Here is a 70,449-nt window from a genome sequence, read left to right on the forward strand (position 1 = left end):
AAGCATGTATCGCCAGTCTGAAAGAAGACTATGGCTAGGCTAATATATTATTGCCTAGGGGTATGCATCTAGAAATCAGTGATGCCTTATATTCACTCAGCTCTAAGAGCAAGAGCAGCCTATTAAGTTTTAAAGATATAATAATGAATGGTTTCCATATTGAAACAATGGGCGAAGGAAACAAAGAGTTCCTTCAAATATATGTATAAAATCGCCCAAGGCCATAATAAGTCCTAAAGACTATACATGCATTCTCTACTGGCCTAGACTATGCACAGATCAGTATGATAGAGGCTAAAAGCCTGCGAAAATATACACTTTATGGCACGACCGGATTGGCCATCCTGGTCCAAACATGATGCGAAAATTGATATTCAAAAGGCACACATTAAAAGATAAGAAGAGTTATCCCAAAGAATCTCACGTGTGTACATTGTACACAAGGGAAACTCATTAGGTCATCACCAGTAAAACGGCTACGAGCCCCTTTTTCACTATATGTCTAGATAATATTGGTGAATACATGTCCCAAGCGTTTAAATAATTATGGTATGTCCATGGGGGTACGTGTAGACAATTCTGTGATACATGTCCATACCAAGAACGGCTTGGCCGAAATCTTTTAAAACGCAAATAGCTGATTGATAGACCATAACTTATGAGGTCAAAACTCTCATTCACAGCTTGGGCCACACGAAATTTACATGCACCTAAGTTAATACGCATCAGACCATTTAGTGAGCATAGATATCCCCTATCACAATTATTAACGGGTCAAGAGCCAGACATACCCCATCATAAGACATTTGGATGTGCTGTCTATGTACTAATTGCTCCACCACAGAGAACTAAGATAGGACCTCAAAAGGAGGATGGAGATATATGTTGGATATGATTCTCCCACAATAATAAAGTACTTTGAGCCAACTATGGGTGATTATATTTGAGGTCATGTACACGGATTATTTTAAGACCAGGAGGAGAGAAAAAAAAGTTGGTAAAAGAATGGTAAAAGAAATAGAATGGAATCAACCATCAATGTCTTGGCAAGATCCACGGACTAAAGAATGTGAAATAGACGTCCAAAGATTATACATTTACAAAGCTAGCTAATCAAATGCCAGACACATTTGCTGACCCGAAAAAGAATGACTAAGTCATATATAAACCAGCTTGTAAAGCACCAACGAATTTGATGTCCAAGAAGAGACACAGTCAAGTTGCTACAGAGTCTAGACAACATATGAAACGTAGTAGACCAAATAGGTTCCAGAAGATAAGAATCCTCGGAAACAAAAGAAAGGTGCAGAGAATGATAATCAAAATCCAAATCCGAGGTTACTAAGGAAACCATCCCAGACATGGAGATAAGACCGGCCGGCTCTAAGGTACATGTACCAAACAATGTAGCTTGAGACGCCAAGCTGCAAAGTATTAAAGGTCCTGATAATAATGAATCTCAATCGATTATATCATGTTTGGAACATAATGAAACCAATAAGGAATGTCGACATAAGATGATTTATTTAAATACAAGGTAGCACTTGAATTTATGAATATAAGCGAGGATCATGTACCCACGTCAATATAAGAGTGCACACTCGTAGAACAGATTGGATTGAATGGAAACGTGGGGTTAAATAGTTTAAAGAAGAAAGACGTATTTGACCATATGATTAAGACGACATATGATGTTAAAACCAGTGGATATAAATGGGTCTTGTGAGGAATAGAAATCGTGAGATATAAAGCTAATGTTGCACAAGGATTCTCACAAAGACCAGTAATAAATTATGAGGAGACATACTCCCATGTGGTGGATGCAACTACTTTTAGACTTCTCATAAGTCTGGCTATATAAGAGAGAAAATTAGACTTGCAGCAAATTGATGTAGTGACTACATATTTATATGGTCCAGTGGATAATGAAAGTACTAGAGGGTATTGAGCTGAAAGTACATCACGTTCTCTAGAACAATATTGATAATCATCAAAGTATATGATCTGAATATCCTAGTAACCTCTGGATACAATTTTCCAAACAGTTGAATATCTCAAGAAAGAGTTTGAGATGAAAGATCTTGGAAAACAAAGTTTTGTTTGGGATTACAGCTTGAGTACATTAACAATGAAATCCTTGTGCATCAAATAGTATATACAGAAAATGGTACTTAAGAGATTTAATATGGACCAGTCTCACCCATTATCTAGTACATGGGCGTGAGATCACTTGTTTTGGACACTGATTCATTCAGTCCAAAGGTGGACGATAAAGAAGTCCATTTAGTCCTGAGATGGACGATGCATAAGTCTTGTTTTAGACACTGATCTGTTTGGTCCATAAGAAGGACGATGAAGAAGCCTTTGATTTTGGTTTATTTTATACTAACCAGCCCAAAGAGGGGTTATTTGGTTTTGTTGATTTGTTTTCAGACAGGTTATGTTTTACACATGGTGGTACACGCATATCCAAGATTTCGTGTGTGTGTATTTGAGGTCGATGACTCAATATGTTCGATCAGATTGTGGCATGGCCGATGGTAAAGAAGAACCAACTATCATATTCGAGGGCGAAGCATATTCTGCCCAAGATCTTTACCACCCACGGATTGCAGAAAATTGGAGAGGTCCAAAGGACCTTCAGTAATGTCCAAATCAGGGGGAGTAATGTGTGTTCAAATTAGGGGGAGTAATGTGTGTTGTACTCTTTTTTCTTCACCATGGTTTTGTCCCAATTAGATTTTCCTGGTAAGGTTTTAATGAGGCAACATTAAAGCACATTACAAGCTCTAAATGGTTATGACATCTAAGGGGGAGTGTTATGAACCAGATTGTGGATGACTCATAACCAAGAGATTATGATTTGTAATTTTTTCATTTATCTATAACGGTGTAATCTTCTATATAAGGAACCTCTATGTTATGAATAAAGATATAATTTTTCATTATTTTTTATAACAGTTTGGGCATAATTAGGTATCAACCTGGTTCAGCAAAGAAATCACATGCATTGGGGCGACATTTCCTTAAAGCTTTGCGTTAAGAAAACCAAACAATTCAATAACTTTTCTCAAAATCTATCTAATATGCAGAGATAAATAAATATTCAGTTATATATTCTTAACAAACTTGTAACAAAAACCAGAATAACCATTTTTGATAAAGTAATCAGATTTAATAAATCATGTCAATTTGGATCATTTAATGAAGATACAATAAAATCCTCTATAATTATTTTTAAAAACTTGATTAATAAATGAAGTTTAATTCATGGTTGGCATGCCTCAGCAATCAGCTATGATGAAGACCAAAAAAAAATCTGAGATTAAAAGTTTGTAATAATTAAAGTTGGTAGTAATAAATAACTATACAGAGTACTACTCTCTGTATTTAAGAGATTAATATTGTATATTTATTCATATTTGAAATATTAATGTTTTACATTATAATGAATGTGTTTTTGGTAATATAAAAATATGAGTAAAAAATTATAGTATAATAAATAAAAGTGGGTTTATCAGTTATGCAAAGGCTAAAGTTGTATTTAACGGCGACGTTTAGGTCTACAATTAGGGCACTGTCTATTTTTTTTAATTAATTAGAATTTAAAAAATGCAGCAAAAATGAGAAACCAATGAAAATATAGGAAACTAAAGAGAAAAAAAGGATAAATGAGAAAAATAAATAAAAAGCTTGTTGTTCCGTCAGCGTGCGAGAAGAAAGGGTTAGAATCAAGAAACCGACGTCCCTCTCTCTCTCTCTCTTTCTCTTTCTCTTTCTCTTTCTCTTTCTCCTTCTCCTCACCTCTTCTTCCTCTCTGCTTCTGATCTCTCTCTCTCTCTCTCCCTGATTAAACCTTCATAATCAGGTAATCATCACGTTTAATCGGCTCCCGAAGCCCTTTTTCTCTTGTAATTCTCCGAGGCTTCGAATCATTATTTTGTTTTTGTGGGTTTTTTTGTTTTATGTTGATGATGATGAACTTTATGAGAAGAAATTGCATTGTTGTGGGTTTGTTGATTTTGCGATTTTAACCATCGAAGATTGTTCATAACCTTATCTGCATGTTTGCAGGGAGTCTTCGGATTCTTTCGATATAATTTACAAGTCTTTTTGTCTTGTCTAGCTCGTTGCTGCCCTTCGACATCTCCAAAGCTTTCTCCTTTTATGCTCTCAAAGGTCTGATTTTTCCTTCCTTCTAGTTCTGATTTGATGGGCTTTTTGTTTATTTGTATGAAAGTTTTTATCTTTATTTTCTTTTTGGTAGTTCTAGAATTGTTCTTACTTTCTCATTTTTTATTTTAGTTCTACAGCTAAGTTTGTTGTTTCCTTTCATGAAAATGATGATCTTGGCTCCCCTTACCCTGTCACAATGCAATCTGTTGTGAACATGTTGCTTTTATATGTTTTGATTTCGTTACTTCACTCCCAAAATCACAAGTTGACATATGCAGCTTAGCTTACAAACTTGTAATATAGCTTAGTTTTAAGTAAAGGTGTAATGATTGTTGCATTAGTTGATATAAAAATATCGATTTCGATTTCATACTCAGTTTATACTTTATTGTGTCATCATTATGGTTGCTGAGACTTTGTTTTATATAACTCAAAACTCTTGCTTTCTTTTATATATAACTCAAAACCTATCAAGGAGAAAGTTTTGGTTTTTCTTGGCTAGTTGTAGAATTTCTTCATGAAAATGATATTGGCTTTTTACCCTGTCATCATGAGTTTAAGAATGCACAATGCAATCTTCCGAGAACATGTGCTTTGTGTGATTTGATTTCCTTACTTCACTCCCAAAATCACAAGTTGACATATGCAGCTTAGCTTACAAACATGTAATAGTATAACTTAGTTTTAAGTATCAGCCGTTGAGAAGGTGTCATGATGCTGCATTAATTGATATTAAAAAAAGCTCATTCTCTTACTCAGTTTATACTTTCATGTGTCATCATTATGGTTGCTGAGACTTTGTTTTTTTTTCTTCCTTCTTGCATTAGATGATAGTTTTGATTTTGGTTAGGCATGGTGGGTTTGTTTCATCCCTTTTTTTTCATGTATGAAAGTTTTGATTTTTTTTCTTTGTTGTAGAATTGTTCATAAGCTAAATTTATATTTCCTGAGAATGATCTTGGCTTTACCTTGTTATCATGAGTTTGAGAATGCACAGTGCAATCTTCCAAAAACATGTGCTTTGTGTGTTTTAATTTCGTTAGTTCATTCCCAGTATCAGAAGTTGACATATATGCAGCTTACAAATAGTGACATTGATTATGTGTAATAATGTTGCATTGATTGGTTCCATTAAATTTAACAAAGTTCAGTTTCTTACTCAGTTTAAACTTTGTTGTGATTGTAATAGATTGCTGATGGTTTTTCTTTATAACTCAAAACCTTTCAGAAGTTGACATAAGCAGATTACGTAGAGTGACATTGATTATGTGTAATAATGTTGCATTGATTGGTTCCATTGAATTTTCTTTTAAAAAAATGTTCAGTTTATACTTTGTTGCTGATGTTTCTTTATTATGTGACTCAAAACCTGTCAGAGGGCTTATGCAGCAAGCGAAATGGGACAAAGAAATAGAACAGTCGATTTAGAAATGGCGCAGCAGCAGCAGCAGCACCACCATTCTCAATCCTCTATCCAACCAGGTCCTTGCATCCTTCTGAGCAGCTTTCCCCCACAACAACAACAACAACCTGATAACAATAATAATAACCTACCTGCAATGGCTGCAAGCTTTCCTAATTTAGAAGCTCGTTCTCTTCAAGACCCAACCTCCTATGACATGTTCTATGGTCTTCCTCAGTACCATCATCACCACCAACTCCATCAGCCTGCTCCTCCTCCGAATTACTATGTTCCCTATATGGCATTTCAGGGTCCATCCTCAAGCAGTCAAGGTGTAGTTGGAGTAAGTTCTGATCAGTTTATGGATCATACAAGAGGGGCGTATAAGAGAAAGAACGCCGAAGGAATACCAGTGATGAATCATCAGTCTCTGAGTACTTTAGCAGCTCCATTCAACAATACACCTGAGACAATAGCTCCTTTTGGAGGCCCAAGGAGCAGACCGATGAACCCTGTTCTCCCACCTCCTCCTCCTCCTCCTCCTCCTCATGCTCCTAATAGCTTCATTCAAGGGAGCTATCCTGGTCATCATCCTTTCCCACCTCCTGGCTCAATCTGGTACGAACAACACCATGGCAGACCTGATGGTTCACCATCGTTTTGGCCCCACCCACCTTACATGCATGGTACCTACCGACCCATTATTTCTTTTTTAAAAGCTTTGAAATTTTGTAATATTTATCATCTATCTTTTGTAGCTGGCTCCATAGAGTCTAGTGGTAGAAACCCTACAGCGTTCATGTATCCTCCGAGGGACCATTATTATCATCACCCTCCACCTCCTCCTCCTCCTCCTCCTCATGTACAAGGAGTGAGAGGCCAGAGCGCCACATTGTACCCTCCCATGGCTTCTTCTTCACCATCGTATGGATTTCCTCCTGGGAACTTTGCTCCTCCTCAGAACACAATCAATAGAGGTGGTCCCTCGGGTTCAGAGATGGGTCCAGTTCAACCAACAGGGTTTCGGATATACCAGAGAGATGATTCTGTACCTTTAGCAGCTCTTAGACAACACCGTGGAGGAGTTCCTCGCTTTAGAATGATGCCTGATGATGTATGTTACTTTCGTTCCTCATTTTGTCCTTTCCCTATGCTTTCATCGTTGCTCAAGATTCTGTTTGGTTCCTCTCAATGTGTGTTCAGGAAGTTGCGATATTGGAGTTTGGAGACTTTCTTGGTGGTGGCTCTGGAAATAACCACATTGATCATCATCGAGATATGCGTTTGGACATCGAGGAAATGTCTTATGAGGTGACTCAATCATTACTCTTTACCTATGTTCTTATCAGAGTTAGGCATGTAGCTTGTCTTTTTATTTATCATAGTTAGGATTTTGTTGAAACTGATTTGAACAACCGTGGGGGTTTGAACAGGAGCTACTTGCGTTGAGCGAGCGAATTGGAACCGTGAACACTGGTTTGCCTGAGGAAGACGTTAAGAACCATCTGAAAACAAGAACATGTTCTGTAATCAACCTTGCAGCAGAGTCCTCGTCGTCCTCTTCGAAAACTAAAGATAGAGAAACAGAACCTTGCACCATATGTCAGGTAACAAAAATATATCCAAAGATCAAAGATTATGAAAAGGTTGGACATGCTTGTATTTCAAAGCTCTAAAGAATGATCTGATCTCAATTTGTATTACAGGAGAGTTTCAAGAACGAAGAGAAGATAGCGACTTTGGATTGTGGGCACGAGTATCATGCAGGATGCTTGGAGAAATGGCTGGTTGTGAAGAACGTTTGCCCAATCTGTAAAGCAGAGGCATTGGTCACGGAGAAGACAACTGTTTAATAGGAAGAAAGAATGGCTTTTTAAATCTATATATATATATATTTATATAAAAAAGAAACTTAACAAGAAGAGAAGGGAAGAAAACAATAGTTTGGGCTGGTTTTCAGCTCCAAAAAGGATTCTGTAAATTTGTACTCTTTTTTGTTTGTGCAGATATTAATGTGTGTTAATGGTGTCACTCTTTTTTATTTGGTTTCTTGGCTTATGTGAAACTGAACAAATGTACAGGCTAATTTGCTTTATCTAGGGCTTTTCATTCTTGTATGCTTTCTTGTTCGGATTGCTTACGGTTTTTATTATCCATTTTTTTAAAGGAAAATTCTCTTTTAAGACGTGTCAAATTAAAAAAATTTGATTGGATAACATGTATTGGTTGAATTCTTGCACTCTTGACAAGTTTATGTGTTATTGAATTTGTCATGCGTGGTACCTTGGTAATCTTGAATACACTATAGAAACTTTTGTATCTTATCAAATCTTCTATTTGGACCTGAAGGTACATCAGTACTCTAGGCTCTAGTGTAGATACTATGTTTACCAATTCCGAACTGTTTGTCTTGAAAAATATTTATAATTGTTCAAATTTAATCATGCATTTCATCACCCAAACTTGAGTTTCAAACTTGGGAAAATTAGAAGATTGGGCAACTTTTAAGCTTGAATTAGAAATTTGGGCAAGCCCATGTTTTAATTAGGTTGTTGGGCAATCTAGTAGGAGAGAAAAGAAAAAGTGGACAGTTTTAACCTTTTTGCCCCACAATCTTGAGCTGAAATTCGTGGGACCAGGCTGTCTTTTGCCCAGAAAAACTTGCCTCAGGAATACCGACACACGCGCGCCGGATGTGCGTGTAAGAGACGAATTGAATATTATATTATTTTAATTTCAGAAGGAAACATGGTATTGGACTTCGTTTTTGGGCTATTTGACCCCAAAACTTGAAGACCTTATATGTGATGATTTCTCGCGGGAAACAACGGCTCCAAGGTGGACGAATGGCCATTAATGACTGGTGACTTTGGAAAACATGTGTTTTACTTTAATTTATTAATTAAAAACAGGGCAACTATTAATTATTTAATACAAAAACGTACGAACCCTATCTCTTTGCATGTCTCCTTGTTGAGGAGTAAAAAAGGCTACCGAACAAGGAAACTTGAGGCAGCGAATTTTACACACAGAGGCATGAGCTGCATCCGATATGGTGAGGGAGGAAAGGGTATGGCGGATGGTGGGTGTTCTGTTTCTAGCATCGAAGGTAAATCATATATAAGCCGTACACCATTGCATTTATGACATTATAGTTATTGATGAAATCATTTATTACAGATTTGAGGGTGTTCGGAATTCAGGTGTTTTTTTGTGCGAAACTATATTTATTGCTTCTGATTAGCACATTGAATTTTTAAATAAATTTATGTTTTATTTTTCGTAGGTGTTCACGATTCATACATCGTTGTAATCTCTGGACGGTGGATTATGTACGACACTGGTGACTGGGATTTTAAACTTGATAGCGACCGTATGGGGAGGGCTGTCTATGCGAAGTTGATAACTTCTGTTGAAGACTTGAAGCGGACCATTATTGAGTCATACGGTCTAGTTGGAATGTCTGTTGCCGTTGAGATGTCATATTGGCTTGGTGAACACAGATCTTGTGCTGTTGGTGAAAGATAAGCTCCTGTTCAAATTTCCAAAGATAAGGATTTCGACTTGTTTACTTCGGCACGTAAGGTGGACAAGTACATCAACGTATTTGTCACATTCAAAGAGGAAATATATGGGAAAATCCATTTTCTGAGGCCAATGGGGAATCCTTTGAAGTCCAAAGAAGTTGCCAGCAACAACGAAATGCAAGTTGGGAGTACGTCTGCTGATGTGCACACCCGGAATGAAGTTAATGACGGTGAGACTGATTTGACCGAAGATGAAATAATTCTGATGGGAGTTGCGGAAATTGAAGCAGTTTATGCCTCAAATGGTTTTGGGATGCGTGAAGTGGATGGAACTGCATGTGAAGTTCAGAATAAAGTGGAGACGACTGAAGATGCTGCGTTAGGGGAAGGCTAAGATGCCGACGATGAGGATTATGATTACAATTTATGGCATGATTTTGTTGGACGAAATTGCGAATGGGACGATGATAAGGATGAGGATGGAGGGGTAGGTGGTGGTGGTCGAACGAACGTAACATATGGAGGTGTACGTGGTGAGGTGGTGACTAAAACGAGGAGTGGACGAACTAATCCTTCTTCAAACAAAGGCAGTGGTTCATCTACAAACAAACAGCGTACCGCAAACCCACCATCAACTTTTGAAGATTATGTAGATGAGGGTAGAGATTACATAGGTTCATCTAGGATTTCGATGGAGAATATTGAAGAAGCAAGTAACAATTTAGGTGTCAAGTCAAGTGATCAAGTGGCCGACACTGAGAATCATTCAGATCTAAATCAAGAAGAGGACCCAAGTTTGGACAACAACTCCCAAATGTTGGTTCTCCAGACTCCTCCAAAGCCGTTCAACATGCATACTCGGGAAGTTGACGACAGTGATGATTTCGTTGGGCATGTCCCTCAATGTGTTTCGTCTAGATCGACACATGATACATCTTATGGAGAAGACGAGGATGACGACTTTGTCGAACCGGTACCTCAGTGTGTTTCGGGTGGTCAGACACATGAAACCCTGGTTGGAGAAGACGAGGATGAAGACTTTATCAAACCGGTACCTCAGTCTCAAAGCCGTGAGGAACACGCAAGAAGACGTCGTGAAAAAGATAAGGCTGATGACGAATCACTCATGAAATCCTTTAGAGCCGTTGAGCTATATGGATTTGAGGATGTAGAAGCTTCGTCTAACAACGAAGCAGTTAACGATTATACCGTCTATGATATTGACTTCACTCTAGCAGATGCTGATATGTACACTGGGAAGCTATTCAGTAGCAAGCAAGAATTCAAGATCAGTTTGCACATTTATGCCTTAAAGCAGGTGTTCAGGTTCAAGTTCCACAAACATGCGTTTAACTACGTCGCAGCGAAATGCATTGAAAAAAACTGCAAATTTTATGTTATGGCTAAGCAATTGGGGGAATCTTCGACATATCAGGTGAGGAAGGCGCAACTGAAGCATGTCTGCACATCTGATGCTAAAGCGCAATATAAGAAACATGCGACGTCGAAAGTAATAGCTGCACTAATGAGATCGAAGTATGAAAGGCTCCAAGCTGGACCGCGCGCATCTGAATTACCCGAGATGCTCCGGAGTGAGTTCTTGTTTACAGCCACATATTGGAAATGTTGGAAAGCAAAAGAGTTAGCAACTGTGGCTGCACAAGGAACAGAAGAGAGCTCTTACAAGCTCCTGCCGAAATATTTTTATGTTGTAAAGTATGCAAATCCTGGGTCCATTACTAATATCAAAACTGAAAAAGATGATAAGGTTCAGACAAGGTTTAAGTACGCGTTCATGGCGCTGAAAGCTTGCATTGACGGGTGGAAGCATCTACGGAAGGTTATTGTGGTGGATGGTACTCATATGTTTGGGAAGTACAAAGGGTGTTTACTAACTGCAAGTGGGCAAGATGCCAATTTTTCAGGTATTCCCTATAGCGTTTGCTGTTGTAGACAATGAAACAAACGAGTCTTGGAGTTGGTTTTTTGAGAAGCTGACAGAGATCGTAGAAGATGGCTCCGATTTATCTATTGTGTCTGATAGAGCAAATCAAATATGTGTTGCTAAAGATAAGTGGTTATGGAGGAGATGAGAGCCAGGGATACGCACACACTTCAATTGTCTGAAAAGGTAGATTATCTTACCTTTTGGAATGACTATGACCCACAACTTAACAAGTTTAAGGATCTCCAGAATGAGACTGAGCAGAAGCTGGTTAGGCTAGAGAAGATAATGTCTGAGTTAGCTGAAAACAGAACAAGGTTAACCAATGGCTTCGAATACTTTGTTGGTGGAATGGTTATTATATTAGTTTTACTTGGGTTGGTGATCATATTCAAGTAACTCTTTATTTTGTAATGTAATAAATCGGATGAGTAATGAACTCTTGATGTGGTTTTTTGTAATGTGTCATTTTTTTTATGATTCTACTAAAATTCTATGAACCAATAAACACGTTTGAAAAAAAAAATGGTGAATATCTCCCTCTCAATATTATATTCTACTATTTAAGTAGAAATGCTTTTGAAGCAACTTGCCGTTAGAAATGCTTTTGAAGTAAAATATAGCCGTTACAATCTTGCACTATTTAAGTAGAATTCAGAACACCCAACAACTCTCTTCACAACACTCAACAATCTCTCTTCACCACACTCACCAGTACCACAATATGACGGATCCTTACTATAAAGAGATGAAGCATCACAAAAGGGAGTATGACTGGGTGAGCAATTGTGTCTATGCCAATTACAAAATTCCAACGAAGTGTATCTGCGGTGGAGCTATCACCGTGGAAGCTGATGACAGAGGAAGAAACTATTACGTATGCAAAGATTTTAAGGTAATATTGGAGTTCACAATACTTAAATTTGCCTCCATTGTTAACGGAATTGGTATTGTTTTTAGCTAACAAATCTAATATATTTTCTTGTAGAACGATGGTTTGCACATCCGTCATGACTGCCTTACCGCCCTCGAGGAAGAGCTGGATTGCTTGAGAAGTCACTATGCTGAGGAGGTGCCGCTCCGCCGTGAGCTGCAATTTGAACTTGCGCAAATGCGTGAGGAGATCAAAGAGCTTAAACAATTAATTATGGTGGATCGCTGATCTTAGCATTTGTCGGATCTATTATGTAATTTTCGTACTCTTCTATCAAATTTGTACTCTTTATGTTAAGGTTAATGGATTCTAAGGTTAATTTGTACTCTGTTATGTAATTTTATATTAAGGTTAATTTGTACTCTTCTATCAAATTTTAACTGTTTATCTCATAATGGGCCTATCCATATCCAATTAAGAAGCAAACCCATTTGAATTAATGTAGTTTCATAATGTGTACAAAAGTCATCATTATACACCCTCGGTGAAGGTGTACGAAGTCATCATTATACCCCCTCGGTTACGTAAGCTTCATAACGTAGTTTGAAACTAGGGCTACCTTCTGACACGGAAAAGACATCTTCTTTATACATATTTGTACTAATTAATGTATGAACTTAAGGTATTCTCATCTCTCTCTTCGTTGGTGTACGAACACGCGTACACTAATGGTTTTAACACGAAAATAAATTTAAGTGAACTCTGTCTACGACAAGAAAGTTTCCTACTTCATTTCATATGGTCAAATCAGTCGGAGATTTAATTCTACCGAGGAGTCGCAACGATTTAATTCGCATGGTTTAAACCGAGGAGTAATAATGGAACGCCGCGTCTGTTACCAAAAAATTAACTAATTATTTTCGTAATATATATACTACTCTTTTGTCATTTAATATCTTTTTCATCTTTCTAAACACATTCTCTGCAAACCTCTTTCTCTGCAAAACTCTTTCATTCCAAAAATGGTGTCTGATATCAGCCAGGGCAAAATGACCGTCGCAAAATACAAACGATTCTTTTACAGTTTGCCTATAGTCGGCGAACGCACCGAGCAGCAGTTGATCCTGTTGGCCAAGGCCGGTTTGAAGGAAGAGATCCGCGACGGTCTGGAAATTGAGGAGTTCGCCACACTCGAGGCCCTGTTCGAGGATGCGAAGGAAGTCGAGGAGGGGTTAAAGGAAACACCTCCATCCAGCCTGGCAAACGCCGCCGCACAAGCCCCGATCACCGCAGTAGCAAACGTGCTCGTAAGGCGGAGAAAAAAGGTGACCCGGAGGATGAGGGTTATGGATACCCCGGCGAAGGAGAGACGGGGTTAAAGGACGATGAAGAAGGTGACTACTGGAGTGGATGCAGATGGACACGGACATGGATGACGACGCTTCCGACTGGACCGACGACACATTGGGTTCTGGGCAGTTCAGGATGGACAACTACCCAGACAGCTCCGGCACCGACTCCAGCACCTCCGACTCCGACTAGGAACCTCCTCCTCTTTTAATATTATTAAATATTTTGAATTTTATTGTTTTTTGTAATTATGTTGAACTCTTTTTTTTTTGAACTCTTTATTATATTTTATAATAAAATTTATGATTTCTGTTTATTATTGCATGTTTAATATTGGTAAAATTAGGAATTGCTAATTATACGAATACTGACGGTATACGAATACTGACGGTATACGAATACTGACGGTATTCGAATACTCAAGGTCTACGAATACTGACAGTATTCGAATACTTAAGGTCTACGAATAATTCCATTAATTACTCACTTTTATTACTCAACATTCATAACTAGGGATGTCAAATGGGCTTAATGACCATGGGTTAACCAAGACCAACCCCAAATGGTCTGACCATATTAGGCCCAATTGACATCTATATTCATAATTCCATTAATATTTATCTTTACTCACTTTTCATTGGTTAAACGGTATACGAATACTGAAGGTATACGAGAGAAAACGGTATACGAATACTGACGGTAAACGAATACTGACGGTAAACGAATACTAACGGTATTCGAATACTGACGGTATACAAATACTGACGGTGTACGAATACTGACGGTATTCGAATACTTAAGGTCTACGAATACTGACGGTATTCGAATACTTAAGGTCTACGAATACTTAAAGTCTACGAATACTGACGGTATTCGAATACGTCAGTATTCGTAGACTTAAGGTCTACGAATAATTCCATTAATTACTCACTTTTATTACTCAACATTCATAACTAGGGATGTCAAATGGGCTTAATGACCATGGGTTAACCAAGACCAACCCCAAATGGTCTGACCATATTAGGCCCAATTGACATCTCTTCATAATTCCATTAATATTTATCTTTACTCACTTTTCATTGATTAAACGGTATACGAATACTGAAGGTATACGAGAGAAAACATATAACATTGACGAATACTTTAGGTCTACGAGAGAAAACAGATAACATTGACGAATACTTAAGGTATACGAATACTTAAGGTCTACGAATACTTAAGCTATACGATAGAAAACAGATAACATCGAGGATAACATAAATAAAGTCCTAGAGGATGTGAGAAATGTTGCAGCATATCCAAAATAGCCTGCAGTTTTTACAAGAACCTTCAAAATCGACTGTGTAATCATGGCCATAAAGGCAGCTTGGTGACTTGATTACCTCATCATCCGGAAATTTGAAAGATGCACCATATCTGTTCATGTATGGCACTCCAAATGATATCAATCGCCACTCTAGATCAGCTCTCAGTCCAACTATCACATCCGAGCGAATGTCATAGTGATTAGCTTCGAACTGCTGAAACAGTATACTAGCTTCCTTGTCATTGTCAATACACACGTTGAAAATGCCGACTGCTAAAGTTGATAAATCATGATTTGGGACATTTGGTTGCAATATTCTAATACATTTCTCAGGACCTACGATCAGTGCTGCATAGAGCCCTTCATAGTAAATAGTGTTTGTGTTGCCAGCTGTTACACACCTGATGAAAAACTCTCGAAACTGACCACCAGTGCAGATTTGACATGTTGCAAAGGTGACCATTGGCTGAACATTACACTTCCTTAAGACGGATGGTTCGTGGACAAGTGCATAACCGCGTTTCCCAGCCCGCAAAATACCACCAAGATAGTAGAATGAATCCGCTCCCACCATCTCTATTATTTTACACAAAATTTCTTCTGGAAGATTGGGGATGTTTAGAGATGCCATACTATTGAGTTCTGTTGGAGATGTTTATCAGAAGCATTGAATATGTATATATAGAATAAAGAAATAAACAAAGGAGTCTTATGAGTTACTAGGAAAGTTATTGTCTCCTCCCACATTTTGTACCTAACACACTCAGAGAAGTAGTTATTGCAATCAATTTTTAAATTTTACACTAATACTTATTAAATGAAACAGTAAAAACACCAACTACTTCTGAAATTGTTTTCCTTTGAAACAAATAACTAACACACTATAGTGAGATCTTGCATGGATATTATACTCTAATAACCCTAAACCCTAAACATGCAACCCTAAACCCTAAACACTAAACCCTAAACCCTAAACCCTAAATATATAAGAAATACGATATAAAACCTTCAAAGATAAACTGATCTGTTTGAATTATAGTGTCTGGATGAATGAAAAGATACAATAACCGTTAACAATTTTTTAACAAACGAAATGAAGCAGGCAGTATACACGTTTTCAACCATCGTTTTGAACTTTTGCGTTTCCAATAAATTCTTCATAGGTATCCATCGCGTATTTCTGACGGAATATGTCCACCTTTTTGTCATCGATCTGCCCCATATCCTCATAGGAGTATCCCGCTGCATGCATTTCCAGAAATTTGACCGCGCATGGTCCACAGTCGCCAGACCTTTCGTTGAAGTAAATATTGTCTGGACGCACCCATGAAAATGCTTGGTCTTCTTCAGGATGACTACTATCGGAAGGAGGCGAAAACGCAGTTAAGACATGAGGCAATGCGCGTAGAAGATAAGCCATGTGCTTGTTCACCTCATAATCGGACTCATTAAGGGGAATGTTGCAGTCCAAAATCTCCACTTGTCTGCATGTCAAGTTGATCACAAGACCAACCCAATGATCTTTTCCCCACATCATTGGGGCGTACACCCTATCCACATCAACCAACAACACCTTCTTGTCATTCCGACGCGGCGTTTTTCCGGTGAAACTGAAACTGACAAGCCCTCCCCAGTTGAATCCCAATTTATCGGAGGCCTTTTCGAACTCTGCGAACTTTGATATGATGCCCGCAATACTGAAGTAGTCTACAAATCTGCACCTCCGACTCAGATAATTGCGTCCATATCGCCTTACTAGCATACTAATTAGCACATAAATGTGCTGAAAAATATGTACAAACCATTAGAAAAATATGTACAAACCACTTGAATAAAACAAATTAAGTTCTGATGAATGGAATACCTCGGTACTGACCCAATTTGTTGGCCGCGCCAACGACAGGAAGAACTAATTTGAGACATGGATCCCAATAACAATTTCGAATTCCCTGAAATTTGAGAACAAACCAAAAGTTAATATTAAACATTTGACAGTCCAAGAAATTTATACAGTATATCCAAACAACTTATTGTGCCGGTTTCTCGTGGAGAATTGACTGAAACTCTTGAAACTGCGCTTTCTCCAAGTCTGCTAAGGGCGTATATTTGGGTTTCTTGCAGCTTTGGAAAAGCTTCTTCAATCTCTTGTCTGGGGTGTACACTCCTCCAATCTTTGTTGAACGTCTCGGAATACGCTTCGTCTGGAGGTCATCTTTTTTGGTTGAGCTTATTGGAATACATTTCCCTTCTAGCTCTGCTTTTTTTAATGACCTAGTCAGATATCGACTCAGCTTCGAATTCCCAACGTCTGGTGTGCGACATTCAGTCATCGGATCATTCTCTGGCGGTTTCTTGTAATCTTCAGAATTTGTCGGTGACGCTTTACCACCTTGTTCCTCCGGCGGAAGGACGTAAGATTCAGGATGAGACCAAACAGTAAGCATCCTACAAGTGTTCTCCTGTGGATCTTTATAGACATTGTCACTCCGTGTCCCCTTTTCAACCTCTTCTGCTAACAAATTTAGCCCTGATATTGGAGACTCATCTCCCCCCTCGCCCTGACAACGTTCAGATATAGCTCATTCAAATACTTCGATTCAGATGTAGTTTAACATTAAAATACCTAATCAACATAATCTGTACACCTGTCAAAATTATCTGAACACTTGACTAACTAATGTGAATACCTCTGATCTCTCACCCGAAAACTATCAACCAGATCAGTATACCTGACTACTTAAGCTGAACACCTCTTAAATTAACCTGAATACCAGACCAAACAAATGAGTATTCCTGTAAACCTCATAAATTAACATGAATACCTGAACTATTAACCAGAATACCAGACCAAACAAATCAGTATTCCTGTACACCTCAAAAATTAACCTGAATACCTTAACTAAATAACCTGAATACCTGACCAAACAAATCAGTATTCCTGTACACCTCACTAACTAAAACGAACAACTGATAATCTACGCTGAATACCTGGCCAAACCAAGCTGAACAGCAAAACATAATATATCTAGAGCCTATAAATTCATTGTTATAATCTATTTACCTCCAACGGTTCCGGGAGAGTCGGTTTTGCTGGCTTTGATACAATTTCTGGTCCAATCGGCGTTGAAACATCGACTTCTGGAATGTTTGCCAAATTCGAGAAAGAGGGGCCTTCGCCCGCCATTGAATCTACCTACACGTTGAATTTTCCTCAAAAAAGTTAGACCGGGATTCATGCATTGTTTATCATTAAAAATTGTAGGAGCAGTTTGATTACCTTTTCCCAGAAGCGAGCATTTGGCGTACGGCCATCACAATGATTATCATGCATTCTCATCGTCTCATCGTCTCTAAACCCATCGCCGTTGTTCTTCTTGTGTTTCTTACTATCAGACCAAAATATTTCAGCTTCATCATTACCATCACCGCTGAACGGACATCGCTTCTTTGGACCTTCCATGCCGGTAGGGTCAGCGTGAATGTTGTCTCTGTTTGTTTTACCGGCTGCTGTGTTTTGCGGAACCGTGAACGAGCCTCCCCTATCATGATGCAACCAGTCAAAAATCTCGTTCCGCAATTTACCCAACTGGGTTTTCAGTTCAACTCGTATCCACTCTTTCAACTCTTGTTCCTTATCTGATAAGTTTCCTAGTTCAGCCTGTTTACATATCCCACGACGAGGTCGAATAGGACGCTGAGGCGCCTGAGTCGAACTTCCAGGTTCATCACATGCTTTCCCAAACCGCCTAGACGACTTTTGACACTTCTTTTTGACACCAACACCTTCAGCCTTTTCGGCTGGCTTCAGAGGTGGAAGGGATGAATCACCTCCTCTAAAGTCTGTTGCTTTGAACTCGTGCCCTTCCCGCATTCGACGAACTAAGTTATCTATTTGGGGATCGATTACTTCTTTCTTCCACTTTGGATCCCCACCTTCATCTGGGATTGAATACGTAACAATAACCTCAAACAAAGAACACAAACATTCATAAGTACACAAAGTTTGAGCGTCTTAACTTCTGTTTTGCAAATAAGATAGACAACAGCATTGTACCTCAGTTTGGGTTTCCACCAAAAGCATGTCTTCAAAATTCAGAAGTGCATTTGTTGAGTCGCATCCTTCTGGTTCTTGCAAGAAAGAAGTGGTTTTATTAGGTTCGGGAATTTTCTCAAGCAATGAGGGGATAGCTTTAAAAGCAAAAAGTTGCAGCGCCAGAGGGAACCCATAACACGCTGTTGACTGCTGTTTCAAACGAAGGCGCATGACCGAAAGGAATTTATCCATTTTAGAAGGATCAGAAGGTTGAGGTGGTCTCAATCTAGACAGAGTGCTGACGAATGCCTCTCTCCCCCATGGATATTGAAGAAATGATCTGGTGTCTTCCAGCATCTCGACGTAAGCAGGCGTCACACGAAGAAGTTTGTGACCACAAACCAGGAGCCCATCTACAAGCGCAATGAGAGCTAGTGGCAACCGCTTCCACTCAGGAAGACTAGGCTGTTCAAGCATACGAAGAACATCTGGTACAGTCACGTCTTCATCTTCAGTTTCAAACAACTCTTTCCACATACGTCCAGGTGTGGCATCGATAGATTCTGACCCGTTTCCAACTTTTTCCCTTTCAGGCTCGCATTTCAGCCCCGTGATGTCTCCGAACTCACGCAGAGAAAAGCGTAGTGGCTTGTCTGCAAACAAGAACCAGAGCTCATATAGGCGCATCGTAACCAGCTGACGGCTGAGGAGAGAATGTACAAGCTTCGCAGAGTTTGAGCAGCGCGATACAGGTAAGTGGAACAGAGCTCCGAACTGACTTCCTAGCAGACAATTCATTTCAGGGGAGCCTCTTAGCAACTTCACTAACGATCCAATGATACTCGCCTTTGAATAGATGTTCAGTCGAGGTTTGCCAAGATAGCAATTACGTGCGAACAGTCTTTCCGGGAAAGTCGGCGTGGTGACAATAAATTCCGGCTCGGTGGATGCAGCTTCGTCTTGTTCAGTGGATGCAGCTTCTTCTTGGTCGGTGGATGCAGGTTCCTCTAGTTTGGACTCCGTGCTAGATACTGAAATACAATGACCAAATCCAGACATTTACCCAACGCTTTATTTTTAAAAACTTTTTCCAAAGAATTTCACAACGAAGCTTAGCGAAAGGAGATACCTGCATAACGAGACGCAGTTTTGCCTAGTCGGGGAATTTTCTTGGGATTTGCTTCTCTATCACTGGCGCATTGACTACGAGTCACCCTCCTCGAGGGCGTTACGCTGGAGGGGGATACCATGCCGATCTGGGTACAGTCGAGAGTGGTTCTTATGTGGGATTCTTCTTATGTTTGGTTCTCAATTGCAGCTGTTTAGAGGTGGTTCTGGTATATTTTGATATAAGGGATGTTTTGGTTTTTCCAATTTCCTTCTTTTTTATTCTTTTATTAGGTCTTTTTTTATTTTTAAATAAAAAATCAAGAGGTGGCACGGTCGTAATATCAAGAACCACGCGCGCCCTCTGTCGACATTTCACAAGTTTGGAAAAGGCGATTCGTCCAATCTTCTAATTTAAACTCGAGGTCGCCCAACTCTCTAATATCAAACTTGCAATTTGCCCAATTTGCCAATTTTTCCTTCAAACTTTGCAAATAATGATGATAAGCTTCGCCGAATGTTGCGTGTTCCCATCAAACCGTCAAAATCTTCTTGTTTGGCGAATCATACATGTCCAATAAATTGATCTATGTCTTTCCACGATGCAGCGAATTTACAATTTACACCATTGTCTAGTTTGGGCTTATGCTTGGATCTTTAATACTGTCTTGACCTGATTGAAATTCTTATTCACTTGTGATTTCGTTTGTTTGGGCCTCTTCTTATAAGATAGTCTCCGCCTCGTCAAGGTTTAAACTATCCCTCGGATCTCTATCAATACTGTTATATAATTTATCGTTTTGATATTTCCAAACATATCGTAATATCCATGGGAATGCAATAACTGAACTAACATTTTGTATCTTTCAAAACAAGTAATCCATATTGGAGTATAAAGATGATATTGCAAAGATACTCGGATTATATCGTATTTGCAAAAGAGCCTAAACAAATCAAGTATATATTTTGTGACTTGATATCCAGATTTGACTACGTATTTTTCTGATTATGTAAAATGACATCCCAACAAATAAAGTTTTGATGTACAACTAATTGACATACTCAGTATGATTGTTGCGTCGTCATCTTCTACTAATGAATGAATAAATTTGTGATTCCATACCTTCACAAGTAGATCAATTAATTGATCTACCATTAGGGAAGGTTCCAAATTAATATTGCTGACTGATTTATAATTTGTTGATATATCTCAGACGAGTGGTAGGGATTCATAGATCATTCTAAACTAAAATTGACTCACATGTATCACTCTTTTTCAGTCTTTGCGTACTAAAGATCTAGTTGAAATAATATTTCTCCACCCGTAGGAAGGAGAGTATAGTTTAGTAAGATCCATAAGGTGTGTTTTTCGATAATATCTTTCTTTGAAGACTTTGGCAAGAAGTGAGTTTGGTCTGTCCCAAAAGCTGTCATAGTTGTTTTGCTAATAAATTTTATTTAATCTATCTAAATTTCGAAAATCTATTAATCCATTCTTTTTATACCTACATAGTTTATCGCATGCCATCATGTGCATTCCTCTATCGGGGTTTATCTGGAGCTCCACCTTGTAAGATTACACTTGTTAACTTTTTGGTTGTCAATTTTGGCAGCTCGAAACATGACATTAAATGATTAAATATAGCTATTGTCACTGACTTAATTAAGACCTTTTTTCCTTCTTTAACAAGAAAATTTTCCATCCACCATTGACCTGGTTGACATGGTTGTGAACTTCCCAAGCTTTATGGAATTCTTAAATAACCCATCCCACCTATTGTTGAAATACCAAGTATCTTTTTCATCTCGCTCTTAACTGAATCTTCAATCTTATGGCCGAATTGTAATGATGATTTAGCAAAATTTATAAGCTTTCTCAAAATCTCTCCATATTTCTTATAATGTTTAGAATAATCTTGCATTCTTTACTTGTCGCCTTGTAGAGGAAAAGACTATTATCTGGAAAGAGACTATTATCTGGAAAGAGAGTATGTGAAATTGGAAGACTTGATGTTGCTACCTTAAAACCAATGATTGTTTTTTTATTTTCCTGTTTTTTAATATTTGAAATCAATAATGGATCCCCTTACCTCAGTCCTCGTGGTGGTTTCACAAGTCCCCTAGGAGAGCCATTTATTAATATCGTATATTGATTCGATGTAATAAATTACATCATCCAGGTGATCCATGTTGCCATATAAAACCCATTTATTATTATTATTATTATTCTGAAGATATAAATATCTTATACAGTAACAGTCATGATTTAAACATTAGGCATGATCATTTACAACTAAACCTAAAATTTGAATCCGACTAAAAAAATAGTAAAATTTAATTGATTTCAGAAAGATATCAAATAGAGCAAGGTTAAGCATTTCAAATATTGGATTTAAATTAGTATCTCAAAAGTTGAAAGTTGACTAATAATATTAATTCTTTTACTCTTCTATAAAATGGATACATTAAAATATTTTTGAAGAATATGGTAGTTTTTATAAAAAAAAATATTTTGTTAATTCAAATACTTTTTCGCAGTTAAAATTTTTTTATTAGCTTTTCAAGTACTTCATATATTTGAATACTTTGAAATATTTTTTTCAGATTATTTTAAAAATTAAATAAAAACTGATCCAAATTTAATCCAAAAAGAACCAAAACAAGCAACTTAATAATTAAAGTTATCTGAATAGGAAAAAAAACTATATTGTTAAAGAAAAAGGTGGTCTTGGTTTTTGGATGATACATGATTTTAATCTTACGTTATTAGGAAAGCTGATGTGGAAGTTAGTTCAGTTCCCATATTCTCTTCGTGCTAGAGTGCATGGTAAGTATTTCAGATTTATTTCGCCTGTGTGAGTAAATCATTTAGAGAATCCATCCTATATATGGACAAGTAAAACCATTGGTGGCATTGAGAAGCAGCCAAAAATTGCATTCAGGTTTTGAATTTAGAGTTTGGGAGAATCCATGGATCCCATATGTTTGTAGTTCACCCGAAGATGACAGTGAGTGACTTTATTCATGGTGATAATAGACGTTGGAATGAGGAGTTGTTGGAGACCCTGGAGGTATCAAAGGATATTTTTCTGATTCAGAGTTTTTCCATAAGTCAATCAAGGCAGCGAGATTCTTATTGTTGGAGCTATATGAAGAATGTACAATACACTGTTACGTATGAATATTAAGTAGCAAGGAATGTTCTGAACAATCAAGCATACGTTATGTATTCAGAACACAATAATTTTCATCTAGTCGAAGATAAATTCTCTTCTTAAAATGCATCATCATATATGGCAAATGGCGACAAGTCATTTAATGGCTACACAGAATCTAGCATGTCATCATATGTGATGTGATAATCATGGCCCCGAATGTGGGGCATTAGACGAATTTGTGAATCATGTTTCTTTTGGATGTCCCCCGGTTTTACAAAATGGGCATCATCAACAACTCCTTCTAGCCATTCTATTTTCATGATATCAAGTGTTTACACCAATCTCAATTACCTTTTAGCGGAAAAGTGACATTGGAGACGTTGAGCTGGAGAGAGATCCTTATTCTTTGATAATTTGGTATTATTTAGAAAGTTTAAAATTATAAGTTATTTAGAGAAAGTGACAAGAACCCTTTGAAAACTATTATGCGGAGAGTGAATGTCAAACTTGCAAATGAAACGCCGGTGGGGGAAGGTGGGGGAAGGAGAGCCACTACCGACTCCATCGTTTACACAAACTATGTGCTTGGAAAACATTTGTTTGGTTTACCGAGCATGAATACATGACATACATTTAGTGTGGTTGGAACAAGAAAGATTCACAGGAAATACACGACTTTAGCCATTGAGAACCAACCAAAAGAGAGTGTTATCTCTACATATGAAATTGCAAGGACTTATTTGGAAGACCGAAAGCATGTTAAATATTCGTCAGACTTAAAAAAATTGATTTCGCTGATTGAAAAACCAACGGCATGGATAGATTTCTCAACAAAGCTAAAAGAGTTAACAATTCTAAAGATAAAATTCCAGAACTTCAGGATTGACTATTTTCTACAGCTTAAAATATTTTGACAAATTCATTAGCTAAGAGTGCAATTTTTTTTCTTAAGATTATGTAGTTTACCGGTTTTTTAATTCCTATCTGACATATCAAAGCACATCTAGTTTGAATAACATCTGGTATGAATAATAAAACAGTCATTGGATATTAAAAAATAGTAAAAAGAAATATAAACGTAGTATCGAAATCTTTTGAAACTATAATCCGAATAGCCAGACCTATCAAACATTGTGAAGAAAAGAAAATTCAAATTTAAAATCTGTGTAAACATTTTAGTAGGTCCGTATTCTTACTTCAAAGTGAATCTTACAACAAAAAAATACAGTAAATATTTAGTAAACCAAGAATGTACCGTGTGTAAATTATTCTAAGTTGTATATCCTGTTCCAATTCTGTCTGTGTCTTCGCACAAAGTTGAATAATTCTAAACTGTTTCTACCATTCTCCAACATACCTATGTTGTTACTATCATTCTCAAGCATACACATGTTTTGTATGTTGTTTCTACAACTCTCCAGCAGACCATAAACTGTTGTAACATAACCAAACTCTGGTCCGTAGAGACGACTTGCACATGCCGCTTTGAAACTCATCAATCTCAACATCTCCAAATCTCCTATCAACATCAGAATTTACTTACAATTAGATAATTGAAAAAGAAAACACGAAGACTGAATCTGGAAACAGGGTTGCATATAAAAGATGTACCATTTATCTGTTCTGCCTCGAGCTTTTTCATTTCTGTCTCGAGTATCTCCGGGGAGAAATGGCGATTTAGCCACCACTTAGCTCTAAGTGTCCATGATGTACCGGTGAACATTCTAGGTGTCCTGTTGTATCGAACAGAGTATGTTTGTTGACACCCTTCTTCTCCATCTCCGTTGAGGCATACAGACATTCGATCTTCATCAACATTCTCAAAGAAGAGAATCAGCATCTCTGCAAACTCTTTCCAGATTTGGGGCTCCGGGAAAGAAGCTTCTACATGCAATGCTATCATTTCGATTAGCGACTCTCTACTATACCCGTCTGCAAGTTAAGAAAACAAATGATATTAGAGACAGAATAAAAAAGATGTTTGATGGCTTGATGCTAAGTTTAAGTACCTTCTTTTGACATTTCAATAAGCTTCTTTAAGGTGGTTACACAACTAGGATCAATCTCTAAGACATCTTCGTAGCATTTTGCGAGCTCGTCGCTGTTATTATGAAACTTCTCCTTCATAGCAGCTCTAATCCTACGATTGAGCAAAACAAAGCTTGAATGTCTCAAGCAAAGATACTAAACTAATAGAGACTGAGAGAGAGATCATTTTCTTTTACCTCAAAGGTTTGATGTCATGTACTTTCTGACACATCTCCTCAACCAATTTCATAGCTTCATCTACACGGCCTCCAATTAAGAGAAGCTACAAGGAAAATCAAAAAGAAAACATATTAAGGGAAGGAACATTATGAGATTATGAGTCAGTCTATTTTTACCTGTACAAGAGGATGTAATGCAGCTAAAGATACGTAACGAGGAGACTGCATAGTAAGCCGCAGATATGACACAGCGTCCTTATAAAAAGAATCATTGACTATCTTTCCATGGCAATCAGGATCTTCTGGTGGTTTCAAAGGAAACAACCATGGATCCATCTCCCCTGACAAAACAACAAGAAGCCATGAAATCAACAGAACTGGTTGTGGGTTTATACAGCTAAAGAAAATTCTACTAACCAAGAATTTGAATAAGAGCGGGATCAAATGAAACTCCATCTCTCAAAGGCTCTTCGTTTTCTTCAGACGAGGCATAGATTCGTGGTGGTTCAGTAAAATGCTGAGAACTCTCCTCCACTTTAACATTCTCCAGTTTTACCTTCACCTCCACTTCTGACCCTGAGCCACGCGTGGAGGCATCAGAATTTACTTCGTAATTCCCGACAGAAGCCTCTGACACGTTTCTAACAGAACCCGAAGACTCCACAGAGTAAACAGACTCGTTCCTGGGTGAACACTCGGCCATAACACCAGATCCTGACTGAGACATGTTAGATATGCTGTCACTGCAGTCTGCGTCTTTAGGCTCCAGCTCCTCCGAGTATTTACGACACCACAGTCTGTAGCATGTGATTCCTATATATAGATTGGTCCGAGGAAGGTTTCCCAAATCACGGCTCCGCATCATGCTGCCAAAACAAGAAGAAGAGATCAGCCATCAAAACTCTAATTCAATAAAAAGCTAGTTCAATAAGATATCATTAAACTATACCCAATTGCGGCATACTCGGCCTCCTTCTCCATACCATGCTCGAGTAAATGACAAATTTGTTCGAACCAAACCAAGAGCCTTTCCTGTTCAAACAACCAGAAAGTCAGCCTCTAAGGCTTGGAACAATAACTCAAACAAAAGATAACAAAACAAGTTCTTCTCATGCAAAATCAAGCTAAATAAATCTAAAAGAGGGACCTCTTTATGCTGTTTACCAATCTTCCCGATCCAAGTATCATATATTCTTTCAATCTCCTCAACATTGTCCTTGTCAGGTTGCAAGTGACTCACAATCTGTATTTGAGCCTGCAAAACAAAAAAAAACATGTAAGAAACAGACAGAGAAACAACAAATAAAATCACAAGTTCCATTATATTTGGAGATAAAACAAAAAACACAAACCAGAAACAGGACATCTAAGAAACAAACAGCAACAACACCAAACAAGCAAAGCACTAGTTCCATCATTTTTGGAGATAAAAATGAAAACAAAACCAGAGAAAGGAACATGTAAGGAACATAGAGCAAACAAACAAAACAAAGAACTAGTTTCATCATTTTTGGAGATTGAAAAAAAAAAAAAAAAAAAGACAGAACCTCGTATTTGAGGCGGTTCATGGAAGGAGAACCATCTCTCATAGTCCCTTGCATCAAGACGCTAAGTACAGCGCTTGCTTCTCTCCAGTTTCTCTGGCGAAGCAGCTCACTAAGGATCTTCGGCAACCGTTTGAGGTAGTTGCATCGGGTACTACTTCGCTCAAGCAGACTCAGAAGGTAAGATGGTTTCGCCACGCACAGGACGGTTCTCTTGAACTTTCTATCTAAGGCGTCGGCGGAGCTAACCACGCGACGACTGTGCTTATTGTCTTTGATTGTCATGTCGTCATCAAGCTTCTCGGTCTTCACTTCGGTTTTCACCATTGCCTTATCTTCGATTGAGTTCAACAAATAAAAGGGAAATTAGGGTTTCTCTTCGCCGAATCGAGATTTAAGCGACGCGGTGGTTCCGGTGATGGGAAACTCTCCAGTCGACGAGCGTCTTCCGCGACAAATATGTATATATACCGAATCTGCAGATGATAAACCCTAGGCTTTAATAAGAATACCCATTCTCAACTGGGCCATATAAATGGGTTTGTTAGCGAGGCCCAAGTATCTTTAGCCCAACTAAATCATAAGCATTATCCGACAAAACCCGAACCCTGAAACCGAAATTGTGAAGAACTAACCCAAATTTATTTGGTTTCCTTTTAAAATCCCGAACCGAACAATTTAATTTCGGTCTATTGAACCGAACAGAAACTTTTGATTTGATTTTTGTATGGTATAGGGTGGTGTTCGGGTACCCATTCGGATTCGGATCGGGTATTTCAGATTTTCAGGTATTTCTGTACTTCGCGGGTTCGGTTATTTCAGATCGGGTTCAGATATTTAGATTTTGAAAAAAAAAATTTATTTTTTTCATTTCTCAAATTTCTTATATTTAAAAATATAACTTTCACTTAACTAATTTTTTTCTTTTTAATAGTTAATAGATTTGAACATAACATTTTGAAACTAAAAAGACATTAATTTGGTTATTGTTTTTAAATTTTGGATGTAACTTTTTGTTAATGCTTGAAATAAAAAGTTTGACCTGCATTTTAAGTGAGTAGCAAATCATTTTCTCCGTACGTATATCATATGAATTTAAAGTACGTGTAGTACCAATATAAATATTTTATATAAAATGAGAGATATAAACTAGAAATATAAGGTTAATTATACATATGTTCGGTTATCTTCGGATATCTATTCGGGTTCGGATATCCAATTTCTCCTAATTCAATATTCGTTCGGATATTTTGTTACTTCAGTTCGGATTTCGATTCGGATTTTTTAGATCGGATTCGGGTGCGGCTTCGGATATCGGATAAGTGCCCCACCGCTAGCGTCTACATTGCGGACAAGCGTTGACTAAATCCCTTATATATTAATTGAGGAACATTTGAAAAGATGTAACCTCAATTTTGTATTAATTAAAAGAGGCCCCAATGCATAGGTGGCACTCAATTAGGTAGTCAATTACATTCAATTGAAAAATAAGTAGGTCCACATTCGATTTTTATATGTTGTTAGATACATAAGTTGGTCAAACTATATGATATAATGATATGATATGATATTTTCTTTCCTTAAATAAAACCTACGGAATTACCATAAATGACTAATATATATATGACAATTAACGAGTTTAATAATAAAGATTTGATAACAATGTATATCTCCTCCATCATTTTTTGTTTAATTTTATATTATTAAAATAAATTAAACAATCAAATTAGCTATAAAAATAAAATTTAGATTTTTTCGTATATGTTATATTTTGAATTTTTAAAAACGACAATAAATGACTAAAACTATTAAAATTATTATGTTAAAAATTAATGATCAATTGGTTTAACATTTTTATTATAAGAAGATACACATGATTTTAAAACCATATGAGTAAAAAATATCATTTAATAATAAAATATAAAATATATATATATATATATTAAACACTATATACCATAAGATTACATAAATATTTTAATATTAAAACTTTCAATGAATTTTCAAGAACATTTATAAATTATAAATTTATTAAAGATTTTAGATTGAAAATTTTGTTATCGATGATTTAAATATTTTGTTATAAAACGATATGAACGATCATAGAACTGTATGATTATAAATTCTTATTTAATAAATAACTATACAAAATATACTATTCCTAGAAAAATAGGTTGGTTCATCTTAACTTATATTACATTTTTTATTAAACTAACTATCGAATTGATAAAGAACGTACCAAAAAATATTTTGCACTTTCTTTAAATAAAAGCTACGAAATTACCTAATATGATTAACGTATATGTGAAAATTAATTATAATGAATAATAAATATTTGATAACAATTTTTGTATCTTAGTTCTTTTTTTAATTTTATATTATTAAAATATATTTAAAAATCACATTAAATATATAATAAAAACATTTATAATTTTTCTTATATGTTATATTATGAATTTTTCAAAACGTCTATAAATTATTAGAAATTTGAATATCCCCACTCTGAAAATTTTGTGATCAATAGATTATTTTTTTTGTCATAATAAGTTACAAATGATCATAAAATTGTATTAATATGAACTTTTATTTAATATTATAAGAAGATACACATTATTTTAAAACCATATGAGTAAAAAATATCATTTAATAATAAAACATATATTTATATATATATATATATAGATTATACTATATACCATAAGATTACATAAATATTTTAATATTAAAACTTTCAATGAATTTTCAAAAACATTTATAAATTATAAACTTATTAAAGATTTCACATTGAAATTTTTGTTATCGATTATTTAAATATTCAGTTATAAAATGATATGAATGATCATAGAACTGTATGATTATAAATTCTCATTTAATAAATGACTATATAAAATATACTATTCTTAAAAAATAGGTTGGTCCATCTTGACTTACATTATATTTTTTATTAAACTAACCATCTAATTGATAAATAATCTACCAAAATTTTTTTTGCACTTTCCTTAATTAGAAGCTACGAAATTACCTAATATGATTAACGTATATATGAAAATTAATTATTATGAATAATAAATATTTGATAACAATTTTTGTGTCTTAGTTCTTTTTTTTAATTTTATATTATTGAAAGATATTAAAAAATCACATTAAATATATAATAAAAACATTTATATTTTTTCTTATATGTTATATTTGAATTTTTCAAAATGTCTATATATTATTAGAAATTTGAATATTCCCACTCTGAAAATTTTGTGATCAATAGATTATTTTTTTGTTATAATAAGTTACAAATGATCATAAAATATAACGCATATGAATTTTTATTTAATAAATATTCAAACTAAATAATATATATATATAAACACTAATGATTTAAAGCAACAAGATTGGCTGATCAATTTAGTCGTCGAGTTGAAATCTTTCAAAAGTATGTGAAAGACTAAAGTCAAAGTAAATATTGATTTAGAATAGTAGTTATATTTTACTAACCAAATACCGAAAAAAACCGAACCGAACCGAAACTAACCCGATATCCGGGTTGAACACCCGTAATCCAAATGAAGCCAAACTATTGTTTCATTCTCCAAAATATAATAAAAATAATAACTTAATCCCGCGCAAGGCGCGGCTCTTATCCTAGTTATTATTACACCCTCGTAACTGGCTTAATATTACACGTGTCACCGGTTACCAAATCCGATAGTAACGACTAACGGCCGGTTCTAAGCTAAAAGCACAATTCCCAAATTACCCTTTTAACCTACTTTTTTTTTCATTAGCATCCCATAACCTACATAAATTTTTCAAAGGCAATTCTGTTCAATAAAAAAATGATCGAAGTAGTCAATCTAAAAAAAAAATTATATCCTCAAAACTTTATCCCAATTCTAAACTCTAAGTCTACATTAGTTAACCATAAGTATATATGTAATTTTAGCCTTTAATAAAAAATTTTAGCATTTTTTTTATTAAATGCTATTTTTGTGATAATAACTTAAAAACACTGTCCTAGAGAATTTTTTATTTTTTAATCAGTCCCAAAAGTGGTTGGATTAACGTTCAAATCAGTTTTATTCTTTAACTTTCTTATTAATATATCCTAAAATTAGAACAAGCATATTCTATGATTCATTATTTTTAAATTCATGTAGATATTTTAATATTCATGAAAAATACGACCAAATTGATGGCAGCCATATATGTTTATCATATTTTGAGGTCATATCTATTTTACTAAAGTAGAAGTACATTTACTATTTGTTTGGAAACATGGGTAGTAGTAAAAAAATAAATATAATGTTGTTTGGAAATATGGATAGCTGTAACTTAAAAAAAAAAATAATGAGTTTATGCTATTAAAAAAATTGGAAATCCACTACATGGAATATTAAAAAGTAATGGGATTATGTTACTTGATATACATATTCAAATCAAAATAATAATTTAAAATTGATTTATATCAGAAATTCATTGAAAAATATACATATATTCAAAAATTGATTTTTACTAACATATTTTCCAATAACCATTATAAAAAAAAATTCAATATGTATAACAAACATACAATACAAAGCCTAATTTAAAACACCAACTTAAATTGTGGTTTTTATATTTCACATTGAAATTTAAAATATAATATATGTAATTATTTATATGATTGTACCTATAAAATATTATTAATTATCAGATTACTTATTTGATGGTACAAATAAAATACGATTAATTATATGATAACACATATTTTTGTAACCTATGATGACACATATAGGATATATAATAGTGATTAGGTGTGGGCGTTCGGGTTCATTTTCAGATCTGTTTGAAATTTCGTGTTCGGTTCAAATCTTTGAGGATTCGGTGCGGATTTGGATAACTAATTTAAATTCTTTTTAAAAAATTAAAATTTATTATATGCTTTATTTTTTTTAAAATCTATAAACAATAGAATATATTATATATAAATTTGAATAACATATGTCAGAGTACCTAACTTAACATATAAATTGGTTTGGTTTAAATATTTGGATAGAGAATTAATAATTATTTAAGTATTTTTGAAGTTTTGAGTATATTTTAACTAGGATGTTTTTATATATATTAAATCTAAAAATAATTAATATATATAAGTAGATAAATCTATTTTGGATACCCAAAATATTTCGGTTCGGATCGGATTATGTTTCAGTTCTTCAAATACCAAAAATTTGAATAATTAGGATATTTAATCAATTTCGGTTCGGATTTTGTACTACTTATTCGGATTGGGATCAGTTCGGTTCTTCGAATTCAAGTTTTTTGTCCAACCCTAAATAGTGACATAAAAAACAAATAGCATAATATTTTTTTAAAATACAGCGGATCAAAATCTTGTATTATTTTATAGCTTAACCTTTTATAAAAGAGTTATTATTGGGTTCACCCCCTAAGGTGAACTTCTAGGTTCACCAACCAATTATATTTCATTATTTCAAATTCGATATCTTTTAAAAAAAAAATATTGTCAAGTTATATTTTGTTTTTAAAATAAAAAAGTAAAAAAAATAGTAATTACAGAAAAAGAATTAACAAAAAAATATTTTTAACGTCGTCAGTAAAACACTAAACCCTAAATCATAATCATAAACCTTAAATCCTAGGGTAAACCCTAAACCCTCGGATAAATCCTAAACCCTTGGGTAAACCGTAAATCCTTGGATAAATCTTAAACTCTAAATAAAAAACACTAAAACCCTAAAACCTAAACCATAAACCCTAAACCATAAACCCTTGAGCGTTTTAGTGTTTAGTGATTTTGATTTAGAGTTTAGGATTTAGGGTTTAGGGATTAGGATTTAGGGTTTAATATTTTGTTGACGACGTTAAATTTTTTTTTTTTTGTAATTACTATTATTTTTTTATTTTTACTTTTTAATTTTAAAAATATAATGTAATTTGATAATATTTTGTTTTCTTTTTTAAAAGATATCGAATATGAAATAACACAATCTCTAAAGTTAAATTTAAGAATAAGTCTTTTATAAAATACTTACAATGTCGAAATAGTGGGAAAAAGAACAAATGCTGAATAATTCAATGTTGAATTTGAGGAAGGCCATTAAGGTAGGGAATTAGTAGTACCCCAAGACTTTTATTTTGTAATTAAATACTCTCTTATCTCTTGCTCTTTCTTGCTGAGGTGGATACGTGTTATAGCAATTTTTATTAAATAAATTACAGCAACTAGAATGTCTGTTCTTCTATTAAAACATGTACACACAGAAGTAAAACAATTCGGTAAATAAAACGAAAATGAAAGGTTAAAATGGTAAAATGATTCTGCTCTCTTCATCTTCCTTCCTTACTGCCCCCACACGATTTATACACACATAAGACACAACCATATCTTCTGTAATAAAAGCTCCGATTATATATATATATATATATACACACATTACATACTCATCCACACATGAACTTCACCCTTTGATCTTCTTTTCAAACACATCATCATGAGACTCAGATCTCTCTTCTCTCTTCTCTTCCTCGTCCTCTTCACCTCATCGGCTTACGCTCGGTTCGTCGCTGTTCATCCATCTTCGGCCGATCTCATCTCCGATGGAATATCCGGTGGAAGTCTCGACTCCGGAACGATCATCAGAACCGTGGTCTCTGCTCCCCCGGCTGAGGAGAAAGAGGAGGCTTGTGAACAGACCTATGGATTCATGCCGTGCACTAAGACGGCGCTTGGGAACGTGTTCTTGATTTTGGTCTATGGGTTTCTCATGTTCACGGCGGCGACGTATCTCTCCGCCGGAAGTGAGCTTTTGCTCGAGATCTTGGGACCTGGAATCGTCGGTGGTTTGTTTCTTCCCATGCTCGGAGCTCTTCCTGACGCTATGCTTATTATGGGTAAGGTGGAAAGGTTTATTCTTTATTGGTACTGTTTGAGGTTTGAGAGATAAAAAAGTGAATCTTTGTTAGGTTCTGTGAATCTTATAGTTAGTGATGATGATGATACGTTGATGGTAACTGATGAACTCATTGTCTTCTGTTTTTTCGCCAATTATTATTATTATTTTTTCTGTGTCAATGGTATCTTTGTTTTTTTTTTTTGTGAAGTTTTGTTTTTTTCTTGATGGGGTCTCTCTTGAACTGTATTTTTTTTTTTTTTGTGTTGGGGTATTATTTTGCAGTGTCTGGACTATCTGGAGATGCAGCAACTGCACAAAGCCAAGTCTCAGTGGGAATGGGTTTGCTAGCTGGCTCCACCGTTATGCTTCTCACTGTTATCTGGGGAACTTGCACTGTTGTTGGCAAGTGTGACCTTCGTGATGATATTGCCGTTAACAACCAAGACACTAAAGGCTTCCATCTTAAAGGTAATAACAAGAAAGCAACCTCTATGTCTCTTGTGACATACAAAAAGGTGAAATGCTAATAACTGTTGTTTTTTTGTGTGTATAGATTCTGGTGTGACTGTTGATGTCTGGACCAGCTATGCCGCAAGAATAATGGCTATATCTGTTATTCCGTTCGTCATTGTCCAGCTTCCACAAGTGTTGAACTCCACATCTGGAAGACACTTGGCCGTGTTGGTTGCTCTAATCCTCTCTGTTCTAATGTTGATCTCCTACTGTGTATATCAGGTACATAGCCAGCCACTAGACTGGTGTCTCTTTGTTTTTTGCTTTCTCCATCTTGCTTATGAGATTGTTCTTCTATGTCATAGGTGTTCCAACCATGGATCCAAAGGAGAAGGCTTGCTTTTGCGAAGCACAAGCATGTTATATCAGGAATCCTAAGGCATTTGAAACAACATGCTTTGGGAAGACTTCTTGATGATGAAGGCCAGCCTGATGAGCATGTCATTCGAAAGTAAGTCAAATTTTATTTCACCATTTTACTAAGGTTTCACCATGTGCTTTAAAGTTAAATCTGTTTATTAGGTTGTTTGATACAATTGATGCTAACAAGGACGGACGCTTATCAGCTACTGAACTTAAGGCGCTTATCATTGGAATCAGCTTTGAGGATATAGACTTTGACAAGGACGATGCTGTGGGAAGAGTTCTCCAAGATTTTGACAAGACTCTTGATGAGGAAGTTGATCAAGAAGAGTTTGTCCGTGGGATTAAGCATTGGCTTATCCAGGCAATGGGAGCTTCTGGTCATTCTGGTCCTGATGCTGGTCCTAGAACAATGAAGTTCCTTGACCATTTCCATGTGCAAACAAAGAGAGAACATGCTCTGTTGGGAGACAATGAAAATGGTGAGAATGATGAGGAGTCTGGTGAGGTTGCAGACCCGAAATGGATCACCATTAAAGCAGCTTTACTGCTACTGTTGGGAGCAGCCATTGCAGCTGCGTTTGCTGATCCTTTGGTGGACACAGTTAACAACTTCTCTGCAGCCACAGGGATCCCATCTTTCTTCATTTCCTTCATCGCTTTGCCTTTAGCTACCAACTCGAGTGAAGCCGTCTCTGCCATCATCTTCGCCTCTCGCAAAAAGATCAGAACCGCCTCCTTAACTTTCTCCGAGGTCTGTTTATTTTCCATGAAGGAATCATCTTTCTTGTCTCATTATACTTATTAATAAAACCATTTCTCTATGTGTAGCTATGTGGTGGAGTGACAATGAACAACATTTTGTGTCTCTCGGTGTTCCTAGCAATCGTCTACGTTCGAGGACTGACATGGAACTTTTCATCAGAGGTGTTGGTGATTCTCATTGTTTGTCTGGTGATGGGATGTTTCGCTAGCTTCCGCACAACGTATCCTCTATGGACATGTTTCATAGCATACTTGCTTTATCCATTCTCTTTGGGTCTGGTCTACATTCTTGACTACTGGTTTGGCTGGTCATAGAGAGATTCCTCTCCTTCAAAGATTTGTTCTCTTGAGTGTTTCTTTTATTTCTTGTTTTATGTTATGGATCAGAATGTAAAAAACTCAAGTTACATTTCTGAGATTTGTCAGTGTTGATGTGTTTGCAACACTGTTATTAAAGCTAATCTTATTATCTCTTCTTGTTTCTTGAGTATGTATTCTTCTCCTTTCCCTTTTTATTGTTCTCTTAAGTTTTATTACTCACGAATGTTAATATTCTACTATTGCTTCAACACTACTGCCGAAAACAAAAAAAGTTTAAACCACTTCACTTGTAATCTCATTCAGGGGCAGACGTTTGTTGAAACAACTGATGATTGGTCCTGGGCGTTCGGTTTCGGTCCGGGTGATTCGGATTTTCGGTGTTATGCTCATAAGTACCATTCGGTTTTTACTAATTATCGGATCGGGTTCGGTTCGGTTTCTTCCGGATTCGGTTCGGATCGGATTTAACCAATGTTTAAAATCGTACAAAAATATATTTTTAAAAACCTCGAAAATTGACCAAAAAAATTTCAAAATATATAAATCATTTACAAATCTAATTAAAAATTAGTTAAACTATCTAAATTAACTAAAAAGTATTCAAAATAACAAATAAAACAAACTACAAAAATATTTTGAATACTCTAAAATATCTAAATCACCTTAATATATATAAAACATTAACATATTTAACTAATTTCGGATATCTTCGGATTATAACCAAAGTCCAAAGTAGTAAGCTCATAAGTCCCATTTGGATATTTTTGTAAAAAAGTTTAGATTCGGTTTCGGTTTTTCCGGTTCGGGTTAAGATCGGTACTTCGGGTTGAGTTAAAAACGCTCAGGCCTAATTGGTCCTTGCTGTTCATGTATATCAATTGGGATTCTGTTCAATTTTATATCAACGCATAATGTTATAAATATCAAGCTCCCGTAGCTCAGTTGGTTAGAGCGTTGGTCTTATGAGCCGAAGGTCGCGGGTTCGAGCCCCGCCGGGAGCAAACCTGGATGATGTTTTAATTTTAGAAATTTCCTCTAAAAGCTGGCAACTTTTTCTCCCATTTTGAGTTCATGTCATCTTTAACATTAGCCTATTAGGTTCAGGCTTTCTATCGTTTTTATGTATTTAGTACTGCTGCAATTTGAGTTTTGTATGTCCACTACTTCCATCTCATATTTATCCTATCACATGTTAGTGAAGTATTGTTCTTTTATAGAGCTTCTCCATGACATTTACATATTAACAACAATGTTTTCGAAGTATCAATAGCGAAAATTAAAGACGTTTTCACTAAAATAACATTAACCATGTTAGTTTAACTATGTGTTAACAATGCACCGCTGATCTGAAAGAAAGAGACTTGATATCCTTTCCAATTTTTTTCGTTTCGACCAACATTGGTGTCTTCATGTACTAATAACCTCATGTCCCATTCCATTTTTACTTATTAAAGACTATTATATCACACACTCAAGTTTGGTGGATCTCTTACGCTCTTCTTAAAATAAATGTTTAAAAAAAGAAGACATATTATTCTACACTAGACATTAATATCCTTGTGCACTTTTTCATTACATGTTTACTTTAAATAGCCACTAGCCATTAGCAACTGCTTAATGAAATAAGAAATGAGCAAAGAGAATATTTTACCTTAGGCTCAGGCTAAGTAGGAGGAGACTTCTCTGGAGAAGGCATGAAGTCTACGCCCATAAAGCCTAACCCACTGCGGTTAAAATCTCTTTGTTTTGGTTGAATTGGTACCCTGATACCCTGCGTTGAAGCTCCCAGTCATCTTCTTTTGTATCTCACGAAGATCATCATATCATAACCTTTTCATGAGTAATGAGTAGTGGGTGGATGAGGATATGAGGGACATGGTGATAAGTATTGAGATTGTGGCGAGTGAGTCTTGTCTTTTTTCTCCATGGCGAATCGTGAATGTTCAGATTGGAGAAGATGAGAAAGATGAGATTTTTTTCTGAGATTAAAGTGGGTATTCAATTTAGAAGTTTAACTGAATTTAAAATAATTGAAGTGTCCATTAAATTCTTATGTTATTTAATTATGTATTTCATCGATTCTTTTAAATTTTTGTGTTATTGGATTATGAATTTAAAATTATTCTACTAAAATACTTTAAATTATAGTGTTATTCAATTCACTAATTCTATTAAATATTTTTGTTATTCAATTTTTGGTGGATTTCATGGTAATTGTACTGGAAAAAAAAATTAATGAAAAACTTATTATATTGTTTAAAGAATTTAAGTTAGGATTTGAAGAGAATTCTTTATATCATTTATTTATTATATATGTACATCAAAGTTATTGAGACGATGAATTTAGAAATGTAATGTTATCAATTTAAAAATATATATTATCGTTTTGACGAAATGACAAACGTATATTATTTTTTGTAATCCATATTACAATAGATGAACAATTTTTTTATATTATGTTATAATCTTATCTTTACATCTTTACATAATGATATACACATAATTGGATTTTTTTTGTTGGTAGATTTTTATTCTACATTTAAAAATGACTTTCTCTATTTATATGGTATGGAAATGATTATGGTTTTATTATTTTTGCTATGGCTTTACTCTACATCTTTATTATGATTTTTTTTTCTACTTTTTAAAATTTGTGTTCCTTCTTTGTGCATTTTCATACAAAGATTCAAAAACTTCATGAAATTTAACAGAATTGGTTTCTATCAAATTTAATTGTATTCCTTTAAAATCTAAAACCGAAAAATTAGAGAAATGCATTAAAATCCTCTCAAATTCTTAAAATACTTAAAATATATTATTTAGATATTCAATTGAATTCTTTCAAAGTCAATTAAATTCTTGAATTCAATACCACCTCCTAAGTCACCGACTAACTCGTATATTATTAACGTTTTAAAAATTGACGAAGTTGTTATTCGCTTCTTCCTTTAATTACGATAAACTAGGTTCTCTCTCCGCGCGATGCGCGGAAATGTGTATTGATAATCGAATTTTGATTATAAGTTTCAATATTTTTTTTGAAATTGAAGCATTGTATGTTCCAAAATGTCTGTAAAATTGGTGAGTATCAAGTTTACCCAATTGTTTAAAAGCTAAAAGAGTAGCTAAGTAGGGTAGAAAAGCAATGGTCTACACCATGTGAACTCGTCTGAGAGAGGAAAATAGTAAATCATCAGGTTTATTAAAAATGGTATCTTAGTTTTAATAGATATATGCCACCAAGTAATCAGTAACATTAGGCTAGGACGATGAAACACAATTAACTAATAAAATATGAAGAACCAAGTTTGAGATTTTAGAGTTTTGTAAAAAATATAATTATGTATATAACATATATTCTTTTATTTTAAAAGATCGGAATTTCATCTTGAATAAATTCACGAAAATAAAAAAGTACTTGAATAACCTATTTAAAATATAAAACCTAAAATAATTTAAAATGTAAATAAATCTAGGTATCAAGTTCTGTGAGAAAGATAATAATAATTCGAATGATGCATGAATTAGAATCACTCCGTGCTGCATGATTTTGCATGATCTTTTATTCGCTTTTTGAAATGCTTTATGTAATTAATTGATTTGTTGAAGTAGAAATTTGTTACTGGTGATGAACGGAGTAGTAGTTTACCTGAAAAATATTGAAAATTATTGTTATGTTGATAAAACAAAATTTAGATTTGTATTATTTTTTGATGTTTTAATAAAATTATTTACCTTAGAAAAGTTTAAGAATTATGCTTGTGATGATGACAACTTTAAATTTCCTATCCTTCTTGCTTTGTAGGATGCTAAAATCTGCTGCTTGCTTGTCGCACAATATGAGTTTAACAATTGTCGACCTGAGATAGAGATGTATGTATGAAGATAATTATTATTTCATTTTTAACTATTGTGTTAGACTTACCTGTTCAGCCGTAGACCAATCATGGCATCAATATTGAGTTCTGGGTGGTATGGTTTTATTTTTTGTATTATGACTATCTGCCCGACGACATCTGCACATTGATTTTAGAATAAACATCCATGTTTGTTTAATTAATATTGGAATGACTTACTTACCTGGTAAGTATGTGGGTGTAGTGGCTAACCACAATAGATTTCTGTAATTCTGAGGAGATAAATTTTGAACTGGAAATATCGGACCGTTGAGTGTAACGTTCAATGCTATTGTCTTTTGGTCGATCTGAATGTAATACGACAGTTGGGTGAGTTTCCGATGTCGTAAATTATGTATGACATAAAATCCCGAAAATTCATATATATCTCCTTCAGTTAAGTTTTTTGGATCATTCGGCTGAATGTTTCCGGTGAGCCGACCTTCTAATAGTTGTCCCTGAGTGTGAACAAATTTTGTTGTGCCGAACCAGTTAAGTAAATAATGAGTAGGTTAAATAAAATATGGTGGATTGGAAAACATATATATATATATATATATATATATATATATATATATGTTAAAGTTTAAAAAAGGCTTACGTGGTGGTCGTAGCACAGGAAGCCGATGGAAGTTTGAGTATTATCTGTTTGGTGTTTTCTGATGTCCCAAACATTTCTTATACATACCGTGATAGGACGCACTGAAATCCCTTCATGAAGTTGATGGATTCTTTGAGGAATGTGTTGCATGAAAGATGTCACTGTAAGACATGCGATTTTAATTAAGGGCATATGTTATTTAGAACTTTGCAAACAAAACTATAAATGGTAGTAAGATACATGAATTTCCAACTATAATTATTACACACAAGGATGTATTTTCAAAATTAACATTTTGGTTCATATGGAATATATAATAGCCGGACAGTTAAAATATGTTTTCCCTCACAGATTAATGCTACCAAAACAAACGTATAATTAGTATTACTGAAATGTTTTTTATTTTTTCATATATATGTAATTGTCTATGATATTTTATAATTACAGAAATAATATTGTACAGATATGATCTCGAGATCAGAAAGAAATTAATTCTTTTTTTAATAAAAAAATTAGATTAGTATATTGATTTTTTTTTTTTAAAAAAATATTAAGTGTGTATAATAACATGTTATTTCAAATATAATAACTTTTATACGAAATGGAATGATAATATATTGTCATATCTTTATATTACTTTATTTAAGGGACAAATATTATACGTAGACAATAACAAATATTCTTGATATCTTTGATATCTTCTTTTTGAAAACAGATTTTCCAGCATAAGTCATTTTAGGTAACAAAAATATACTTTGTAATTCGATTTTAATTTTACTTTTATTTTAACGTAAGTATAAAATATATTACAATTAATGATACTATAATCCTACGCTATTCTAAATTGTGGCTCACCAAATTGTATTAAAAAAACCATTTATAATTTTTCTGTTTGAATAATATATCTCAAAATAAAATTACAATAAACGAGTGAAAGCATGTGAAATCGAGTAGATAATTTACTAAAGATTTCTAACCATTATATTAGATTCCAAAATATCATAAGCTTCCGGTCGATAACTTTTCGATCTTGAATATAATTGTTGGAATATCAGAAAATATTATGGTTTTATGGCATATACCAACCTTCCATCCAATTTCGTAATCTTAACATCCCTTTAAATATAGTATTAATCCAATTTCATAATGAAAACACAATACACTGCTTAGTGTATAGTATTAATCTAATTTGATATTTTTATGTGATACACGTTTTTATTTATACCTATTAATATATGTACTTCTATATACAGGCAATCTAAATTAATGTTAATGAGATATGGGATTTCAAATATGGTAACGCTTAGTTTTAATTTAAAAACGTAAGTATAAAAGATGGTACAGATATATATAAAGGTAGTATGTGCTTGAAGCAAGACTACACCATGTGAACTCGTCCGACCGACAAAAACGTGACCACGTGGGGGGTTTGACTGAACTTCGATTTGTTACCAAAGAAAAACGTTAAAGTAGAAGATTATTACGAAATATGTTATATAATGCTTGTGCAATTGCTTAAAATGGGAGGGAAAAAATTGTTTAAGAAAGTAGGGACCGCAAACAAATAATTGTATAGTTATATTTCCTCTCTTTGGATCTCTCCGCATCTTCGTATATTAGGAGAGATCTCTCCGAGTCTTCGTATATTATCTGAGTCATTTTACAATGTAAATATGATCTAAATAAACTAATAACGTCAATAATGTGTAGAATAATTAGCTAGGAAATGGTAATATGTTTGCCGAAATTGATACACTAAGTTTATCTATATAACCCGTTACCATATATTTTATTTAATAATCTATATTATAATATATCAGTTTTTGCTCACTCCTCAGTGCGCCACGTCATCGTTTTGTGGATCCCACTTTTAAAAAGTGTAAAAAAGTGTCAAGCCCATGGTTCGAACCCGGGTTATTGAGATATAAACACCAACATTTATACCACTAAGCTAACTGATACCTTTGTACATTGATGGCCGAACCTAATATATATTTATGAAAGTCGGAAGCCCTTGCTTCTTCGGCTTCCTCTGAGGGTCGGACCTACAAGTGTGTTATGGTTTCATTTTTAAATGGGATTCATCACGTTATATGAAAAAAGCTTAAGTTTGCAACAATTATGGTTTTCCTATATTGTAAACTGTTGTAGTTTAATATGGGTTCTTTTCATCATTGTCTCAAACAAGTCTGAGTTACAGAGTTGCACCGTGTATATGTTCGTAATCTATTTTTTCACCGGTGAACTCTTCATGTCCCCATCTTAAATCGCTTGATCATAAAGGTTCCTGATTTGTAGCCCCTCTGTAAACCATATATATATGATTCTCATCTTTGATGAATTCAATCTGCATCTCCACAAAACTCATTGATTCCTCTTAGCTTTAACCATCTTCTAGAAAATGTTTCTCTCTGCCTCTCCAGTTCGTCAAACCGGCGTCCCGGCGTCCGTCACTCAACCTTCGAGTCTCTCCGTCTTGGTCTTAGTAGTCAGAGCATAGCCTCTGGCTTCCTCCGCTTATGGGATTCCCTGAACTTCAAGAAAGACAGGGAGTTTGTGGGAATCACGGGTCTTTTCCTCGATGAAAAGGTAAGTTAATATTCGATCTATCACACTTATTTAACATAATAGTTTTAATTTATTTCCTGATTCTTTGTTGGATAATACTATTTGCAGATTCCGTGATTCATGGGTTTACTCCCGTCGGACATGCTAATCATTACATGCCATCTTTGAAAGCAGATTCAATTGTGAAAGTCGATCGTTTTGAGGTTGCTAGGTGCTCCAAGTGATTGCGAACACAAACCTAGAAATTGATAAACATAGCATATTTGGCAGCTCCAAGCAAGATTACAATCAGGCAAATTCAAGTGGAATGACATACCAACAACTGAAACTGGTAATTAGTCAACAACTTATCCCATATTTTCCTTATCTGAAAAAATCTACTTTGTTTCTGATCTATTTTTTCATCTACGCAACTTTAGCCTCTGTCATGGATAGCTCTCTCCCAAGGATTGCATTGACTATGGTTTCTGGGAAGAAAAAAATCTTGCTCCTGAAAAAAGACCGTGACAACTCTGTTGTAAGATTTTAGTTTGTGCAGAACAAAAAACCTTGATTTATTTTCTATTTAGTATAGTGATAGTTGTTGACAATCATTAATTATTTGCCAATATGTTTTTTATGCGGCATTTCAGAACTCTCCATTCCAAGCGGAAAAGCAGATGGAAGCTAATTTTTTTGGAAGCTCCTCGACTTCAAGACAGAATCAGAAGATAGATGTTGGTGGGAGCTTAATCAAGGGAATACTTCAGAGAAGTGAGACGGCCTAGCCATACTTCATCTATTGTACAGCCTGAGCAAAGAGTGGAACCCACAAAACACGAGAGAAGAAAAAACAAAACACGAAATTAACATATTCAGATATTCTCTCTTGCATGTCTAACATCTGACGCCGACGAAACTCAACACCCACGGCAGACGACGCTGATGCAAGTAAACCTCTCATCAATCATGCTTAAAATCAATCTACGGTTTTCAATCTCACAAACTGAAAAACAATTTTACCTACATGAATCGGAAAATTAGTGCCCACATTTCGGACATAGAGAAAAAAAAGGAGTTGAAGTCCTAACAGTTTTTTCAGTATTAGACTAAACCACTGATTCAAGGCCCAGTTATTTTGAAACCCTAACATTTTAAATCCAAATTTATTATCTTTTTCCATGCACTATTTGATTTATATGCAAACAACTACCTAAGTAAACACTAACAAGTTCCATCACCCTCAACTTTGAACATATAAGATATAAAAATATCAACATATGACTTCGTCGTTCATTCTTATATCAAACTCATCAACCTATGTAATATCCAAAGTCTCATCAATCACATTATAGACAAAAAACAATAAAATTCCGTAAACAAAACTATACAATACACCTATAATGTAGCCGACCCCGCGCTTGCGCGGGGACTATGCACCTAGTGATTATAATAAAGCGAAGGTTCTTTTCCTGCAAAACCAACACGTATCTAAAATATTTCCACAAATTTTTTTTTGTGTGTTTCTATAAATCTTATAATTAGATAATAATTAAGGTCATTGATTTTTTATAATTAAATAAATATTGATAATAACATAAAAATGTTGAATACATGATATTAGATTAATGTTTAGTTTTGAAAGTATATGTTAACAATAGGAAAAAGTAAAAAAGCATCATCTTTATTAAAAATGGTATTTTAGTTTAAATAGATAAACGCCACCAAGTTTGACATCAATAAACTTTTTTTATTATTCAGAGAAGTTTGGCATCATAGATTACTTTCTCTACATATTGGACAACTTATGTTTCTGCGAAGCCACTGGTCAATGCATGCGAAATGGAAACTATAGGCACAAGTAAGGGTGTAAAGATTGTTGTGTTAGTTGTAATTTCCGAAGCATACAATACATATGTCGTTTTCCTCTTCTGTAGTTGGAGGCCTATTAGTATCCTCTAAATCAGTAATGATCAGATCAACGTCTAGTCTTGATGTTGCATTTGGGTTTAATAGTATGACAATTAGATTTTGTTTAGTTTAGTTCTTCTATTATCAAAACCTACATTTTAAAGCTTTAAAAATCTTAGGACCTTATGAACCAGCGACAAACGAATATTGGAAAAATGTGTGAAAATAAGATGTCGTCATGTAATTAACTGCTAAATTCAAGATATTAATATCTTTTATGAATTCTCTTATTGATGTTATATAGATTTTCTCACAGATCAATGGAGCGGACACAATATATTTTACTATCACTTAAGAGGTGACTATATTGTCTGCCAAGTTATTCTAATAGTGTAAATAAACCCGAGTAATTCAAAAATGATATATATAAATTATTGAATCAAATGAGATAACAATATTCAAAGAAATCTTAGGTGAATAAATAAGCAAATTCCATATATAAATATTATTTTCTGATGAGAGTAAAAGTTTGAGATTGCTTTTCTTAGGTGGATAACCAACTATAAAACAAAAAATATGGTGTCAACTACCAAAGCATAAAACATTGTTGGTGTTAAATTAATGTTTGAATTATCAAATTTCTAAAGAATCACTCAAAACAATGACATATTAAATATTTCTATAAGATAATACGTAAGTAGGGATTTGCTTTACCTGCAGTTTGCGAAAGGGGTGGAGGAGGTGGGTTCTCCATTCCTTTTGTAGTTTAGCGTTAAAGTTTGGTAGACACTTTCGATGGAGATTTCAGTATCGGTTCTGAAATTGTGAAATAGAAACGTTTTAGAAATTTGACGGAATAATGAAGCACACAAACAACAGAGAAGACGAACCTGAGAGGTGAAGCACACAAACAACGGAGAAGGCGAACCTGAGACGTGAAGCAGAGGAAACCTTTACTCTGCGTTTGAGGCGGCTAGGAAGAATGTATAGGTTTACGGAATGACAGTGTAAATTTTCTAAGAATGATTTAAATGTGTAAGAGTGTATGTGGAAGGAAATCAGGGTTTAAGATATGCGATTATTTTCTTACGTTATTGGAAGGAAATATCATTTACTTGATTGATTTTCAATTGATATATTGGTCCTAAATTTTGGCGTTGAACATGTTCATGAAAGCTGGAGTAATTATATTGCTTAATGAAAGTTGGTTGCTGAAATATTCTATCATCAATTTTTTTTTTGTGTTTTTGGAAGTGGTGGTGACTAACTTCCCTCCCACTCATGCATTAAGGATCACGTCCACATATGAAAATGATAACATGTTGACACACAGAAATGATTGACCTGTTTCTTATAAGTGTAGATTTCAAAACAATTAAAGAAACAGTGTAATCCTTAAGAAGCAGAATAAGCGTTTAGAGTAATTAAAAACTTTTAAAAAAGAAATTATGAGTCAATAATAAACTGGAAAGAAACACTTCAAAATCAATCCCTTGCAAGCTATGTGACGCCACACGGAATCTCTAATTCCCACCCTTAAGGCGTTTAGCGTTCCCCATCTCATCAATGCCACAAGTTCTCTTCATCTCCTCTGCTGAATCCACATTGACTTTGGAAGCTTCACACACGTTGCCTCCAGTCTCAAATGTTTCCTCCGAAGATTCTGTTGCTGCTGGAGTCTCCATAGGGAGAATCTTGGTCACAGTTAAAGATTGAGACTTCTCTTCTAAGTTGTGCTTTGTAACTTTCACACAAAAGTTATGTTTTTGACCGATGGTGCTGATTAAAGCTTCCGGCACAGGCACCTCTTGGGTAACTCCTTGGTTTCCATTAGTCTGACAGTCAATTTCAACAACGTCAGTTCGCGACATTTGATGGTACCGAATGATGAAAGTTACCTCAAAATAGCTGCTGACCAATTCTGATGCATGCTTCTCAGTCAACTCATAACCAGCATCACCAAGCAGTACAAAAACAGCTTGCTCACTGTTGTCATAGACAGATATCTGTGCACGGTACCTGTAATGAAAAAATCAGAAGCTAATAGCATTCAAAGTGTTACTGAGTACAGAGTGTAGAGTAAATACTGTGCTACTCCATCTATGTTGACTTTCCCACATTTCGAACACATCAACGAAGTTGGGCCTTTCGTAGCCTTAGTATGACAGCCACTGCATGAAATGTAATACCAGGTTGAGTCATGGACTACATCATCAATCGTAGCCGTGCACTCAAAAAAAGCCTCCTGTACCGCAAAGCTACATGAGCCTCAAATCTTTGGATCAATGACTAAGAATTATTTAGACCAAGTTGTACCTTAGAAGCCCCCTGCTTGATGTAGGAGAATATTTCTCCTATGGTCAGTGTCTCACGTTTAGTAACCACTTCTGCATCAACCCGCTCAGCACACTGTGGATTAGAGCTCAACCTGAGACAGAGCAGTAAGCATTGATCAAGTCAGTCATTGATATTGCGTTATGCAGCGGAAGAGTATATGTAAAATCATTAAATATTTACCAGTCAAAGTAGTTGATCGTAGGTTGGACGTCGTAGTCCATAAAAACATGTGAGGAGGACACTGAAGTCAGTGCAAGAGTACCTGTTGTATTTAGAAAACCCATTTAAACAACGCAAAGAGTAGATATGTAACTGTTAGAAAGCTTTACTAAATATAGAAAGTGCACCTCCGAGACTCTTAGTGTTAACGGTCGTGACCAATAAAACGGTGGGGGTGTTCTCGTATGATTTGAATTTTTTGCAGAAGTCTCTTGCAGCCTGGTCCCAAAGGTAGAGCTTCATCACAGGTCCACTGCAAAATATCGTCACTGAATGATTAATAGAAGTAGAGAGAAGGCGTGTATAAGAAATAAGAAAAACATACTCGTGTGACTGCACATGAACCAGGACATGCCTCGCCCTTGCTATCTCCACTTCGTCCGGGACCGGGGTCTCGATAATACTCTGTCCATTAACCAGCTTCATGTGTCCAACAACATCTACCCATTGTACATCAAGTGTGTAAGTAAGAAGAGTAAGAAATAAGTAATCTACTATTTCATGACCATACAAAACTGAAACACACAGTACTGAAGCAGCTAACAGATCCTAATCATACTATGCTACGATAGAATCCTTAAAAAAACAAAAAAAACAATCCAAGACACGAGTGTAATAAAATATGCTTCCTAATGTTACAAACAGAATTAGAGAATTTAATTTGTCACGTTCTATTTAATTTTTCAAAGACTGACAAAGACAACGGTTTTAGAGAATGCTTCTCACAAATCTAACACACATTTTAAGCAAAATTCGAGATTTATATGCTGAGCAGCAAGAAATACAAATACCACATCAAGCACTGCAACAAAGAGATGGTGTGGGGGATAACAGAGATTACCGTAGAGGTCTCCTTTGCGATCGCAGTTAGCTTGAAAATCCTCAAAGGAATGAAATCGGAATCTGTCTTCATCAAAAGGGGTGGGACTGTCTTCAAGAACGGACAGTTCAGAGTTCCATGAGAGCGACACCGTCACGGCATGATCAGAAACCCGATACACCGATTTGTTGCTTGATCCATAGAAATTGTTTAGTCTGTAAACCGATTCAGGCTTCATTTTAGGCAAGTATTTCTCAATACGCCCTGGCGAAATGAAGCCTTGGATAACAGTGCCCTGCGAGAAACCAAACACTAACAATCAAATCGTTGTTTTTAATTTAGTAGATACATAAACAAAATTGGAGATTTCACATATCAACGATCAGTTTTCTTTCTATTTTACTAAATATAAGCGAGATCTAAATAACGATTTAAATAACAACGAATCTAAATAAATATGTTTGGTGAAATCAAGTACCTGTTCATCGATTAGAAGCATCTCAAGGCCAATAAGCGTTTTCTTTACAGGGTTCCAAGCCTCCCAGAAATGAATCAAGCGGAAACGCAGCTGGGTTTCGTGAGGACCCGGTGAGACATCGCGGAAGAACATCACCTTTTCATCATAATCGGAGGTGATAGGGATTTTCCATGCGGTTTCATCGCAAATTGAGGTTAGAGAATTTTAGGGTTTGGTTTGCGATCTGGAGAGTAAATCAGTATATAAAGTAGCAGGGAAAGAGTAAACGGAATCGAAATCATAAAGAAGAGATTGATGGATCGAGAAGTAATGGAGTACTAGATTTTGACCCGCGGGATTATTTTATCGACAAAATAATATTTGATATAAACTACAAATAATTTAAAAATTTCTAAAATTTTCTAATTAAGTTTTTATTATATATGTTATATGATATATTTTTAATTCTTTGCAGATGATATTCTTTTTTGAGCTTTAAAAAAAAATCTAAACCTATGGCATTTTTAAATTAATATAGCAAAGAATCTATTAGAAGTGTTTCTTTAGTTTTGTTATTGATGCCGAAATTTTGTTTTCAATCTTAAATTTGTAAGTAAAACTGAATATAATTTGAGACCATAAATATATTAACGTTTGATTTTATAAAAGTGACCTTTTAATATAGACAGTAAATATCTATAAGTATGTATAATTTTCACCCTAATATATTGAAACATAATTTAAATATAAATATTTTTCATAAAATGCAATCAATCTTATGTTGATTTAAATATTTGTACAAACGAACATATGTTCATCATATAGATATTTCTAAAATCATATTAAAATCGTATATAAAAACAGAACATTCTTGATTTCCGTATATCTGACCCAAAACCACACACATACACCTAATAGTATTTAATACTTGGCTTCATAGACATATCAATTAGACAACACGTAAATCCATGACATTGTTGAAAGTAAAACCATTGTGGGACTTAATAAACATATTAATTAGACAACACGTAAATCCATGACATTGTTGAAAGTAAAACCATTGTGGGGGTTATAAGACCATTACAGACGTAAGCATCTGAATCGAACCCAAGCTTGATCACCGTCGCATGAATCTGTTAAAGTCCCTTAACAAACACTCGAGGCCCGCCCATTTAGGATATTATCGGAATATCTTCCCTTCTAACAACAACGAAACTCCAGCAGCCTACTTACTCACGAAAGGATATAACACTGATTCTTGTAAATACCATTCTGAGTAAAAAACTAAGTGCTTGGTAACACAATGTAGAGGTAACGAAACCTCTGTTCATCACATTACACAAGCATTAAGTTTGATCAAATCGTGTAGAGCTCGAGTAAGCGAAGATCATTGAGCTTTGTAGCTTGGATTATCCTAGAAGGAATAAAAGACTTAATTTTGATCTTTTAAAAGAATGGTGAAGACACCAATTCGCTGAGAGAGTGAAGCCGAGTAATTTCAGTCATATCATAATAATTACTACATGCATCTAATGATTCAAGAAGAAGGCTGGCATTAAGATAACCCTAAAATGAAATAATTTGGGATCTAGCTTAATCGACTCTGGTTTCCAGAAAAAAAAAAGTAATTCAAGATAAAATGTATATATAAAAACGAAGAGATGCGAGAGAAAAAGAAATACGTAGCAAGTAAAATAATCACCTTACAAAAAAATTTTTATCAGAACAAAGAGAAGAAGAAAAATCATAGTGGGTGTAACTTTAGCGAAAAGATCTGATTTTGGAATATTCCTTAAATATTTTATTTATTATAGAAAAAAATCAGTGGCATTATGTTGTAAATAATTTGAAAAATCAAGGACAGAATCCTAGGAGAGATTCTGCTTTAATAGTATAGATTGATTGTGGAGATGAGAATGGAGAGAACTGAAACGATAGAGAAGAACCCGTAAGACGAAGAGATAGAGGAGAGAGGCGTAGTTCATCGCGTTATCCGTCTCGGGATTTTTTTTTTTTTTAATTGAACTGGATAGCTCAGCCCATTGCTAACCGATGAAGCCCATGAGAACATATCAGAGCCCATACGAAATCATCAGTTCACATAGCAGATCCTACGTGTATTAATGAAATGTTTTCATTGGCCAAATATAATTGTTGACGTGGACATCCTATAATCCCTTTATATTTGGCTTTTAGTATATGATGATGATGATGATGATGATGATGATGATGATGGTGATGATGATGATGATAGATATTATATATAATACTATAATATTGATGTGGATGGCCTCATGGTGTTTTCGTAAATTAACTTATACTACAACGGTATTATGGATTTATGGTAAATTAACTTATTCATTTTTCTGTTAAAAGATTGATTGGCTAAATTAATCAACTGATAAAAATAGCAGACTGGTCCAAATCCATCCATCATTTCTAAGTTTTACAATTTATTTACAAATTTATCAGTCTAGGCTTAGGTTTTCTTTTAACCAAAAGCAGAAAATTTCTTTTCAGTAATAACAAATGCTAATAAGGATTTAACAGTTAATTTTCGCTGGGTCAATGAAAGTTTGGGATTTAAGTGACAATTTACAAAAAGTTGAGGTTTCAAATGGATTAGGTAAAAGTTGAGGCTTTTATTAGCTAAAATTTGAAAATTGAGATTTTTTTTTTTTGTCAAACTCAGGATTTAACATATGAAATTTTGAAAATTGAAAATTTAAATGTGTTAAAATTGAAGCTTTTATTGGCCAAAATCAGTAAGACCAAATAAAACCCAAAACATATTAAATTTCATATGTTGTTTTACACAATCCAAAAGTACTAATTAAACTTCATATATACATTAAGTTGATACACAATCCAAAAGCATAATAATTTCATACACAATCCAAAAGCATAATAATATAAAAACTTAACATACAAAAAAAAGGATACGTTATGAAGTTTTGTATGTTAAGTTTTTATATTATTATGCTTTTGGATTGTGTATGAAATTATTATGCTTTTGGATTGTGTATCAACTTAATGTATATATGAAGTTTAATTAGTACTTTTGGATTGTGTAAAACAACATATGAAATTTAATATCAAATGAAAACATAACATTATGATCATATTTGACAGAATCATGTGTTGAACGATTTTACAAAGATATATCAGATCAAGACCATCATCTTATCAAATCAGTACAATAACACCACAAGCAGAAGCATCTAAATGCATCCATCAATCTCCCCAAAGCATTTAAATTTGTATATAACTTATAAGTGATTCAGATCTTCTTCGTTCCACCTTCTTCTCCTTTCTCCTCTTCTTTATCTTTTATCCAAATAATTTCACATGCAAAAAGGAAAAGTTACTAATCAATAATCATAGTTTCACATATTACAAAATGAAGTTATGAGTTCAATGAATTTACTAATCACTTCAAACCCACCAAGCCAGTGTTTTGTGCATATCAGAGCTTAAACATCTGATGGAAGAAGACGGCTCTTGTTCACGCGTTAAATTGGCTTCGAGTCTTTTTCAACTTTTGACGTGGCCATATCATATCATGACAATTTTATTTTGAATTGAGGAGTGGCGGAGGCACTTACGTTGAGAAGGGGGCAGTTGCCCCCAATAATTTTTTTTTTTAATTTAGTACATATTATAAAGTAAAATAGTTTGTGTCCCCATATTAAATATCTTATTTGCCCCCAGTACATATTCTCTTTGCTCAGTTTTTTTTTTTCTTAACTGATTTTTGTGTATTCAAGTAGATTTACTAATTTTCTTTATTTAATGAGATCATTTGCATAATTTTATTTTATACATTAATTAATTAATGTGATACATACAGACCCATAGATATTTTACGGTATCTAAAAGACTTGGACTGATACATTTCGTTTTTTTACGTAGAAAGCTTATAAAATTTTAATTCTACTTTTCAAATAGATTGCAGAAAATAAATTTATAATTTTTTTTTTTGCAGAATTAATTGTTTTGAAGTGATATACTAACATTTTTTATATTACAACAAAAAATTAAAATAAGTTTACACAATTCATCATATTTAGTACAATATTGTTTGTTTGATAAACATATAACTAAATAATCAAAATACAATGACTAAAATAATATTTTATACTTTTTACATTTTGTTAATTTTATAGAAAATAAAAGTAAATTATAAAATATGTTTTACAATGGTATTTTTTGCATCAATGGTTGTAAATCTCATATTTTAAATTTTATATTACTATTAAAATATTAATAAATTTAATAATATAATATATAAATATTTAAATTTGACCCCAATAAAAATAAATTCTGGCTTCGCCGCTAATTGAGGTAGTTAGAGCACCTCCATCAATTAGAACCCATTAGGGGTTCTTTAGATTAAACTAGTGTTTAGTTGTATGATTTGAAAGCTTTAGAACCCCTATTAATCTATTTAATTTTTCCGTCCTCCATTGGTAGAACCTCCATTGAGGTTCTTTAAATTTTAATTTTTTTAAAAAAATTTCCTTAAATAAAATGATTTAAAATAAAATCATACATAAAAGTTTTAATAAAAATGACATGAAAACATATTAAAAATACAAATACAAATCGTGAACGAGAAAAAACCGATTAGTTGAAATGTTGATGTGTTCCAAATTTTTGCCAAATATTCTCAACCAAATCAGCTTTCAATCGTTGATGTATTTTGTTATCTCGGACTTCATTCCGAATGGTCAGCATGCTCATAATATTCTCGACATTTGAAGGCATCCCCGATGTAAAGTTGAGATCGACTTGTGAACTTTGGCTTGATTCCGGTTGTTCGAAAACTGATAGATCATACAGAGTGTGCCTATCTCGTTCGTCTTCCACTATATGGATCCATAAACTTGTCTAAAGGAGAATGAAAGAACAAAAGAGAAGGAAAAAGCTATTGAGAAATGGCGTGTTTTGTTCACAATTTAAAGGAAAGTTTTAAAGCTTTTAAAGTTTGTGTTAATGGAAGTTTTTAGTTGTTGAAGTTTCAGATTTATGTTAATGGCAATCAATACCTTTACCTACAACTAAAACAACCACGTAATACTACACCAAAGTAAAGCATATACAATTAAATACATATCACATCAACGCAAAGTAACTAACAAAAGCAATACTAATGTCAATTTAATTCCATACCTAATCAATATCAAACACACATTCAACTAACTAAAGCAATACTAAAGTCTACTTACCTCTTGCCAACTGTGAAATGGAAGAGTGTGCTCTGTAATGAATGCTTTGTTGATGTTGCATCCGTTTCTGAGAGAGAGTGTTTTCGGTAATGAATGCACATCACCCATCTTTGCACAACAAACAACGAAATTAACATTAAAAGCTCATTTGACCAAAGTGAATATCACTAAATTACTACACAACTCAATTCAGTTTCAATTGCTAATATTAATAACCATCTCGACTAAAGCTAATATCAGTAACCAATGCTAATATCACTAGTTTGTAATTTAACTATGAGATCAAAGAATATTAACAAACCTTGAGCACACAATACGCATGTAACCATTTCCTCTCCACAATGGAATAACAAAGTAATGGCTGCAATTGATATATCATCAAACATAAGAAGAAAAACAAGTCAAAGATTCATTTGGACAATAAACAAAGCTGATGATATTGTTATTACCATTCGGCTGCTCGTTGAATGACCAAACGATGAAGTGGGAAGCTTTCATAATGATCCCAATATGCCCTCGTCCCAAGTTATACTGCCAAAATAAAACCATCAGCAAATCTGAAAGACATCAAAGACGCTTTAGAGGACAGAGGGGTGAAGTAAACATCGTACCAGATCGCTGTGAGTTCCTTCGGAGATTTGGTTTTCGATCTATCCAAATCCATGATCGAATCCAACGGTTTCGTCTTCAACGGTGAGAAGAAGAAGAAGACGGTTCGGTGAAGATCCGTCGAGACGGGCAACGAGAGGACGAAGAGAGCTTTCATTCTTGCAAAATGAGAAGAAGAAGATGACCGATCATTCGCTGGAGTTTCATCCTTCCAGATATCGCCAGAGAATCGCCATAGACGGAGAGATCGAGGAAAGAGGAAGAAAGAAAAGAAAATATGGGTTTCGACGGAAACCCCGAAGAAGGAGAGAGAGTAGTAGAATCGGTCCAATTAGAAGTAGCCACGTAGGGGTTCCAACAAATCCTAAAAATGCCAAGTTAATTACCGGTTCTCTTCTTTCTTTCTATTTTTCATTTATTGTTAAGCCTTTATTTTTTTGAAACCCGTTGCTAGAGCTTCCAATGGAGCTGCTCTTAGCACATGCTCATGAACAATTATCTCTACTTCACAATCTTTTGTCTTTGTGTGTATTGTTGTCGGGAACTTTTTCAATGGTGAGATATAGATGAAATAGACGACGGTCTGTCGCTGTGGTCATCTTTCTCGCCCTCATCAAAGTGTGTTTAATGCTAAAGTCTAAGAGGTTAGAGTTTTATTCAAAAAGCAAATAAAAATCCCAACATAAATTAACTGACATGTTACTGTTTTATCTTTGTGCTTTGGGAAATGAAACAAAGAGCCTCAAACATGGATTATAACCGTAAATTGGACAAATAGACTCAAGTCGATTTACTCATTGGTTGGCAAACTTAACTCCCTTCTCAATGAAAGACTTGAGCTTTGGCTTCAGTGCTTCCAACCCTTCCTTCTCAAAGTCTGAGAGTGGTCCCAAATCAAGAACGTCCTCCACACCGTTCTTCCCCAACCTCACCTGAATCATAATTACCCAACCATCACATTTATCATGAGACCGTAGGAACCAACATTGTGTGTTTGATTGATGCTAAGTTTAAAGGATTACCTTTGAGGCAAAGAAAGGAAGCTCAGTGATTGTGGATTGCACGTACGAGCATTCTTCAACATCTGGAACTCCGTTGAGTCCCTTCAAGCATGCATCAGCGAATAGCGCTCCAGCATAGCTGTGACAACGGTTGTCAGATTACAGGAGTTGAGAATCAAAAGTAGATCAAGAAAAAGTGAGAACAATTACGAAAATGCTAGCAAAACAGAATACTTACACCATCGACAATGTAGCTGAACCTTTTCCTGCTTTAGCCTCCACCACTTCTGTGCCTCCATCTTGAGTACGCTTGGTGAGGGCGGTGGGTACGTCACCTTACAAATTAGCTTGAGGAGTGGCCTACATTGTTTACTAACAGAGTGACTTAGTCAAACAAAGAACAACCACGGGTAGTAATAAATTAGACATTCAACCAAACATAGAGAGGAAGTGAGAGAGAGGTAAGCCTGAGAGAGGAGTGGGATAATAGTAACCCCAGCATGACCACCAATTACAGGAACGTTAACTTCTGCAGACACAATTCAGGAACTTAGACAACATAGGCATGAAAAATCCTTCGGACGTACGGCTGTCTAAACTATATATAATTTTGCTTTTTTTTTTAATTATTGGTAAAAGCTTTATATTTATAGTATTGTGATAAAAAAGATAAACCTAATAAATAAGGTCAATACCATTTTAAAATGGACTAAATTAATTCTCATTTGTTTGAAAATTATCATTGGTTGTGGTGGTGATAATTCGATGAATGAAAGTAAGAAACTCGCTTTTAAGCAGATTTACAACCCCCTAATAAACTGCGACTTATTCTTGGGTTCAGCCTCTAGAGTAGAGGTTCACCAACCAATAGAATTATGTTATTTTATATTCGATATCTTTTAAAAAAGAAAACAAAATATTGTCAAATTATATTATTTTTTTAAAACTAAAAGATAAAAATAAATAAATAAAAAATACTAGTAATTACAAAAAAAATATTTTAACGTCGTCAACAAAACATTAAACCCTAAATCCTAATCCCTAAACCCTAAATCATAAACCCTAAACCTTTGGGTAAACCCTAAACCTTTGGATAAACCACAAATCTTTGGGTAAACCCTAAACTCTAGGATAAATCTTAAACTCTAAATCAAAATCATTAAACACCAAAACACTCAAGGGTTTAGGGTTTAGTGTTTTTATTTATAGTTTACGATTTATCCAAGGGTTTAGGGTTTACCCAAGGGTTTAGAGTTTATCCAAGGGTTTAGGATTTATCCAAGGGTTTAAGATTTATCCAAGGGTTTAGGGTTTACCCAAGGGTTTAGGGTTTAGGGTTTAGGAATTAGGATTTAGGGTTTAGTGTTTTGCTGACGATCTTAAATAGATTTTTTTAAATTATTTTTTCTGTAACTACTATTTTTTTTCTTTTTAAATATAATATAACTTGACAATATTTTGTTTCCTTTTTAAAAAAATATCGAATTTGAAATAATGAAATCTTGGTGAATCCAAAAATAACTCATAAACTGCACCACAAGAAAACGAGGACACTGTTTACTTTATAGACCATGACGCAATCACAAGTTAGATTTCTTATTTTATATATGTTTTAATAAAATTACGGAGATGTTATTTTGGTTTACGTAAGGATTAACATGTAACGGTCTCAAATTTTGTAAGAAGGAACTAACGAAAATATACGTTAAAAAAGCTAAAATTTTATATGTGGATTATTTACAATGATAATATAATAATTAAGTTTTGTGGAAGATATGTTTTTAATGAATTTTTATAGATCCATATTTTAAGATTTTCATACTTATTAAGAAAATATATCAAATTTTAGTTAACAATACATTATTTTACGTAATCAACTATTTTCCACAAGTTTTCACCAATAAAATTTTAATAAATACAATTATGTTTTTTGAAGTTTACAGTTTACATTTAATTTATGCATTGAAAATATGAAAAACTAGGTTAAGATCTGCGCCTTGCGTGGGATCAACATTATATATATATATTATTTTATGTATTAAATATTTTTACATATTATGAAATAATAAATATATATTAAATAATTAAAAATTAGTAAATATTAAATATATAATTAAATTGGTGTGAACATATAAATCAATTTTATTAAACCAAAAAATATTTTTTTTTATATTTGATAGGATATGTTATTAAATTTAAATGATACTAACATAGATAATATATTTTAGTTTATTTTTCATATTAATGTCTATTATAGAAAAAAATTTAAATTACTGATAACAAAATTTTCATTGTGGGATTAAAGTTTTAGTAATTTATAATTTAAAAAAAAATAAGTTGTCAATGATCGTTCAAAACTTTTATCAAAAAAGTTGTTCAAAGTAAATTTTGAAACTAAAATATTGTATTTTAAATGGTGTATAGTTTAATTTAAAGCGATATATATATTAATCTTAATAATTAATTAAATTAGACTTTTTACTTATATAATTTGTGTAATCATTTGTATTTTGTCATAACAAAAATTTTAAACCATGGATCATAAAATGTGAATGTGAGACTTTTAACAATTTTAGTAATTTATAGCTGTTTGTAAAAATTCAAAATATAAGATATACATAAAAATCTAAAATTTTATTATTTAGTTATTGTAGCTGTTTAATTTATTTTATAGTTTAAAATTAAACAAATATGATAGAAGATACACTATTTTTTTATTAAATATTTATTATTCAAAATCATTAATATATATATTTTAGTCACATTAGGCAATTCCGTAAATTTTATTTAAGGAAATAATAAAGTACATTAATGATGAATTTATTGTTAGTTTAATAAAAAGCTTATTATATAATTAGATGGACCAACATATTTCTCTAATGATTCTAAGAATCATTATAGTGATGACATGTGGCTACAAAAAAAAGTTGTAATGCTTCTCAAATAATATATAGGGGATGTATCTTTTTGAAATAATTTTTTTTTCTAAAACATTGATCTTTTAGGAACAGAAGGAGTATCTAATAATTTTAATGTTAGTTTTGGAAAAGAGAAATCAATATTTTACATTTATCTTGGGTATAGAAATTTTAATTTTCTTTGTAAAGTTTATCATTAATAACTCTCAAAATAAACTTTTCACATAAAATATAGGAAATATGCTGTATTTTAGAAATATACAACTATTTCTGATGAAGATAAATGAGGACTCGTATATAAATAATTGAAGATATAGACTACTATTATTACACAGAAAAAAAATCAATGAAGGAAGGTGCGATTCGGGGATGTAGTAGGTAGTAGTGAATTGGAATCGAAGAATGAGAGGGAGGAGGAGTGTGTCTATTGTCGCTGCCAGATGATGTGGCTTTGGATTGCCTGGCTCAGGTGTCGAGACTGGACCTGGTGGCCAGGGCCGTGCCTGATAATTATTGGCCCACAAGCCAAAATTATTTTTTGGCCCTTTAAATTTTAAAATTCGCAAAAAAAACTAAATTATGCATCAATGAAGGTACAAACACCATGGTATATAAGTGCAGTATCGGCCGCTTATACCAGTAGAGCTACATGAGATTTCTGGTATTTTTGGGCACAACAAATATATATTGTCTCCGGCCCTGAAGCACATGTTTCATTGGCTTCTATTCAGGCCCGGTTCTGCTGGTGGACTTAGCCATGGTCTCCTGGAAATACCAGTTTGTGGCAGAGTCCAATAATATCAGGGCCATGAGATATCGGATGGGTAACGTACGCCTACGTATTTATGCACATGCATCCAGACCAAGACCCATATTTGTATGTATTTATTCACATGCATCCAGACCAAGCCCACGGTGGTTCGTCCTCCACCCCATGCAACGTCGTTTCAAACCGGTCCACTCGAGCCAGTGCCGTATTAACCAATATAATAGCTCTAGGTGAAATACGAAATTTGGACCCTTTTATAAATATTTTCTATATTTTTTTCAATGCATTTTTTTTTAACTTAATCTCTAAAACCCGGAACAAATAGAAAAAAATATCTCAAAACTAATAGTGAAAGTACAGATTTCTTATTATTTTGTTTTTAATAAGTAAATTAGGTTCACTTAATTATGCTAATTTAACAGATTGAATAGATTTTTAAAACAACACAAAATTATGGACCCATGGCAAATGTCCATAACATGGGTAAGAACCGGCACTGACTCGAGCTTGTATCCAGCTCCACTAGCCGGATCATGTTACGGATTGGGGGATTTACTGTATCGGTGGACTCATGAACGGCAGGCATGCCCACATCGGAAGTCACGTTTTTTTATGCTATCAAGCACATAGGGTACCGAATCACCGCCATGAAGTTGGCTCGAAGCTGAGCATCCGCAAGCTTGAAAGACAAGAAGAAGATATACGTGTTTGGAGGGTGCTGGGATGTAGCTGATTCCTCAAACTGGGTAGAAGTATTTGATCTGGAAACCAGAACTTGGGAGTTTTTGTTCTTGTTTACCCCCAAGATGCCCCTCAACATCCAACAAAGAGTGGTGATAAATGGCCAGATTATTTATGGGGTGGATGAGGATGGTCAAATCTTTTACTTCACTCCGAGTACTAACCCTATGTTTATGACAAACGGAATAGTAGAGCCTAATCCAGAAAATAGAAACGAATAGTTTTTGTTTGAGGTAATAATGTGCCGTGGTATCGGTGGGAGAATATTGTGGCGTTGGCCAGATGAGATTCTTTGGAAGGAAGTAAAAAGAGCTGCAGCAGCATCACATCATCAAAATCTGCTCCTTCTCGATTGCCATCTTCTGGGAAGCCCGGCGGCCTCAACAAGGTCTTTTGGAGCTATGGTATGCGGAGATCTCCATGAAGAGATGCCAGGGAGACGAGGGGTGGTGGGAGGTTTGGGGGAACATTGAATGTTCCGCTCCTGTCCTCTCAGACTCATCACATAGTGCCCTTAACTTGTTGCACGCTGCTACTGTCTTTGCCTATTTGCCTGAATTATTATTCTCTCAATCCTTTAGTTTTTATATCATTTGTTTCTATTTTATTTTTTGACTGCAACATATTATCACAAAACAATCTGATGCATTTAATAAGATTACTACTTACTAATCAGTAACGTCATTGCTTACTAAGAAAATCACACACCCCGGATATGTTCTCTCACTTGCTTAGGGGTGGAACAATTCAGTTAATGAAACAAACATCCTTTTTATCTGTTTTTCCAGATTTTAGTGGAAGTTTTAATTTATTAAAGACTATATATATCACATTCAACTTTGGTGGGATCTCCAATAGGACGAATATCTTTCTTGAAGTACATAGTAGAACCTCTATAAATTAATAATGTTGGGACTTTGAAATTTTATTAATTTACAAAAGTTTCTTTATTTAGATTTTTTATTTTAAGATATATTTATTATAAAATAAGAAAATATTTGATTTTAGTTTATAGACATTAATTTTTATTTTTTGAAATTTGACATTTATATTAATTTTATTATATTATTTTATGTATATAATATATATTGCATAGAACTTAAATGTGGTTTTAGATATAATATTACTAAATATCCTCAAAAATATATTAAGTGTTAAGAAAATATAAAAATAATTCCATTATGAATATAAAACAAATAATATAATAATAGGTTCTTACTTATATAAATATGTATACATATAAATTATTAATTTATAATTTTAATGGGACCATATATTTACATAGAATTTTCTAAAAAATATTATTTTATTATTTTATCGATTTGTGTCAAATTTTGAACCGGCCCAAATTGGTACCCGTGAAATTTATTAATTTATAGATTATTAATTTATCGAGTATTAATTTATAGAGGTTCCACTGTATATTAGAAGACACGTTTTAGATCATATTTTCTTATAATATGTTACTATTTTTAACAAAAATATAAAAGCATAAACATAATATGTAACCTAAAATATACAACATGATTTCACTTTGTGATAATATAAAATATGCAACTTCTAAAACTAAAACACTATTAACTTTTTCATATTTTAAATATTTTTATGCCTGCACATGGTGCAAACTAGTCACCTGGTATAATATTGTTTCAGATACCTACAGGGAAGGTGGCAGTTACAACCACAGTTAGATGAGTAATCACCATTTAGCGGGACATGTCCCAAAGCTGGATCTACTATGGATTCTTGTGTATGTAAGACGTCAAGTGTTAGTTGGTATGTTAAATGCTTTAGTTAAGATGCCATCAAAGTATGTCTAGTGCTAAAGTTTAAGATAGATCTGAGAGTGTCGTTTCCGTTCGAATTGTTTGTCTTGATACTTCTCTTTTTTTGAACATTTGAGTTCAGACCGGTGTGTGGTGTCTACAGAAGAATGTGAAACGGAACTTGCTTCTTGATTTTGAATGATATCAAAGATCCATTAAAAAAAATGACATGATTAGAAATTTGGAACCAAGGAAACGTTGAACAAGTAGTTTTTGTTTTACCAATTTCTTTTGTAGCCGTAGGAAACCATAATGCAGACATAATAGAACTGCAAAACCAGAAAGAAGGTAACACAGATGCAGCATTAAGAATAATCAAACACAATTGTGATCTGTTTATGAAGAAAGGTATCGTTCTTCCAAAATGGAAGTAGAAAGAAGCCTAACATAAACTGACATGTTACTTTGGTAATGAACCAAACAGCCTTAACACATGGATTTATTGATGCAGCCCAATGAAGGGACAAAAGGCAATTACAACCGGAAAATTGGAGAATAAACCGAGTCAAATCGGTTTACTCATTGGTTGGCAAACTTAACTCCCTTCTCGATAGAAGACTTGAGTTCTGGCTTCAGTGCTTCCAACCCTTCCTTCTCAAAGTCTGAGAGTGGCCCCAAATCAAGAACCTCCTCCACACCGTTCTTCCCCAACCTCACCTGAACCACATAACCAAACCATCACATTCATCAACGGAGTCACGAGCACATTGTGTGTTTGATTGATGCTCTAAGTTTAGAGGATTACCTTTGAGGCAAAGAAAGGAAGCTCAGTGATTGTGGATTGCACGTATGAGCATTCTACAACATCAGGAACTCCGTTGAGTCCCTTCAAGCATGCATCAGCAAAGAGTGCTCCAGCATAGCTGTAATATTACACAAGTTGAGAACAAAAAAAGTGCGAACAATTATGAAAAGGCCAGTGCGGTATAACACTTACGCCATAGACAATGTAGCTGAACCTTTTCCTGCTTTAGCCTCCACAACTTCTGTACCTCCATCTTGAGTACGCTTGGTGAGGGCTGTGAGTACGTCACCTGACAAGTTGGCTTGAGGAGTGGCCTACATTGTTTACAAACAGAGTGACTTCAAAGAACAAGTAACAAATAAGACATTCAACCAAACATAGAGAGGAACTGAGAGGTAACCTGGGAGAAGAGTGGAAGAATAGTAACCCCAGCATGACCACCAATCACAGGAACGTTCACTTCTGCAGAGACAAGAAGCATTCAAAGACTCAGGCAGGCTTTGTAAAGAAAACATCCTTGAACCCATATGATTACAAAGGAGGGAAAGAAAGAAAAAAAAAGACAAACCTGCAACAGGGACATTAGCTTTTCCAGCATAGAAAGTCTTGGCCCTAACAACGTCAAGAGTGGTAACACCAAACAGCTTCTTCTCATCGTACATACCAGCCTTCTTGAAGATCTCTGCTGCAATTGGAACAGTCGAGTTCACTGGGTTGCTGATCATATTAACAAGTGCCTGTTGATTCAGCACAAAAAGAATTAACTCCAAAGGTCAGCCATCTGATTAAAAGGAGACAGTTCTAAACCTAACAAATCAGCTTACATGAGGGCAGAACTTGGCGATGGCAGAGCAAAGGTTCTTGACAATGCCAGCATTGATGTTGAAAAGATCATCACGGGTCATACCAGGCTTCCTGGGAACACCAGCTGGAATGATAACAAGGTCAGCTCCTTCAAGAGCTTTCGCCAAGTTATCATCTCCCATGTATCCAACTACCTACAAACCATCAAGAATTCAAACATCCAAAGTAAACGACTTTATTGAATCTAAGCTACGATGATGAATATCAGAGACTCCAAATCTAGTAATTGAATATATATATTACCTCGGATCTGGTGTTGATGTGGCCAACATCAGCGGCAACTCCAGGTGTGTTTGCGATATCGTAGAGTGAGAGACTCGAGACGAGCGGGTTGAGTTTCATGAGAAGAGCAAGAGGCTGACCGATTCCACCGGCCGCTCCCAAGATGGCGACTTTACGCTCCGGGACTGATCCGGAAGACAAGTTACGGCGCAGAAGCGACTGCTTCGCCGAGGAAGAGGATCGAACAAGCATACATCTGAACATTTTGGGAGGAGAGGAGGAAGATCTAAATGAGATGTCTTTCAGAGTTTATGTGGTGAAGCTCTGGTGAGACACTCGATGCTGATTAGATATTATATGTAACTATATATATAAATTATTTTATGGATTATATATTTTTTTAACATATTATTAAATTATAAATATATATTTAATAATAAAAAATCAGTAACTATTATTTATATAATTAAATTAGTGCGAACATATAAATAATTTTTTTAATCTAAACAAATATTTTTTTTCTATTTGATACGGTATATAATTAAATTTAAATGATAGTACCATATATATATAGTATATTTTAATATTAACATCTATTAAATGATGCTTTCTATTCATATGATTTTTGATCATTTGTATCCGTTATAGCAAAAACGTTAAATTACTGATAATAAAATTTTATTGTGGGATTAATAGTTTACGTAATTTATAATATTTTTTAAAAAAAAATTAAAATGATATATATTTTTATCAAAAAACAAAATTTGTTCAAAGTAAATTTCAAAATTAAAATTTTAATACTTATTAAATGAGACTTTTGACTTATACGATTTTGTAATCATTTGTATCATGTAATAACAAAAATTTTAAACTATGGATCACAAAATTTTAATGTGAGACTTTTAACAGTTTTAGTAATTTATACTTGTTTTTAAAAATTCAAAATATAACATAAACAGAAAAATCTAAATTTTTTATTATATGGTTAATATGGTTGTTTAATTTATTTTAATAGTTTAAAACTAAACAAATATAATATAAGATACACTTATTTTTATCAAATCTTTATTATTCAAAATCATTAATTGTCATATATATTTTAGGCACATTAGGCAATTCCGTAATTTTATTTAAAGAAATAATGAAACACATTAATAATGTATTTATGATTATTTTAATAAAAAAACTTATAATATATTTAGATGGACCAACATATTTCTCTAAGGATTCTAAAAATCATTATAGTGATGACACATGACTACAAAAAATGTTGTAATGTTTCTTAATTAATATATAAGGGATGAGTAATAATAATGAAGTAATGACTCTCTTCTCCTGGGGTTTAATAATTTTGGGTTAATTTTGTATGAACTTAAAAATTGGGATACTTGTTTTGTAATATTCAAAAGAAGCTTTTAGTTTAATTTGGTTTTAGAGGGTAAATATAATTTGAACTTTATGGAAACATGATTATTATCGGATCGGATTAATCAGATGCTATACATTCTAGATATTCAAATAATAATCTCTATTCATAGTGTATGATCGGTTTTAATTTTATTAAAAATAAAATCTTGTTTTAACTGACTACTACTATTCTCAGATATTACATAAATCTAAACTCGTCAATTTAATGATTTGGAAGATGAAATTTTATCGTTTTTAATGGTATTAGTGGGGCTTTTACCAAAAAAAAACTAAATTTCCAAAACTCCTAAAAACAGTTTAATCAAATCAACCCCAAAACAGGTGATTAAATACAAGCAACGTACAAAGTGTAACGACACAAGATTCAATTACATGTTACAACGAAATGATGATTTCGCCACTGTACTTCTCTTTGCCACACCCTCGGTCGCACCGGAAAATCGCCAAATAAAAAGGAAAAAGAAAACAAAAAAACGAGTAAAAAAAGAAGACGTGGTCACAAGTTAGTGTGAACAAATGATTCCTAACAATGACAGACTTGTCTGTTTGGGGACATGAAGAGAGATCAGATCCAAGTCTTTGTATTCAGAGAATATTCCACCCAAACAAAGCCGTTAAAGGACAAGTTTCTGACATAAAACCTCAAACGACCATTGAAAGTAAATCTCTTCATTTGTTATATATATATCACACAGAATCATATTATAGATTTGTTATAATCTGAAGCAGAGTTCTTGTCAAACAATGACAACATATAATAATAACAAGAAACATTCTTCAACAAGTTCTATCATGTCTGGTTTTAACATCAATAGACAAAAGAGCTTCTTCACAAGCATACTTGGGAAAGAGGAAAGGCAAAAATACAAATATATCAAGCTTCTAAAGCAAAAGACATGTTCAGCACTTTTTAACCTATGAATCAACCAGTGAGAAATGATTCACAAAGAAAACCAATCTAGTGCCACTTTATTTATGTCAAGTAAAGGATTCTGTAGGTAGATGTGAACCCCCAAACAGATATCCTCAAAGATCAAAGACAAGTAGAGCGTTGTGTCTACGTTTCAGAAGATTGAAAAGGAACAATAACCAGGAAACAGAGTAGAGAAGAATACAGTAAATGTTATTGAAAACTCACTAATCTGACAAACAAAACAATTCATCTGCCAACTATGTCTATGAAAGAGAGAAAAATACAGGCTAGTCTAATCATTCATAGAGTAACTAGGCATTCAGAGGCCAAGGCACATTCAGTTCAAGTGCAGAGAGAGAGAGAGAGAGAGAGACACAGATGTCAAAGCAGCAATACATTCATCAATCCAGAGATTTTTAAAGAAGCTGCAATCACGTAATCACCACTAAGCACAAAATGCATCTTCTTCCTGTCACAAACCTGAGTCATTCATTCACAACTCAATTTGGTCATTAGCATTAACAAACAAGTCACTTAAAAGAAAGACAATACTTTACAATCAGCGTATAGAGCAAATATGAGAAACAACACTTTGTTACAGAAAGAAGCAAATGATGATAATGATGGTTGCAGACAGAGTAACAGATTTATGATTGAAAATAATACTAACGCCTAAAATAATTATAGTTTTAGGTTTACCCAACAATTAACCAACGAGGAAAGTAAATACATGAACCAATGCAAACAACATAAAGATACTCACGTACTCAGGCATTGCATCAAGTAGCAAATATCATTGAACGCAAGCAAATAGCCCCAAGTGGACACATGAAAGAAAAAGCAGAGAATGTCTAGCTAGCAAACAAACCTAAGCACATCAGACGTAAAAATGCAAGGACCCTGCTCATGCACAAAAAGCTTACAACTAGGAAGATCAAGCCTCATGCACAAAAAGCTCTACAAGTAACAAGATCAAGCCTCATGCACAAAAAGCTCTACAAGTAACAAGATCAAGCCTAAAGAAAAACTCAATTTCAAGAAAAACTCAATTTCAAGAAAAACCATCTCACCATTCAGTAATTTGGTGGACCGTTGGGGTACATTCCTCCAAGAGGAACTCTCGGCACTGCGGAGGAACCAACAGCCGGATGCTGTCCAGGATATGCTGAAGCTGACGAATGCCCATAATGCCCACTCTCTGGATAACCACCACCAGACATCGAACTTGGCGGCATTCTATACGGACCACTTCCAGCACCTGGCCCACCATAACCACCACCGGCACCACCCATTGATCCATAACCTCCAGATCCTGCACCACCGTATCCACTGTAATGACCAGCATATGCACCTCCATAACCACCACCTCCTCCTCCAGCAGAAGCACCACCACCAATAGAAGATGGTGTGGAATTCATATGATGCGGCGGTGGTCCTCCCGAGTACCCACCGTAAGGACCCATCCCACCAGGTCCACCGTGACCAACAGCATAAGGTCCAGGAGGAGGCACCATCCCCATTCCATCACCGTGACCATGTCCTCCAGGCCCAGCAACACCACCATCTTGACCAGGCGGCTTTCCTTTCTTCCCATCTATAGCCAACTTACACTGCAGATGCTTCCCATCAACAACCTTTGTAGGATCAGCAAGCGCCGCCTGAGCACCTTCAGAAGTCTTATACACAAACAAAGCAAACCCTCGTGACTTCCCAGTGACTTTATCAAAACCCAAAGGACCTTCTTCGATATCTCCATAAGCAAGAAACTGATTCAACAACCTATCCGCAGGCATATCAAACGGCACATTCGCCACATAAATCTTCCTCGTCGATATATCCGAAACATGAGCCGTCGTGCCTTGATTCCCGGCCGCCGCGAGCTGCGTGACCGTCACGCGCCCGTCGATCTTCTTGGACGGATCCTTCAAAGCGAGGAGAGCTCCGTCCACGTGCTTGAACGTCACGAACCCGTACCCTTTCGATTTCGCCGTAACTTTATCGAGAATCACGATCGCTTCCTCGAGATCTCCGTAAGTGGAGAAAAGCGATCGGAGACCTTCCGTCGTCGTCTCCGCCGCGAGGCCGCGGATGAATAGCTTCCTCTGAGAGACGTCGGAGTCGGCGGTTGATCTCACGAGCTCGAGAACGTCGGGATGTCGAGCGACGGCCTCTTGTAAGATGTCGAGAAGCTGATCGTTGGAGAATCGCTCGATGATCTTCCTAGCGTCGTGTGGGGTCAATCGAGTGGTGATGTGTCCGTCGTTGAGGAGCCCGATGCCGTTCTCGTCGAGCCGTCGCTTCTTCAACACATCCATGATCGAGGGGTTGTTGGTTTGTGTGTGTGTAGAAGATGAGATACCTTTCGCCTAATATTCTTAACCCTAATCGAGACGAGAAAGGGTTACAGTAAGAGGGAAGGTTTGTTGTTTATTTTTATAATCCTAGATTGGGCTTTTCGAGCTGGTTTTATGAGGCCCAGCCCAATAAAACTGTCATTAAGGTGTAAGAGAAAGGTCTCCCTAAATACTGTACCTTCATCTCCTTTACCATTGTCTGTTTCTCCCTCCCGCTCTCTTGCCGTCAGTGATGAAGCCAAGCAAACTGACTCAGCTTGGCCTAGGCAGGACCAGAAATTTGAAAAGCATAAACATTTTATTTATGCGCTGTTCGTCTGTCAATTGATAGTGATAGTGGTCAAATATTGTTCGTTTAGCTATCGTAATGATCGATGGCTAGTGACTACCGATTAAATTTCAATCATTGATAAATTCATTGGCAGCTATGAAAAATAGCGGTATAGTAATCGCTATCGATTATCGCTGCTGTTGGTCGTTTACTCTGGCGACTTAAACAAATAAATTTTAGTGTAAGTTTTAATTAGATTCAGACCCGACAGATTTTTAATTAATAACTTTACAAGAATAATGTATTTGTGTTATTTGTACAGAAAAAAACAAAAATAGCACTAAATCAAGTTTTTGTTTCCAAACTAGCACTCAAGGTCAAAAGTCACGAAAATAGCATTTAATGTTTTATCAAAAGTCACAGACTTAGGATTTAGAGTTAAAGGGTGGAGTTTAGGACTTAGGGTTTAGGGTTTAGAGTTTAGGGTTTAGGGTCTAAGGTTTATAGTTTAGGGTTTATGGTTTAGAGTTTAGGGTTTAGGGTTTATAGTTTAGGGTTTAGGGTTTAAAATTTAGGATTTAGGGTTTAGAGTTTAGGGTTTAGGGTTTAGAGTTGAGAAATGAGGTTTTGGTTTTAAGATTTCAAATTTTGAAAAATAAAAAATTAAAATTTTCAAATGATAAACTTAGAAATGTGCTATTTTGGTCATTTTAGTTTTTGAGTGCTATTTTTGTGATATAAACTTAGAAATATGCTATTTTGGAGATTTGCCATTATTTGTACGTTTCTTTCGTAAAGAACGTAAATGTTCAATTGTGTTTAAAAGTTATTGAAATGACGTTTAGAAGACGTTTTTCATATTTACGACTAAAAATTCAAAATTAATTAATAACCTCAGTCCAAAACGGAAAAAAAAAAAGAATTAAGAACCTCCAACACTAAAAAGCTATTGGCAACTATCAATACGTGACCGGATCCTGATAATTGGATCCACCGGATCGGAGAGACCCGTGGCGCCATTAACGAAGGTGTAGCTGCTCTGCCACAACAATGCAATCTCCTCGCAAGCTATTCCACGCGCGTCCATCACTCGCCACGCGCCGATCAACGGCTCTCATCGTATTAACCTCCCTAGCTATCGGAATCGCCGGATTCACATTCGGGCTCGCCGTGATTCTCTTCCCGGCTCTCCGATTAACCGGCCGTAATTGCTTGACGAACGCTCCTCCGAAGACGGTGCGAGTCGTTTGGGACGTCGTTGGGAACAGTAAGGGCGTTGGTGGCGGCGACGGGAAGAGGCATAAGGTTATGGGATTCGTCGGTATCCAAACCGGATTTGGATCCACTGGCCGGAGACAAGCACTTAGGAAGACGTGGATGCCGTCAGATCCAGAAGGACTTCGACGGTACTGATTGGTTTAGCATTCTCTTTGCCATTGGTTTGATCTGGATTTGAATTAGCACTAGTGAGCTCTGATCTCAAAATCTCACTAGATTCAGGAAATGACAGTATAATCAAACCATGGTTCTTGTTTTACTATATAGTACATCGGTTCTTGGATGCTTTCACCATTACATGGTTCTTGTTTCTTTGTAGTACATTATGGTTCTTGTTTTGTTGTAGTACATTATGGTTTTGTTTCGCTGTAGTACATTGGTTCTTGGATGCTTTGATCTCAAAATCTCTCTAGGTTCACTATTACATGGTTCATGTTTTGCTGTGCTACTTTGATTCTTGGATGCTTTCACTATTACGTTGGTTCTTGCATGCTTATACTCTATAGATGGATCAAGTTGTGTTGTCCTTTGCACTGAGTAACATTATTCTTTGCAGCTTGGAGGAATCTACAGGATTGGCCATTAGGTTTGTGATAGGAAAGACCAAGAATGAGCAAAAAATGGCTGAGCTCAGAAAGGAGATCGCAGAGTATGATGACTTCGTACAGCTAGATATAGAAGAGGAGTACAGTAAGCTCCCTTACAAAACGTTAGTGAGAGTGATTTTGCTTCTCTCTCTTTTTCCCTTCTCCAGATCTCATCTGACATAGTATGATGATCCAAAAGGCTTGTCTTCAATCTTCTTTTGTTGTTGTATAGTTTGGCTTTCTTCAAAGCTGCATATGCGCTTTACGATGCGGAGTTCTATGTCAAAGCTGATGATGACATATACTTGAGGCCAGGTGGTTATCTCTTATGGTGGATCTCTGTCTTCAGGACAAACAAAAAAGAAGTATTGGCCTTTTTATGAACTTCTGCTGTTTTGTTTTCTCCACAGATCGACTCTCTCTGCT

The 70,449-nt window shown here is 34.8% G+C and overlaps 8 protein-coding genes, 1 long non-coding RNA gene and 1 other non-coding gene across 15 annotated transcripts in view; 5 read left to right on the plus strand and 5 right to left on the minus strand.

The window, feature by feature from the left end:
* The first annotated feature begins 3,666 nt into the window (after nt 1–3,666).
* Nucleotides 3,667–7,609, plus strand: LOC106411495 (probable E3 ubiquitin-protein ligase ZFP1). 4 transcript variants are annotated; one of them, XM_013852269.3, is made up of 7 exons: nt 3,667–3,868; nt 4,075–4,179; nt 5,553–6,264; nt 6,349–6,692; nt 6,782–6,889; nt 7,012–7,185; nt 7,285–7,609. In XM_013852269.3, exons 2-7 carry the CDS (start codon nt 4,168–4,170, stop codon nt 7,429–7,431), a joined length of 1,497 nt encoding a protein of 498 aa, XP_013707723.2. In that variant the 5' UTR covers nt 3,667–3,868; nt 4,075–4,167; the 3' UTR covers nt 7,432–7,609. The 4 variants fall into 4 exon arrangements, with proteins under 4 accessions (XP_013707723.2, XP_013707721.2, XP_013707722.2 ...); XM_013852268.3 differs by having other exon boundaries at nt 3,668–3,868; nt 6,337–6,692; XM_013852267.3 differs by having other exon boundaries at nt 5,553–6,692.
* Nucleotides 7,610–9,796: 2,187 nt separating this feature from the next.
* Nucleotides 9,797–11,065, plus strand: LOC125588382. Its single transcript, XM_048759700.1, has one exon. It carries the CDS (start codon nt 9,797–9,799, stop codon nt 11,063–11,065), a length of 1,269 nt encoding a protein of 422 aa, XP_048615657.1.
* A 12,976-nt stretch (nt 11,066–24,041) lies between these two features.
* Nucleotides 24,042–27,096, minus strand: LOC106407613. 2 transcript variants are annotated; one of them, XM_013848489.3, is made up of 9 exons: nt 26,633–27,096; nt 26,233–26,340; nt 26,035–26,117; nt 25,503–25,951; nt 25,263–25,426; nt 25,104–25,189; nt 24,888–25,018; nt 24,490–24,810; nt 24,042–24,397 (listed from the first exon to the last, which is right to left on the minus strand). In XM_013848489.3, exons 1-9 carry the CDS (start codon nt 26,954–26,956, stop codon nt 24,144–24,146), a joined length of 1,920 nt encoding a protein of 639 aa, XP_013703943.2. In that variant the 5' UTR covers nt 26,957–27,096; the 3' UTR covers nt 24,042–24,143. The 2 variants fall into 2 exon arrangements, with proteins under 2 accessions (XP_013703943.2, XP_013703945.2); XM_013848491.3 differs by having other exon boundaries at nt 26,250–26,340; nt 26,633–27,081.
* Nucleotides 27,097–32,991: 5,895 nt separating this feature from the next.
* On the plus strand, nt 32,992–35,642 carry LOC106410513 (sodium/calcium exchanger NCL-like). Of its 2 annotated transcripts, XM_048760690.1 has the most exons (7): nt 32,992–33,517; nt 33,802–33,945; nt 33,976–33,987; nt 34,073–34,254; nt 34,338–34,483; nt 34,555–35,149; nt 35,227–35,642. In XM_048760690.1, exons 1-7 carry the CDS (start codon nt 33,118–33,120, stop codon nt 35,473–35,475), a joined length of 1,728 nt encoding a protein of 575 aa, XP_048616647.1. In that variant the 5' UTR covers nt 32,992–33,117; the 3' UTR covers nt 35,476–35,642. The 2 variants fall into 2 exon arrangements, with proteins under 2 accessions (XP_048616647.1, XP_013706479.2); XM_013851025.3 differs by having other exon boundaries at nt 33,802–33,987.
* Nucleotides 35,643–36,408: 766 nt separating this feature from the next.
* Nucleotides 36,409–36,482, plus strand: TRNAI-UAU. The gene has a single exon. It is a non-coding gene; the product is annotated as a tRNA-Ile (tRNA).
* A 9,379-nt stretch (nt 36,483–45,861) lies between these two features.
* Nucleotides 45,862–48,580, minus strand: LOC106407967. The gene is made up of 9 exons (XM_013848806.3): nt 48,291–48,580; nt 47,834–48,107; nt 47,318–47,432; nt 47,121–47,245; nt 46,954–47,035; nt 46,753–46,864; nt 46,524–46,681; nt 46,335–46,455; nt 45,862–46,271 (listed from the first exon to the last, which is right to left on the minus strand). Exons 1-9 carry the CDS (start codon nt 48,420–48,422, stop codon nt 45,960–45,962), a joined length of 1,431 nt encoding a protein of 476 aa, XP_013704260.2. The 5' UTR covers nt 48,423–48,580; the 3' UTR covers nt 45,862–45,959.
* Nucleotides 48,581–53,774: 5,194 nt separating this feature from the next.
* Nucleotides 53,775–55,575, minus strand: LOC125588831. Its single transcript, XR_007325008.1, has 3 exons — nt 55,129–55,575; nt 54,109–55,038; nt 53,775–54,028 (listed from the first exon to the last, which is right to left on the minus strand). It is a non-coding gene; the product is annotated as an uncharacterized LOC125588831 (long non-coding RNA).
* Nucleotides 55,576–61,645: 6,070 nt separating this feature from the next.
* Nucleotides 61,646–63,550, minus strand: LOC106436431 (malate dehydrogenase 1, mitochondrial). The gene is made up of 7 exons (XM_013877394.3): nt 63,214–63,550; nt 62,931–63,104; nt 62,675–62,843; nt 62,507–62,568; nt 62,299–62,420; nt 62,107–62,224; nt 61,646–62,018 (listed from the first exon to the last, which is right to left on the minus strand). Exons 1-7 carry the CDS (start codon nt 63,454–63,456, stop codon nt 61,881–61,883), a joined length of 1,026 nt encoding a protein of 341 aa, XP_013732848.2. The 5' UTR covers nt 63,457–63,550; the 3' UTR covers nt 61,646–61,880.
* Nucleotides 63,551–65,722: 2,172 nt separating this feature from the next.
* LOC106436432 (UBP1-associated protein 2C-like) lies at nt 65,723–67,962 on the minus strand. The gene is made up of 2 exons (XM_013877395.3): nt 66,604–67,962; nt 65,723–66,013 (listed from the first exon to the last, which is right to left on the minus strand). The coding sequence occupies exon 1, from the start codon at nt 67,846–67,848 to the stop codon at nt 66,607–66,609; it is 1,242 nt and encodes a 413-aa protein (XP_013732849.2). The 5' UTR covers nt 67,849–67,962; the 3' UTR covers nt 65,723–66,013; nt 66,604–66,606.
* A 1,101-nt stretch (nt 67,963–69,063) lies between these two features.
* LOC106436426 (probable beta-1,3-galactosyltransferase 14) overlaps nt 69,064–70,449 on the plus strand; it is a 2,460-nt gene continuing 1,074 nt past the window's right edge. Inside the window, exons 1-4 of the mRNA XM_013877390.3 lie at nt 69,064–69,564; nt 69,993–70,145; nt 70,256–70,338; nt 70,434–70,449. The exon at nt 70,434–70,449 is cut by the window's right edge and continues 84 nt beyond it. Coding sequence (XP_013732844.2) covers nt 69,209–69,564; nt 69,993–70,145; nt 70,256–70,338; nt 70,434–70,449 — 608 coding nt within the window. The 5' untranslated portion in view covers nt 69,064–69,208. The remainder of the gene's footprint in view (nt 69,565–69,992; nt 70,146–70,255; nt 70,339–70,433) is intronic.

Source organism: Brassica napus, chromosome C6, assembly GCF_020379485.1.
Source record: "Brassica napus cultivar Da-Ae chromosome C6, Da-Ae, whole genome shotgun sequence".
Classification (NCBI taxonomy): Eukaryota; Viridiplantae; Streptophyta; class Magnoliopsida; order Brassicales; family Brassicaceae; genus Brassica; species Brassica napus.

What these genes read in the sequence shown, in the direction of transcription:
- LOC106411495 (XM_013852267.3), top strand. An exon ending in TTAGAATGATGCCTGATGAT is followed by an intron (nt 6,693 to 6,781) that starts GTATGTTACTTT and finishes ATGTGTGTTCAG; the next exon opens with GAAGTTGCGATATTGGAGTT. An exon ending in TCGAGGAAATGTCTTATGAG is followed by an intron (nt 6,890 to 7,011) that starts GTGACTCAATCA and finishes GGGTTTGAACAG; the next exon opens with GAGCTACTTGCGTTGAGCGA.
- LOC125588382 (XM_048759700.1), top strand. Translation starts at nt 9,797, where the DNA reads ATGGAGAATATTGAAGAAGCAAGTAACAATTTAGGTGTCAAGTCAAGT.
- LOC106407613 (XM_013848489.3), bottom strand. Translation starts at nt 26,956, where the DNA reads ATGGTGAAAACCGAAGTGAAGACCGAGAAGCTTGATGACGACATGACA. An exon ending in TTGGTAAACAGCATAAAGAG is followed by an intron (nt 26,118 to 26,232) that starts GTCCCTCTTTTA and finishes TTGTTTGAACAG; the next exon opens with GAAAGGCTCTTGGTTTGGTT. An exon ending in CGCTCTTATTCAAATTCTTG is followed by an intron (nt 25,427 to 25,502) that starts GTTAGTAGAATT and finishes TTGTTTTGTCAG; the next exon opens with GGGAGATGGATCCATGGTTG.
- LOC106410513 (XM_013851025.3), top strand. Translation starts at nt 33,118, where the DNA reads ATGAGACTCAGATCTCTCTTCTCTCTTCTCTTCCTCGTCCTCTTCACC. An exon ending in TGACGCTATGCTTATTATGG is followed by an intron (nt 33,518 to 33,801) that starts GTAAGGTGGAAA and finishes ATTATTTTGCAG; the next exon opens with TGTCTGGACTATCTGGAGAT. An exon ending in TAAAGGCTTCCATCTTAAAG is followed by an intron (nt 33,988 to 34,072) that starts GTAATAACAAGA and finishes TTGTGTGTATAG; the next exon opens with ATTCTGGTGTGACTGTTGAT.
- LOC106407967 (XM_013848806.3), bottom strand. Translation starts at nt 48,422, where the DNA reads ATGTTCTTCCGCGATGTCTCACCGGGTCCTCACGAAACCCAGCTGCGT. An exon ending in GTTCATGTGCAGTCACACGA is followed by an intron (nt 47,246 to 47,317) that starts GTATGTTTTTCT and finishes GATATTTTGCAG; the next exon opens with TGGACCTGTGATGAAGCTCT. An exon ending in TAACACTAAGAGTCTCGGAG is followed by an intron (nt 47,036 to 47,120) that starts GTGCACTTTCTA and finishes TAAATACAACAG; the next exon opens with GTACTCTTGCACTGACTTCA.
- LOC106436431 (XM_013877394.3), bottom strand. Translation starts at nt 63,456, where the DNA reads ATGTTCAGATGTATGCTTGTTCGATCCTCTTCCTCGGCGAAGCAGTCG. An exon ending in ACATCAACACCAGATCCGAG is followed by an intron (nt 63,105 to 63,213) that starts GTAATATATATA and finishes GATGGTTTGTAG; the next exon opens with GTAGTTGGATACATGGGAGA. An exon ending in TCAGCTACATTGTCTATGGC is followed by an intron (nt 62,225 to 62,298) that starts GTAAGTGTTATA and finishes GTAATATTACAG; the next exon opens with CTATGCTGGAGCACTCTTTG.
- LOC106436432 (XM_013877395.3), bottom strand. Translation starts at nt 67,848, where the DNA reads ATGGATGTGTTGAAGAAGCGACGGCTCGACGAGAACGGCATCGGGCTC.